The 72,089-nt window shown below is 41.1% G+C and overlaps 1 protein-coding gene across 1 annotated transcript; it reads left to right on the forward strand.

The window, feature by feature from the left end:
- Positions 1-5,686: 5,686 nt before the first annotated feature.
- Positions 5,687-56,056, forward strand: MOXD1 (monooxygenase DBH like 1). The gene is made up of 12 exons (XM_059835768.1): positions 5,687-5,962; positions 17,510-17,656; positions 19,112-19,279; positions 19,406-19,489; positions 37,181-37,360; positions 39,664-39,766; positions 42,874-43,040; positions 44,489-44,680; positions 47,499-47,558; positions 49,520-49,662; positions 53,018-53,186; positions 55,895-56,056. The coding sequence occupies exons 1-12, from the start codon at positions 5,687-5,689 to the stop codon at positions 56,054-56,056; spliced, it is 1,851 nt and encodes a 616-aa protein (XP_059691751.1).
- The last annotated feature ends 16,033 nt before the right edge of the window (positions 56,057-72,089 follow it).

The following is a 72,089-nucleotide window of genomic DNA, read 5'->3' on the forward strand; positions in this document are numbered from 1 at the left end:
TACTTGAAAATTATCTTTAAATTGTGAAGTGGAAAATGCCTACAATTTAATTGATCACTGTAAACAAAGTAACTGTATGAAGGCTTTTATAAGTCTTTTTAATGCTCTTACTATGCATTTTATGTAATTGTTTAGCATTTTTCTTTTGCTGGGGGTAGTAGAGAAGAAGACATCGTTGTTTTCACTTTCAGGTTGGCATACCGAGGAGATACAAATTCTTCTTATGAAGTAATAATATACATTAATCACTGGAGCTGGAAGCAATCTTTGGCACCAGTGGGTACAGAGGTGGAGAATTTCTGCCTTTCTGTTCTTGAAGCAGCTTGACCTTGGCTCAAGTTAGGATAGTTCTGGAGCTTTCCTGTGCTACCTACAACCTACATTTTAAATGCTTTGTTAATCTCAAAACAAGTATAAATAAAGACTAGTATGCTTTCAGCTATTCTTGTGATGAGTTTGGACTCATGTCAGTTGATGTTTTAAATGTCTTGCCCAAGGACAGAAAAATAGAATCGATGTTGGAAAAAAATTTTGCACTAGCAGAATCATTTAGCTTTCTTTTCCACACTGGCAGACTGGTTTCTGCAGACATTGCCAAATTTCCAAATACCTTGACACAAGCTCATAAAAACTTGTGACTTCTCTTGGGAGAGAAAATTGAAGGGCAAGAATTTTATTAGACCAGTTGAAAAAGCCAACACGCTTTACAGCAAAGAGTCTCTCATTTCTCTTGGTTGTGGTTGTTGTATTTTCCCTTCTTTTACGAGTACTTCTGCGAAAGGAGGCACTTAGCTGCAGTCAGTCGTGCAGTGTAATACTGGGAGCTGATTCACAGCAAGTACCTCAAGGGGATACCTCAGCAATGGCATTTCTACAAAGTTGTATGTCCTCAGGTGGGGGGAAGAAATTGTTCATTTTCATTTGAATTTGACCCAATCTCAATTTTTTTAGCTGGGCGTATCTGTTCTGGCACTGATGTTCCCTTGGAATACCTTTTAACATATGTACCCTTAAGTGCAAGTACCGTTTTAAAATGGTTACTTATGCTTCATATATATCTTTACTAAGTTAATGCACATATAATTACAGTTATACCTGTCTGTCCCGCTATCTGTAACATAGGGCATACACAGTGTTTAAATGCTTTTTGCACAGGTTTAATAGCAGAAATTTTTTACAGTAATTGCTATGTACTGTTCTTCACAGCATTACTCACAGGTACGCGGTGCCATGCTTGTATGTAACGTATTTGCACGCATTTGTTGCAGGACCTGACAAGGTCCTTACACAGACGGTTTCAGATGTTTCTATACTAATTAGAGAAGGGGTGTCCGGTGCAGGAGTGGTTTTTAGGTAAGTGGTGTGTTGAAGAGAGACAGTCATGTTGTTGCTCTGGATGAAACCCAGTGTCACTGTTGGCTCAAAGTGATTTTTAAGATTTGTTTCTTACGCAGCTTAATTAGCTCACTGGCTGAGGGCCAGCTTTCTTCTGGATAGTCACAGGTTGTTGTTTCAGCTGTGCCATGCTCTTTCTTTCCTTACAGTTTTGGGAATTGATGGGTGGAGTGTCTCGTACAGCAAAGTGCACTGGTTTGTATCAAAAGGTGTCTACATTTTTAGCAAGCTTTTAATGCTCTATAGATCTTGTACTTTTTTCTCAAGTATTTGTGATAAGAACAAAAAAGTGCCATTTTTTAATCAGTACTTTAGTATATCACAGAATCATTAAGGTTGGAAAAGACCTGTAAGATCATCAAGCCCAATCTTCAACTAACACCACCATGCCCATTAAACCATGTCCCACAATGCCTCATCCACACGTTCCTTGAACACCTCCAGGGATGGTGACTCCACCACTTCCCTGGGCAGCCTGTTCCAATGCTTCACCACTCTCTCAGTAAAGAAATTTTTCCTAATATCCAGCCTGAACCTCCCCTGGAGCAACTTGAGGCTGTTTCCTCTTGTCCTGTCACTCGTCACTTGGGAGAAGAGACCAACACCCACCTCTCTGCAACCCCCTTTCAGGTAATTGTAGAGAGCGATGAGGTCTCCCCTCAGCCTCCTCTTCTCCAGACTGAACAACCCCAGTTCCCTCAGCCGCTCCTCATCAGACTTGTGCTCCAGACCCCTCACCAGCTTCGTCGCCCTTCTCTGGACACGCTCCAGCACCTCAATGTCCTTCTTGTAGTGAGGGGCCCAAAACTGAACGCAGTATTCGAGGTGCGGCCTCACCAGTGCCAAGTACAGGGGCACGAACCATGAACCATGCTATGTAATGGTGTGAAGGAGCAATTGGCAAGATCATCTTCAGTAATGGTAGCAAGAGATTTTAAAGAGAAAACCACTCACTGCATCTTTCTGTGCTTGGTTAGGTGACTGCCTTCCTCTAGAAGAGAAGCGGTGCGATTGAGTTCAGCTGGGATAGGGGGGTAATCTGATGTCACCCTGTGCTCCTGCCAGCAGCATTACTTCTAGGCCAAGGCTCAGGTTTAGACTGTGTTTTCTTCATATGAGCTTGGTCTCTTAATGATGCAAAAAATTTTTGGTGAAGTCACCAAAGTCTCTTAATGTGAGTTTGGGGAATTGTACTACTCCGCCCACAAAGTGCCTCTTCTAACTCTACTAGGAAAGTTTTATTACATGAGTATTGTTCTTAAGATTATAAATAGCAGCAAGTTGAAAAAAGTTAGTTTTGTCACAGTATTTGTAGATCAAGTGCGCAGCTCTGCAAAACCGTTTGGATGGTTTATTTTAATGGAAAAATAACTGCTGGAGACTGCAAAGCAATAGGGCTGCTATTCCTGCACTTCTACAAGTCTAAACATAGCCAGTGTGACAGGGTGAGCAGGGATGCTGAGTGTGATTCCATTGTGGGCAGACAGGTTACCAGCACCCCCAGGTTTTGGTAAAGGGTCACAAGGGCTTTGGGAATAAAGGCTTCAGAGCTGCTGAGAAGCAGCAGACTGACCCTCGAGCTGTGTGGAGAGATCATTCAATCCCACGGGAGATTTCAAGAACTCAAGTATTGTTTCCATTCCAGCTCTCAGCCTCCAAAACGTCATTTTTCTCCACAAAAGAAAATAAAGCCTGGGAGCAATCAGACTAGCTCCGGAGCCATGGAACAGGGACGCCCTGGCCACAGGCTGTGCTGGCACAGGACACTAGCATGTCGGGCTGTGCGGGGGCTGTCCACCCTCCAAGGCCCCTCCAGTTCACCAGAAACACCCGGTTGTTTCCCGTGAGTGTTACCACTTTTACCAGACCCACTATAACAGACCTCTGGCTTGTCTTGGCTGAGATACTGCCGTTTGTCCAAGTCACTAGATGATCCTGCTGCCTTGGCTTTTGGCTGAATTACTGGAATGGTGTCAGCCGACCCCAAGTTTGAGTTCATTTGAGCCTGATTTTCAGTTTTCTGTCTGTGCCTGTTTGCGGTTAAGAGGAACAGGGAGTTGGAAGGAGGTGCAGCGGACAGAGGCTGGGCTTTCTATATGGGAAGGTGTGCATCTCTTACTGACAACAGCCTCTACGGTGCAGTCCTACCTCCAGCTCTGCTCCCCTCACAGCACCTGCATCCAAGCTTGTTGGGGAACCATATTTCTGCTTACTGTGCTGTACAGCATACTGCATCGTATGGGACATTCCATCATCCTTCCCTATATAACAATAACCCATGTTGTGTACAGGCTTCTAAAATGTCATCAGTACCATCCTTACCAAACTGAGACATCATGGAATACTTTAAAGTGAGTATTTTCCATTATTTGGTACAAGCACTTATACAATGCATGCTATAGGAAGCACTAGTTAGACTTCAGTGACCACTGTTGTGGTTGAATGGCAGCAATTCTTCTACTGTACAGCTCCACTGTATGAACTTGTCATGCCCACATGATTGAAACTTTATCTCAGGGTTTCTGTTATGTAGGAACATAATCTACAGTCTTATAAGAAAATTAAGAAAAAAGCTAATTGTAAGAAACATCCTTCATTCCTTCTTTGCCTCTGCCCCCAGAAAACATAAGCATACTTTTTTGTAACTCCCCCATGGACCCCTTCTTTAACACACAGTTTTACAAAGGGTGTGTCTCCCCAGTTGAGTGCTGAAGTCACACCTTTGGCCTTGAGAGGTATTGTGCACTTGCAATCTCTCTTTAAATTAATCCGCATCCACTTGTAGGTGTTAGCAATTTTTTAGAAGAGAATCTAAAGACTCAGCATCTCACCATTTTCTATTTTGTCAGTTATCTGACTTTGTACCTTTGAAGTTACTGTTATAACTAGAAGAAAGGTCACACCAATTCTCTTCCTTTAACAATTATTTTCATTTCACCAGTATCTAACTATTTTTTTTCCTCTCACTTCTTCTGATGTTTTAGTAATTTTTGGTGCTTATCATTTTTTAAGCATTTTCTTTTCTAGAAATTGTTTTGTAGTTTGATGTATTCCTCACATCACAGTAGGTGGTGATATTCTGGAAGCCCCAGTGATATTTGTGAAAAATTTTCATGCAAAGACCTAAAAAGGAAGCATTACTAATTTCCCTTATGTACTAGTTTGATTGGTGTTCACAGAATTAATGTTTGATTGGTTTTCACAGAATTAACGTTTAATTTCTGTTGAGTGCCAGGCTCTTTCTCTTTCATTTGAACATGAACAAAACACAATTCAAACAGCATAACTTCATCTTAAAACCGATTTCGTATTGCTTGGAGCCTTCAAGGGCCAATACGACTTCTTGCAGACCATGACCTTCCCGTTTTGGGTGCTATGCTATGTTTTCCTTCCATCCCGATTCGCAGGGGGCTGGGCAACACTCCTGCAAAAACATCTTTCCGATCTTTACTTTCCTACCGAAATGGCGGTGGAGTTGGCGGTGCACGGAGGGGAAGGGGATGCAGCTTGTCTTACTGGCGGGTCGGGGACCGCATGGCCAGGCTGGCCGAGCGATGGTGGCACCGGGGACGGGTGCGGGGGTGCCAAGGGACACGGGTGGGGTTTTGAGCGGTGCTTTTGGAGCCGTTACACTGCAAATCACTCTGGGGGTCCTCGTTTTCCACTTGCGGAGCAAAAACAACCCTCCCGACGGGGGATCTCCGGCTTGCCCATCTGTCCGCGGCACCGTGCTCTCACACTAAGTGAAGAAGCGGCCGAGAGCTGGAAAGCGCCCGTTTGCCGCCAGGCTTCCTCCCGCGGACTTCTCCCGCTGGTCTTAAAGCTCCCGTGGGGCCGGGAGTTCCCCAGCGAGCAGCGGGGGAGCCCCGTCCGCCGCCTCCTCTCCGCTTCCCCCGTCAGGAGGAGGATTTTCGCTGGTTAACGCCAACTCCGAGCGCCTCCCGGGGAAGCCCCCGCGGGAGCCCGGCAGCCGCGGCGAGCGCACGGCAGGTGCTGCCGGCGCGGCGGGGGCTCGGCCCGGCCCGGCCCCGACGGGCGGCGCGGGGGAACCGGGGGCGGCCGCCAGCGCCGGGCCGGGGCGGGGAGCGAACAAAGCAGCTGCCGAGGGCGCGCTGCCCCGACGGGGCCGGCCGGCACGGTGCCGCCCGCAGCGGGGGCGGGGTGACCGGGGCACCCGGCCCCCCTTCTCCGCGCACACACACACACACGCAGACACGCACACGCGCGCCCGGACACACGCGCGCCCGGGCGCACGCAGAGAGACGGGCGGCCGCCGGTGCGCGGCGGCAGGATGCGGCGGCTGCGCCCCTGGGCGCTGGTGCTGGGCGGGCTGCTGTGTGCCGCCGCCGCCGCCGCCGCCGGGCCGCCGCGGAGCTACCCGCACAGCGCGGTGCTGGACGGCGCGGCCGCCTACCGCCTGCGCTGGGGCCGCCGCGGCAGCGCTCTCGCCTTCCGCCTGGAGGTGCGCACCCGCGGCTACGTGGGCTTCGGGCTCTCGGCCGGCGGCGGCATGGCCTCGGCCGACATCGTGGTGGGGGGCGTGGAGAGGGGCCAGCCCTACCTGCAGGTAAGGCCCGGCTCCTTCCCCTGCCCGCAAGCCGCCGGCGGTGCCGGGGCCGCGCGCTCCCGGCACCGCGCTCCCGCGCCGCGTCCCGGGTCCTCTTTGTCCGCCCACCTTCCCCCTGCTGTTTCTTTCTCGGGACGCCCCTCTTTCCCTGCCCCTCTTTCTTTCGCAGCCTCCTCGCCCCTCAGCTCCGTACCTCTTCGCTTCTGCCTTCCAGCTTTTTGGGTATCCCTACTGTTCTGCGCTCCTCTCTCCCCGGAGGAGCTATTCCTTTTCTGTCCGCTCCCTGCCAACCTTTCCTCTAAACTTCTGCATGGGTTTCGTCGAAGGTGTCAGGTTTCCTTCCCCTCTATCCAGAAAATGCAACAGCCCTTTTCTTTCTCCTTGGCCACGCTCTCCCTGCCGGCCCTCCGAGCCCAGACCCGAGGGGGAGAGGAGAGGGATGGCAGAGCCTCTCCCAGTGAGGTGCGGCACCTTTCCCCTCACCCTGCCGTAGCTCATCGGCGCAACCAACAAGGGATGGAGCTTGGATGTCCTGGTGCCGCCTGCGCTTCCTCTTTGTCATCCCACTGGCATGAGGGCACGATCCCACTAGCTTCCCAGCCTGCTGACATAGTCATCTGCTGGGGCGCAGCCAGTGCTGTTCCTGTCCTCAGTGTTCCTCCTCTCCTCACCTTGGAGGTGTTTTGACCCAGGTATTGAAAAGGACTTACAGAGTAAGCACTGGGGCTCCTGGTACTTATCCTTGGTCTGGTAAAGCAATCCCAGAAGAGCCCGGCTGTATTGGCATAATACTCTAGGTATGTTTCTGTAGTTGTCTAGATATTGCCAGGGCTACAGCTGGGAACAGGAGTGTGGGACACAGGCTCCGCTGGTGCTTTCAGCGAAAGCATCCCTTCCAAGAGGCATCGATGGCTGGTAGGGTAGGTGAGAGGGGAAGGGCCACACACCTTTGGTCCCCTCTCGGCGACCTGAGATCCAGCCTGGAGGAGTAGCTCTGGGGCTGGGGAAGCAGGGACACCTTGTCCCACAGGTGTGTGAAAGGGGACTCAGGCCCAGCATGATGACTTATCACCCCCCGTTGCTTGAATAATAACTTTTAGAGAGGCCATTCAAGAGCAGAGCAACACCCAGTTGTTAAGAATACGGTCTAGGAGAAGTTGGCTGTCTTTTCTTCATTGTGTTAGAGCTAGTTTATCTTTGAAGCTGCTGCTTACATTTTGTGAGATTTTGCTTTAAGTATATGGATTTTTACCAACAATTCGTCCTAAGAAAACTAAATGTTTAATGTGCTCCCCCTACTATTTGTCAAGATTTTATAAAATCAAGCCTTTTCCAGAAAAAGGGAGTTTTTTGCATAAATATTTCCTTTTTTTTTCTTTTAGTTCACTGAGTGAAGTTTAGGCAAATATTTGTTTTATCTAATTTCAGACTGATAATTTTCAGAATATTTTTTCTCCATATTTCGAAATGAAGATAATTTTTCCCAAAACCTCAGTCTAAATAAATCACTAATAATAATTAAAAAACCTGATTCTGGTCATCAAGCAATCAGCTTTTAGCTCACAGAATGTAAGGTTTGCTGGAGCCATACATTTCAGAAGATACACCTATTAACTATTAAAAGAAACACCAACTTTGTGCCTGGTTAGTTCATAGATCCTGTTAGGGTAAAGCGAGCCTTTTGGAAAGGCATCCAAAGCTAGTGTAAAGACAGGCAGGGATTGAGGATCCATCATTTCCCTTGATAGTTTGTGGCAATGGTGAGTCTTTGCTATTCCTCATTTCCAGTATTAGTTTGTCTGGGTTCAGATTCCAGCTCTGTATTTTCTCTACTATATTAAAAAGTCTACTCCCCCCCATCCCGCCTCCATAAAGTTATTTATATGCGGTAATCAAGTCACTCCTCAGTTTTCTTTGGCATAAAATAAATAGATTGAGATCTTTAAGCATCCCACTGCAGGACATTTTCCCCAGCGCTCAAAGCACTTCTGTGGCTCTTTTCAGCACCTTTCACAGGTTTTCAGCATCCTTTAAAACTGGCTTCATACAAATTCCATTCTTCTTCCAAAGATTTTATTCACTGGCATCCCATGACAAATACAACTGAGATAGAAAAGGGAAGAACTGTAGCAAGCACCTCCTGTTACAGAGCACCTGGTATTTTTCCTGAAACACTCATTTAGCACCTGAACATCTGCTAAGCTAAGTGTTTTGTTGCACTTTTGAGTTGGTAAGGCACAGAAGAAACACTTCTATCTGTTAAGCTTGCTTGCAGCCTGAGGTTTTCTCCATTTTTTCTTCAGTTCTAAGCAGCAAGGTTTCTTTTTAAACTGGAATGATGTCTTTTAAAAAATTTCTCCGTTTAAGTATTTCCGTACTTGCACCAACAAGGAAAGGCCAGAAACAAAGACGATGGAGAAACAAAATTTGTGCAAAAGCTGCTTCTGGCAGGTCAGCAGGGATTGCTGTAAAATAAGTAACTTGTTCTAGAATGCTATTTCAATAATATCTAATTCTTCCCTTTACTGGACACAAAAATACAGTTAATATTTTAAAAACACATTCTGTGTTAAGTGTATATCATCATCATTTACATTATTCACTACTGAAAAAGAATTTTTCATAGATAGTACCCATGAAAGTATGTGGTTTTATGCCTAGCTGCACTCTATAAAATATGTACACCATATAATGAAAGAACTTACTTTTCTTTTCGGTTTTAGAAATATGTTTTTATTCCATGATCATCAGTCGGAAAATGTGCATCGTGGTCTAAACTCTTAGAAGGGTCATTTTTTGGTTTCTTTGAAAGTTTTGAGATGCTTGTTAGTGGCCTGATTTTCAGAAGATGTTCTGAAACACCTTTATAGCTTTTCAAGTGAGCATTGAAATTGCTAGTCTCTTGGGAGAATTCAGCCTCTTTCCCCCCCCTTAAATCCTCTCTCCTCCTTTAAAAATAGAAAGTGTTCTCAGAGGGAAGAGTCCTTTTCTGGGACCAAACATGTAAATGTAGTTAGGCTACAGCTGTCAGTAAAGGTAAAAACAGGTACTACTCAGTCTGTGGAAGATCCATGTATCAAGGTAGAGGAAAACTTCCAGATAGTTTTTGGAGAAGAGAGAAAACATCTCTGGCATTTATTCTTCATCCTTTCAGAGCAAGTAGATGCTATTCCCACCGTCAGCAGGCAGTGCTTGCCTTGAAAAAATCTGGTGACTCAAAGTTCTGGGTACCTGAGACAGACTGGGTTTTACTTTCTCAGTTTTTAGGTGTATCCTGAACTTTGGTGTAATGAGTTAGTTGTTTTGGTTTGCTTTTCCATGTTTGAGCTGTATTTAAGCTAAAAGGGTGTCTGGCATAAGTAAAGGCTAAAATGATTTGAAAGTCTGAGGTTTTGCGCTAAGTATATCAAGGTGAAAAGTGTTATGATGTCATTAAAGCAGAAGAACAAACCTCCGTGGTGTACCAGAGTAGTTTTTTGGAGAGCGTTTGAATGATTAGAAAATGATACATTTACTATCCTAAAGTTTCAAAAGTTTGGTATTTGGAATGGGAACCTAGACATATTTTGGGAGGATGTAGAGGACATAGAATGAATACATATATACACACGTGCATAGCTTTACTGTAGTGTCGTGAGGGAGGCACCTCTACCAAGCAGAAGGAGAAAAAGAGGGAGGTCAGTGAACAAATTATTCTCGCATGTTACTGAGAGCCCTGTGGTGACAGAGCGGCAGAGCAGCAGATTATGCGGGGTTTGGGTGAGCGTGTTTGAGAACAAGTAGAAGATACCAATGGGGGCTGGTGTTGGAAAGCTGGGAGCTGCCTTTGTCTCTATAGGGAGGGGGTGGACTTGGAAGGAGAATTCATACTTAGCAAAATGTTACCTTGAAATATTGCCACGGTCACTTGTAGCATGTGTTACTCTTCGTAAAAGTTCTTGGGGCAGCCTTAGCTTTTGCATCTAGTTTTCTTTCCTCTTTTTTTCCTTTCTTTTTTTTTTTTAATTAATCTTTTTTGTGCTTATGAATTGACACAGCATGCATTTTCATGCTAGACCCATGCCTTTTCCTTGGTCTCCACCCCTGTCTGGAATTGTGCATCCCCACCCACAGCACGTAGCTGCTGAGAGCCCCATTTTGGGAAGAGTAATCCTCCCTGATGAATGCCTATTTTGTGCAAGTTATACAAGAGGGTTGCATTGTTAGAATCTTCTGTTGAACTTGCACAAAAATAGTCGCTACTCAGGGTGAATAGGGACTGTGTGTCACTAAAAAGTACTTTATTATTCATTACAGCCTTGCTTGTTAACTGTCACCCAAACTAAAGAATATCTGTTATCAAATGTATCCCATAGAGTTAGCTTAATTGCTCATAGGGAAGTACTTGGAAGAGATTTTAAAGGACAGAAAACAGTGAGCATTCTCTGTAGTTAACGATATGCTGCTTTTAAGTGCACTCATGCCAACAGCAACAAAAGAAGTGTTTAGAAAACAACTTGAAAGGCGCCAAGAGAGAGATGCGAAGTGAGTGCCACACTGACATATCTCGGTGCTTTGTTGGAGGTATTTCGTACCTTTGGGCATTGGGGCAAAATCTCCAGATGACTAATGAGTCCCTCTTGGCTTCCATGTGGGGCGTAAAGAGACACTCCAGTGTACATCTCCACTGGCTGGGTGCTTTGTAGTTCCCTTTCAGAGGTACAATAGTTAGGACAAGGAAGCAACAGTTGGTGAACGGAAGATGAGAAGAATTCTGTAGCTCTTGTATTTTGCAGGCAGTGGGGGGGCTGTTGTGCAAGGTTTTTTTGTTCTTTATGTTTTTTTTTTCTTGTCCTTTGGATTTGGGAAACACCAAGAAAATGACATTTTCTTACAGCTCCCCAAAAGTAAGTACCTGGGGCAGGATGGAAGTGTAGCCACCGTGAGTGATGCAAAGGCTTAAAGTAACGGGGGAATGACTGAATTCTCAATATAAATGAGTATCTTAGAAGCAGGAGAGGGAAGAGGGGAGATTTTCTAAGGTGCATACAGAAATTTTGGGAACAAGTATCACTAATAGTTGTGCTTGAAAATCCCTTAAGTGTTTTTAAAACTTCCTCATAATTGAAGTAATTAAAGTAATTAAAACAAGAAAACTTGTACTGCTTGAATGTGGCTCCTGTGTGAGGAATGTTCCTTGTGATAAAGTGCGGTATCTCCTACTTACAGATTTTCTTTCCCTTAAAACACTTCGCTACATGTTTTGTCTAGTCTATTTGTGTTAGGACAGCCTTTAATCTAGCTTTATAGCTTCTGATATAACTGGAATATAACCTCTTAAATCAACATTTATTCTTGATGTAAAGACTCGGATAGATCCTTGGGACTCTGCTGCAAGGTCAAATTATCCACGCAGATAAGTGATGTCGTATTTCAACTTCTAACTGCTTGTGCTTCTTACACCTTTGTGTGGTAAGTCAGAGAGCTCTCCGCATTTCAGTGTTTTTCATTTGTGTGTGGAGAAAGCGATATTTTTATATCCCCCAGGAATGCCACAGAAACCAAGGGATGTCACTGCTGGCTGTAGGCTACCGGGAAGCCGCCCCGGGCAGCATTTAACTAGATATAAGAAATACACTGAAGTGTATTCAAATGACGCAGTTTGAATGAGGAAAGATGTGTCTTTAAGTAAATAATTTTGTTTCATGTGTAAAAAATACACACCGTCTTTTTGCAAAGAAAGTATATGTACATGTGCACACCCATACATGCATTCTCTGTTTCTGTAAATACACAAGTGAAAACTGTGTGTCTTTGTGTATATGTGTATGTCTGCACTTAAAATGCAGACACACCCACAATTATTTGTTACAGATAAAGGGTTTCTGTCCTTGTTAAAGTTAGTAGTGCACCTGAAGTAAATAATCCACATTTACTCCAGTGTAATTCAGCCAGTTCAGTTGGAATTGTACCAGGAATTGCGCGCAGCTTCTCGGAACTGCCTGTGTGAGTGAGATCCAGGCTTCCTAGCAAGGACTGAATCATTTCATGCTAGTAGGTAAAAAAAATAAATAAATCAGTAAATTAATTACAAACAGACTGCTCATAGGGCAGCAGCTGAACTTACTGATCCCAGTTACTTTAGGAACTTCTTACAACTGCTTGATTGCTGTCACTATACCCTTTCTGTGGATATTTTTTTGTTTGGGGCCAAACCCAAGATTGGATCAGTCAACTGGAATGCTCTCAAGGTGTTCTTATATGGAGCAGTGATGCTTTCAGACTCCTGCTTCATGTTAGTTTTCTGTGGGTGGGCTCTGCTTTTCCCTAACAGAGCATAGTAAGAACTTTGCCTGAAACTCAAGCTGAAATTTATTTGAGGTTGCAAAAAAGTTTGATTTGCTTATTTGTAAACTCATGCTCTGTTTGCTTCTTGCCAAATACAATGTAAAACCAGCTTCTTTTTGGTGGTAACATCCAGTGTGTGCTGGAACCATGAGCAGCAGGATTCCATCTAAATTAAATGCAACAGTTAAAAAGAGAAATGTTGACCACAGTTATTTTTTTGGAAACCCAGAAGGCATAGCTTGGTGCTTATTTCAAACAAATGTTTTGGTCAGTTCTTTTGCGTACTGTAGCAATTTATCCATCCTATTCATACTAAGGTAGATGCTCTCCTGCACCATCTTTCGTCTTGGTTACAGCTTCCTAATTGCTTTTGCCAAACTTGTCTTCAGCCCTGGTCTTAGACATCAGTTTGGTAGTTTGAGGATGTTCAAATCTCCATGGGTTGGCTACAGAACATCGGTGAGGACTAGTTGCAACACAGCTTGTTTTTCCGTCATTTCCCATTTCTGGCTTGTCCCTTTACTTGCTTGTAAGTGTTAAATCACTGCTGAAATGGCAGTGATCTCCCAGTTAGAGAAGGGCAGCGTGTATAAATCCCAGCGGCAGAGCTGCTCGCAAGCCAAGCCTGCAAGGTGATTGCTGGACGGGGCCACAGTGGGCGAGTTATTTTATGCTCCTTGAGGTTGAAAGGTGCTGTATATCATTTAGGATGGGAAATGGATGTCATAAACAAAACGATCTTGTACATTGTAAAGATCTGGGGAGGGAGTCCCATAAACACCTGTTCAAGTCTGCCATGACAAGCTGATGGAGCTTTTGGGGTCAGGCTTCCCTCTGCAGCTGTGCTTACATTCTCGAAGGAGAAACCTCTTTTCACATCCTTAAGGGATTATTGACTGTTTGTAGAGCAGCAATCAGAAACCATATATGCCGCAAAACATTTCTTTTAAGAAAGAGAGAGGTTAATGGGGTCTGAAAAACAGTATAGCATGATCGGCTTCACATCTGGAAAAGAACATAAAATAACTTGTACTGTCAGGAAGATTTTTCATTTTCCACATGTTGTTTCAACTTCTAGGTAATGTGAGGAAGGAGATACCTAATTATTTGACTGATGGCACAACTTAGTCCAGAATTTAAAATGCCATTTTATGCAATATTATCAAAGGGAGTACAGAAACTTTAAATGTTTCACATGTAAACAGTTTACATAAGCAAATTCTGAAATAAAAATGTTACTATGTAGCATGACCAATAACACTTCTGAAACTTCGTTTTAAGCATTTACTACTTAAATAGCCAAAATAAGATATTAACGCTAGAAAAATATAGTCGTTTCACCCTCACCTTCTCTTTTTGTAATGCTTGCATTTCTGTAAAGTTGATGTGAAACTTGAAAACTTTATCTTCTTTTAACATATGATATACTTTTGTGTGTATAAGAAACTGAAGAATCTGTATGCAAGTGCTGAATGAGGACATAAATCCATGTTGTCAGGTTTGTGCTGTGAGTGTTTCAGAAATTCAGTTTTAAGGACTTGGCAATTATTATAGACCTCTGCTGGGAGTCCATGACATTCAGGGAGACTTGTATCAGTATAATCTATTCCTACAAAGGACACAGGTTTTCTAGCTAACTGTACGGGGTGGCAAAACCAAATCTGTATAGAAGAGGTTGTCACATCAGAGCTTTTTCCTACCTGATAGGAAGAATAAACTGTTCCAATATGAGGCACATTTCAGAGCATCTGTGATAGATATCGAAGCACTGTAATTCTGCTGATGAAAATGTCACACTCCTTTCTCTACAGAATGGAATGAGTGAAACTTGTGTCTGTGCTGTCGTTTGGACTTAAAAGTCACTTTTCAAAGGCCTTCAGAGGTACCCAGCTTTCTCTTTTGACTAGGCACAAGGACTTAAATGGAGTGTAGGCTGTCCAAATGTGGTGGTTTTGATTGCATTTGTACCCTACGAGCAGGACTTTCATTTATTCTTATTTTTCTACTCTGAAAGGAGGCATAGGAGATGTATCAAGATACAGACTTATATCTATATAGATATAGCTACAACTAACTTTTTCTTACTTTTGCAAGATGCTGCTGAAAAGGATGTGACATCACAGTTTGTCAGTGTGTCTTCATTTTTGATAACTTCCTTTTGTTCATTACATCTTGTACACAAACTTGTGTCTGAAAGGCTTTCAAGCTCTGATGAGTAAATTGAGCAAAGTTTGACTTAAAATCTTCTCTGTGAACAGAAAGAGATCAGTACGTTTCCTTGGCAATGTGGCCTTTTTTGTTTTAAAACTGGTAAACAAACCGTTTTCGTGTGAGAGGTTGAGCAAACGCATTCTCAGCTCTTCAGAATTTTTTTTATTACATTATTTGATTTTGTTTTTGTGGTGAACATCTGGATGATTTTCAACATAGGAAATAAAAATAGTAATAAAGGCAGTTCGCTAACTCCTAAATAGCTCCTGGCAAGCATACTCACACTTGATTCCTCTAGGGCAGTCCCACTGCACTCAGTGGAGTTATAGGTTTTGGGGAATAAATGGACATCTCTGTCTTCCTGGGCACTGCATAAATTTGCTTCCCAGGTATTCTCAGCACCCTGATATTCAAGGGCTGTTTCAAGGTGGCATGTATCAGGCAGAGAAAGTAAGTAGAGACAAGGAATTCATTACTTCACAGAAATTTTCACATGGGAAAGATTAACGTTAGTTGGTCAGATTAGCATCTACCCACAAAATAATTTAAGGTGAGTCACGGAGCAAGGTGCCGTTCAGCGTCGACAGCAGGGGTAGGCAGCGAGCGCCCGGGCAGGCAGCGCTGCGAGCGCCCAACACGGCTCTCCCAGCGCAGCTCTCCTCCGGCGGGGAGCGGCGTGGTCCTCTCCTGGGGCCTGGGCTTTGGGACCACCTTCCCCAAAGCATTTGCTGGCAGTCACAAAATGAGCCCCTCGCAGTGAGCTAGAGCTGTGACCTGTCTTTGACTGTCGTCCAGGAGAGTGAAATACTTACACTGACAATCACGTTATCAAGGCACATCTGAGCTAATACCTTAATTACACAACTTCTTCGAGTTATTTTTGCATTCTCCCCACAGGCTCATGGAAGTCAGGGCTATATTACAAGAGGTTTTTTGGTTACGGCTGTGTCCTCTAGACTTCTTAAGAAATGGTGAAGTTTACCAGTAAAATATTTGAGTGTGCACACCTAACTTTGCTTCACATTTCTGAGCTTTCCTTCACAGCGGTTTCAGGCAAAGACTTTCAACTTGTTCACATGAGGAAAAGCTATTCTTGAATTTGTATTCCTCGATAATTCAATGTGTGGGTGCTTATTCTAATACAAGGGTGCCTTCCTCCAATTTAATGTAACATTTCAGCAAAGATATCACACTTTAATAAAAACTGATGTTCCCAAGTTTACATTTTTTGTCAGGACAAGCCCTTACTATTTTTAAAATGGAAGTGGAGATTTCATAGAGGAATGTTTTCAGAGCAGGTATGATACTGCGTATAGATGTACACTGCCTCTTTCCAAGCTCTGATGCAGGGTTAAAGTGGAGCGTTTTGATCCTCTGAAGTACCCATCTTCTGCTACCATCCCAGAACAGGCCTGTTATTTCCCTCTGGAAAAGCAAATCCAAGATTCTTTCTCTAAAAAAACATAACTCATCATTGCCTTTCTTTCAGTGTACAACTTCAGGTCTCAGACCCCTCTTTTGCTCTTTTTGGTGATTACTTTTCCGTGTGTGTATTCTTTCACATATGTACTCATTCATTTGTAGTCATGAGACGAGCTGACAGGAGAAGAAGGACTCTTTTTGGTACCTTTCAAAGTTTTTGAAATTTAGATGGGAAAAAATCCAAACTGTTTCAGTAGTTTTGGCAAGACAGAATTAAATCTGAATATTTTCATACTGATAAAAAAGGGTCAGCTCTTTACCCTTTTCTTCCTTGAAACTGCATCATGACTGAGATAATTTTCTACATATTTTCATCCAAATTAATATACCTTAATGAAATGTTTGGGCATGCAGTTATTTGCACATCTATAAAAGGCAGAGCAGCTTGTGAACTCTGACTGGTCTCCTGCACACACACAGAGATTTCTAGGGTGCGGTTAAGCCTAAGATTACAGCTCCTAAATGATCCTGTAGTGAATTAGTAAGGTATCATCAGCTACTTTCACCTGTATCAAAATACTTGGACATAACATTTTGCAACGTTTCAGCTTGGTTCCCCCCACTTTAACACAAGGGGAAAGCTAGAAATCTCTCTAAAAGTGCATGGAGGTCCAAATAGCTACAGAAATAAACGCCTTCCAGGAACAGCCAGCGCTGCATTATTCTGCAAGGATGCCGCACAATTAATGCTGTCTGCCTGTAGCCTGTTTGGCACGAGAAATATATCTGTTAGTTAAAAGCCCCCCTCCCCATCCCAAACCGGGCAGACACAGCCTAAACCTCAAAGGAGGGCGCCCGGAGGAGGTGCACCTGAGGTGGTGGCGAGCCCCTTCCAGGTGGCTGGTGCGGGAGGGGAGGGAGGGCTGGGCCCCAGCTGCATGGGGCCGCAGGAATTCGGGGTGAGGAGGTCAATGACCCGGCATCGCTGCAGCCGTTCCTGCATTGTACCGTGCTTCTGCTGAACCCCCGACAGGGAACGTCTTTCTTACAAACAGCTCCCCCCGCCCCCAAAACCCCAACACAACCCCAGCCCAGCACCTTTAGTACGAACTGAGCACTTGCCGTGCTTGTTAAGCTGTAGGGTTTCTGGTTCTAGTCGATGTTCATTCAAGAGGTTTGCTTTTTGTGGGGAAGAAAAAAGGAAGAAAAAGTTGTGTTGATGTGAATATTAAGTGAAATTCTTTCTCTCTGTGATTTGCCGTGAAGTTCACACCACCCCAGGTCACGATAAATTAGGCTTCTTGGTTGTTGGGTGCAGCCTTTATTTCTGCAGTTACATACAGGCAGCATGTTGTTAAAGTTGCTCAAGACATTCTTTAAGCTGCTTATCAAGGAGACTTGCTTTCCTGAAGATTTTTAATCAAAAAAATGTTCAGTGCCACTTCAAATTTATCATATGATACAAAACTATGATACTTCAACTTTTTACATAAAGATGTGTTTTAAGAGGCTTCAGTATTGGACATAAAGTTTTATTTTTAATTTAATATTAGATTTGAATAATGGCCCACCTTTTCTTTTCGACAGGATTATTTTACAGATGAAAACAGAGTACTTAAAAAGGACCCTCAACAGGATTACCATCTGGAATATGCCATGGAGAACAGCACACATACAATATTGGCTTTTAGCAGAGAACTGCACACTTGTGATACAAATGACAAAAGCATAACGGTAAGAGGGTCTGCCTATACGTAGAGAGGTGAAGTAATTAATACAGGCCAAATGTATACGTGGTTATGAAGCTGGTTATTAAAATCTCATCTTAGTAAAAGGAATTAATTAGAGAAATTCACTTTCCAAAACATGTTTGGTCAACTTAAATTAACCATGTGAAATACTTGCGCTAGCTTTATTAAGCTCTTATATTTTAATTTCAGCTTTCTTTGTCCTTCTACTTTAATGCATTATGTTCTCTAATTTCTAACACAGCAAGTGAACACAGGATTGAAACAGGTACCTCCGGGCCATCAAGTCCCATATCCTACGGTTACAATCATTCAAGAGATGCCAACTTGACACTTTTTAGGTCTTACGCTAACTTGTAATTGATCTGAAAGATAGACTTTTTAAAAAATTTGGAGCAGATATATTTGAAGTATATATTTGTTTTATTTCTTTATTCAAAATTAAGAAGTTGAAGAGTTTTGTGATAAAGCTCTTTCCATGGTAAATTACTTTTCATGGTAAATTCTTCTTTTGCCCTAGGGACTGCTGTTCTATTTCCTAAGCATAATTTTGAATTACATGAAGTTGATGACTTCTGTATTGGAAATGACAGATAGGTTAGAGAGATTTGCAAGGTTTTCTATGCTTTGGCTTGTTTACCACCCATTTTGGAAGCATTGCTATAGTAGTTCAACACTATTTTCATTGTCTATGTTTTCACAATATATGCAATGATAACAACATGAGGAGCTGAAAGATGCAGGAAGCAAACCACAGCTGTATAAACCGCCAGATTTCCAGGCGGTCAATAGATCTATGGTTTTTGCACCTGCTCCAAATTCTCAGTATAATTTAACATTCTGGGACACTTCAGGATTTATTAGAGTACTTTGTCTCAAGGGTGATTATTGCACTCTGAGAATGGTTTACAGAGAATTGATCTGTGCTGTGGCTGTAGATTGATTTTTAAGATGTAAATCTGTTCTGTAATTGAATGTCTATCTTCCGTAGCATTTAAGGACAGCAGTTCACAGAAGGTATTCACATTTTTACAGAGCTGAGCCTGGAAGATGTTTTGGGGGGAGACCTTCTGATTTCTGGCCAATAAGTGACCTCTCTAAAAAACCTTTTTTTATGCATTTAGTTGGTTACCTCTTTATGAGGCTGTTCTGCTATTTGCAGGTATGATTTAAGTTCATGACATCAATGAAGGAATCTGTCAGAGAGATATTAAACTTCTGCATATCTCCAATGAACCCTACAAGTATAAAACATTATTAACTTTAAAGGCAAAATTGTGTCAGTAGGTGACTGCTCCTCTGGTATACATTGTCATTGTTCAAATACAGCAACACCTACATCATACCTATGGTAGGAATTACGTGAACTACGTAAGGAAGATATTGTTCCTATTCCTTACGGACTTTTTGTGGGGTTTTTTGTTTTTTTTTTTTTCCCCAGGAGAGCACAGTGCGGGTAATATGGGCCTACCACCACAAAGACATGGGAGAAGCAGGTCAAAATTACCATGGGTCTAATCGTGGTACAAAGAGTCTACGTTTACTGAATCCTGAGAAAGAAGAAGTCTTATCTTCCTCTTTGCCATACTTTGACTTGACAAACAAAGACGTAAGTTACTCCGGGTTTTGGGTTTATGTGAAGATGGGGATAAGGTGGCAGCCAAAGCTTTGGGCTTATGCAATGGGGTAATGCGACTTTTATAATATTGTGTTCTTGCCCTTTTTATTAAGACAGGTGCCAGTACCAGACAAGGATACAACATATTGGTGCCAAATGTTTAAGATTCCTGTACAACATGAAAAGCATCATGTGACAAAGGTGAGTGATTCTGACTGAGCAAATTTAGAGGAGCTCAGATAACAATTACTCTTCAAATCAATTATCGCACTTTCAAAATTTGTTTCACTACTTACTGGAGTGAAAACAAGACCTCTTGTCTGTCTTCACAAACAAGTGGGTCAAGCGTATATGTGTGTGTGTGCCCAGGATCTGATTCTGGTGTGTCCTGACAACTGGCATGCACAGTGACAGAGCCCCTTTCTTTCTCTTCTCCTATGTCCTCTCTCCCTTAGGAAAATGAGGTTGAAAATCATTTCTGTTCATAAACATTTTTGGCAAAGAGTAAGTAAAATTGTCTAAAAGCATGTTCCGTCAAGTTTCTGCTTTTATGTAAGAATGCCATGAATTTCTTTTAATGGAGAGTAACTTTAGATTAAAAAATAATGAAATGGTGAAGTTTGTTCAAATAAAGGACCAGGTTCTTATCTGATTCCAATCACCTCTCTTGCGATGACCTCCGTGGAGTTATGCCACATTAGATCACTTGAGCACAGACTTTGTTATCTCCAGCTGTGTAAAAGCCAACTATTATGAAAAAAGAGATGGATGTTGTAGTTTATTTAAAAATTAATGAACGTGTGTAAACATCTACACAAGATTCAGCAGGATCCAAGGTGATTTCAAAACACACATGCATAAACATGTTTTCCTATAACACATTTTCTAACTTTTCTTTTGGTTTGGAACTGAAAGCTTAAGTGTGCTGGGGGAAAGATGGTTCTCACATTCCTTCCCAGAAGCAATATACTGAAGACCTCCTAAAAGAGCAACTTACTATTGTTCTAGACTGCTTAAGGTAGCACAGTGAGATAGCTCTGACCCTCATTTTTATCTTTCTTTGAATCCATTGATGCTTTTAAGTATACAATTCTATGCTGTTTTTTGGATTATTGACAGTCATATTTCTCCAATGCATTCAGTAAGACTGAAATTTTAAATTCGCTCAGAGAACTTAACGTGATCTCCAGTGTATCTCTGAGAAATACCTATAGTTATTCTGAAATATTGTGGTTTTCTGCACTTTATCAGAATGAAGAATTGCAAAGTCCAAATTTCTGCCTTCAGGTACTTGATCTTTAATCACATTTGAAATGTGTGACAGCTACTTTCACCGATTTGTATGAAAAGCAGAATTTGCTTGTAATACAGAATATATGTCAGGATTCCTAGCTTTCTGCTTTCAAGTGATAGAGCTTCAAAATGGTAGTTATCAGAATCATGCTTTCCATGTTAAGTTTGGTGGAAGTTGTTGATACGTGCTGTTTTGCTAAAAAGTTCCCTGGAAATATTTATTATTTATATTTTCTGAATTTATTTTTTAAATGTTTTGCCTGACTGCGCATATGGTTACTAATTTTAAAAAAATGTTGGGGTTGGTTGAAGCTAAAACTTGCTTTTTCAGAATAGTTTTATATTCTTTATTTTTATGATGAAGTATAAAAGTATAATTTTAGAAATTTGGTTTTTTTATAAAATTAAAAATTAGAGTATAATCCTCAGCGATTTTCCACCTTCAGAAAAGCAAACAAATTTCATCTTGCTGCTTAAAAAATGTTTAGAGAGAGAAAAATGATTATAGAAAGAGAGAAGAATTATGTAGGAACATTTCCTTAGCATTTCTTTTCAGGGGCACAACTTACTTCCTTACATTTTCATATACATGACTTTTGTAGATGACACACAGAGGGTTGTTGTGGAATTTTATCTATGCACTCTTGCAAACTGATTAAGCATTTCCTAAAGCCTACTGATACACAAAGGATGGGGCTTGTGGCTACTCAGGAGGATATTAGCTGTGCAAACAAAGATTGAATTTCACAAAGGGGAGGACAGGTGAAATATTTGCCTGATTAAACTGTCTGTGTTAGTTAAATACTTACGTAGATGTTGATTCTGGATTTCTTCTGTAACACCATTTTCATACAAACCTACACATCTCATTTTTACAGATAGAAAAAAAAAAGTTTAGAAAATGGTACAAATTCATCTCAGGTGTAATTCAGTCTACTTAAGTAGTGTACATGTGAGCTGACTTTGGCCATTTCTGTCCTCCTGTACGATTTTGTGGAGCTGTGAAGTGCAGTTCAGCTCTTGGACAATGTGTGCCATCAACACCGTGGAATTATGTGCTTAGCTGTGTGTATGTGTAAATCTGCTGGTGATCTGGAGTCTCAAGTAGGTACAACAGCCACAATGAGAATTTTTGTGATACTGTTCAGCTGTTCTCTGTCACTCCTTTCTTCTTGAAAATTGGTCTCAACGTTTTATAATAAAGTATTTTTTAAAATATCAGTTTCATCAGGAAAGCACAATATTTTAATGAAGGAAACTGTCTGAGAAAAAATTAGACCTATCATTAAAGTTAGAGGCTGAGACATTTAATCGTCTTTGTTTAATGAATGCCAGATTCTGAATCCAGATTCCGAATTAAAAAGGATTTTTTACTTCCATTGATCATGCATTATTTTAAAAAAGAGTACCTATATGCTGTCAGGCAGAGTATATTCAAAGAATTTACAAATGTATTTCATAAATACAATGTAGGGATGCAACAGCTGGGTAAGTGATAACACTTGGTCTTAGGGTGCATCTACAGTAGTGTTTTAGTTTGGACAAGCAGCACACTTTTGAAGCAAATCTTCAAGTTATTCTTGCTTACTTCGGCATGGTTACTGCCATGGAGCAGTCGTGGAGCTTGTGAACTGAATCCCTTTGGGTGAAACTCAACAGGAGGGTGTGCGCCAGGAGCACAACAGAAGTCCTCCAGGTGGAAATGGGCCATCGGTCCATGGGGCCAGACTGGCACTTGTACAAATAAAACATTTCTGATGCTGGATAGTGTGGATGTCAGGACCACATCCTTTTCCTCTTTTGTGCTTTTTGTTCCCAGTATACTGCCTACTGCCTTTGCCTTTCGGGCAGCTCAGGCACGGTCCCCCACCTGATTGCTTGCATGAGCAAGCTGTTGATTTGAAGTGAATCAAAAGGCTTGTTTGGGTAACAGTTGGAAGGTCTGGGTTCTTCTGTAGCACCAGGTAAAGAAATAACTAGCGTAAGAGATCTCAAAATCAGTCAAAGGTAAATTATGTAAGATCTTATGTCTTTTCTTCCTCTTGACATAATATTCATGCTAATTTCCAAGAACCTCAGGTAATGAGGAACAGCGTATTTTCATTGACTGTTCTTGATCAAGCTGCACTACGTGACATGTAAATTGTGCAAGAGATAAGACTGTAATGTTGTGTTCTTCTCACAGGTAGCATAAGGACATGGATAAGTAATTTCTCCTTATGCTGCATTTACCAACGGAGAACAGAGCTTCACTGCGATAATGGGGCACCCAGCCAGGGTTAGGACTTCTCTGTTTAATCTTCCTTTGTTTCATATCTCTTGAAACTTCTTCCCTAGGGAAGAGATTGTGTCTTCCTACATGTCTCTACAATGCCTTCTGTAACAAGATCTTCTCTGATGCCTCCGGGAACTCCCAGAGAAATAACTCATAATAACATTATGCCTGCTAAGAAATAAAAGAAGATGATTTCTTAATAGCTGGGCATAATAGTGATAAGAGTTACCCAGACTACAACCAACACCAGGCACCGAGCTGGTTTTGTGACTCTGACGGAGTACATCACTCCTCGGCTTCAAGCTGCCTACTTGGCTGAGTGGTGGCTGCTTGAGAATTTGTTAAACTTCTACAGGTTTCCCCTCCCATGTGTTTTTTGTTAACAGAACCAATTATCAGGGTAACAGGTCAATTTTGAAAATAACAATATGCAGAACAGATGAAAGAGATTGCTTGGAGGTAACAGCAGGCAACCATCTTTCTTCAAGGCGGCTGTTTGCAGGATGGCTCCACAGTGGTCCTGCAGCGGTGGACCCTGCCTGCTCTTCGCGTGGGAGAGCGCACATTGCCTCCTGGCTGCAAAATCCTCCTGCAGCTACATGTGCATTGGCCTGTTCTGCTGCTTTGAGCTTCAGGCTGTGCCTGAATGTGCCTCAGGCTTACTACCTTAGGCATTTTTGCTTTTCTCACATATGGAAGTTGGCCAAGAGCTTTCTCGGAAGTAGCTTTCTTAGAAAAGAAGAATTCCACTTATTAGCCCGGACTTTCCAGAGATGGGTTGAAGGTTACTCCTTGCTAGGATTTTTGCAGTTTTCTGTAAATATCATTGTTCTGACTGGTCCTGAATGTGCCTCTTAATCGCATCCCTAAAGAAAGTTCTCTGGTTTCACCAACTGCACCTGAGGAAGGACCTCCTCTCTGGCAGGACCTCTCAGAGGGAGGGAGGGACCCACTGGTAGAGCAGACACACAGGCACATCCATGCGCTGACCTCTGCATGAAAAGGTTTCTGTCTCGCTGCTGAAGCCACGCCGAGGGCAGCTCCTCGGGCGCGGAGAGCCCTTGCAGGCAGTCACTGCCGCGCCAGGGCTGGGAGCTGGAGCTTGCAGAGGGAGAGGCGCTTGCCCGGAGGAGCACACGCTGAAAAGGGGAGTCTCTGCAGCACCCTCCCTCTTGCGAATTGCCCGTTTTAAAAGTCTCACTGCTCTTTCGGTTTAAAAAAAAGTTACTCAATGGCAGCGCACTGGAGCTTCTGAGAGCCTTTAATTCTTGTACCATTGAGATGTCTGAGTTTCATGATTTTCAGTGTGCGTGGATGTGTGTGCTGACACGTCCCTCTCTACTTTGACAGTTTGTAAGAGTATTTGGTTATGTGGGGGTTTTTTCTGCCTATTTACTGAATTTATTTTTTTCTTACGATGAGCTGGCATCATGCAGATGTTTACCAGTGGCATGAAAGTGAAAATGTATTTCACATTCGTGAGAAATACTTCCCAGTGTTTTGGTAAATACAGCTTTTGCTGTATGTTCAAAGCTTGTTTTTTCTGCTGTTTCTACTTGTGGTTCTACAGATACATCTTTTTTTTTTTAATTACTGTCCTTAGCTTAGGTTTCACTGCTCCGTGTCTTCCATTTGTTTAAATTAATTGTATTGCTTATTAATGTAACTATCTGCTAAGGATTCATTACTTTGGCTTTGCATTAACTGTAGCTCTCCCAAGTGCTCCACTGTTTTTTCCACTGCAATTAAAAAACCTTAAGATATAGTATTTCCTCTACTGTCTCTAGATTTTCTGTGATTCTCTACACCTTTGGTCTCCCACTACACCTGACAAATTGTTTAATGCTGTGTGTAAACTTCTGAAAATTTACAGTATTTACTGGTGAAGGAATGGTATGCATATTCTATGTGCCAGACGTGCCATAATCGATTTGCATGAAGCTTTTCAGCTTCAGTGTATAGCATGTCCATGCTAGTTTCAACACTCTGTAAATTTTTCCTCTTTATTTTGTTAATTTCTTTGAAATATACTGTGTTTTCCTCAGGGAAAGTAGTTCCCTGGGCTTCAGGAGTAATAATCCCATAGACAAAAACATGTCAGACATTGAATTACAGTACTAGGAGCAGGAAAAGCAGTTTATGTAAAATAACAGATAAAGTTGGGTAGAAGGATCATTGAGCTGCATCTACATGTCTTTGAGAATTGCTCGTTTTCTTATACGAACTTTCTGGGATTTTTTGAAACTAGAAGTATAGTCAGAGGAATACTGGCAAAAGGCTGTGATGCGGCTGTGCTCAAGAGCATAAAGTACATCAGATTCTGTAAGAGAACGTTTTTAATGTGAAGCCAAATTTTAGAGGGCATTTGGCATTGGAAAGGGGGATAGTAAGTTGCATTTTGTAAGTTCTTGAACTTTTGGATGCCTGTGCAAAGCACTCCTTTTGTGCGCATTAATTGAACCTGCTTGTGAGAATGGAGTGAGCAGGTTTAGCACTGCTGAAGTGGGGAAGAAGCCCCACGATGGGCATGAGGTTATGTGGTCAAAATTCAGTAACTCGTACATACACCTCATGCACACTAAATTAAACTCAGGCAACAAATTAAAGACAGTAAATTTCCAGCCGTGGAGATGGGATACCTCTCATTTAACATGACTTATTTACAGGTCTGAGCCAGCTACTTAAATGACCTTACAGTGGCAAATATAGCCATCCTAGAGGAGGTGTCTGAAAAGCATGAGCTCAAGCATCCCCTGTATGGTTCAATCTCTCTCTCCATTGACTGAAGAGAGAACCCAGATGATAACCGTCTAACTGTGTTAGATATGCAGCTCTCAGATGCATGAATCAGGGGAGCTGTGTCCCACAAAAATGGTCAGGTGTCAGAAGAGATTGTGATAGGAGCAAAAATTGCAAAATGAAACATTTGTTTAAAAAATAGCCTTTAGGAAAAATGGGTATTTTTCAACCACAACTGTATGTTATTCTTTGGCACTGAACTTAGGATCTGGCTAGTGAAAACAGGCCAAACATATCACCAGAAAAAAACTTAATTATTTAGCATTAGCTGAGAAGTGTTACATTGGGCATATTTTTATATTGTCACAAAAGTTTTCCATTGTTGATCTCCTTAGAAAAGCGAGTCTCTTTTCAATTAAAGAAAGGCCTGTATTAGAGCACACCAGCAGCTGCTAGTTAACCTTCAGTTTCAGAACAATCTCTGATAAGGAAGTAAAAACTCAAAAAAAAATTGTTGCCAAGGGTAGCTCTGCTTTTTGACAATGGAATGCTTTAGTAATACCAAAGACCCCAGTGTGAAAATACAAAGGGACTCCAGTTTAAGAGACTGATTGATGGAAAGCCAGAAGGGCAGCCTGTAGCCTTCAGTACCTAAATAAGGGCACTGATTTTTAACTTGAGTGATACCAGACAGTAACTGCTTGTTGTTCTCTGGCTTGAACTTTTACATTTTGCTAAATGTGATAACTCTAGCAAATTGCATCATGCAGCCTGACATAAACAAATGTTCTGTATTTCCCTGCAAAGCAATTTCAGCCTCGGTAAATTAGATTGGCAAGCAAACGATCATCTTACGCTGCAGAGCTTGCAAGCTATCTGCCCTTTGATCTGGAGGACTGTCTCTTCAGTGCAAGCCTGAATTGGCCCATTAGGCTTTGCAGTGTTAAAGAACCATATAACTGAACTGGCTGGAAATTAAAAATTTTGCAAGCAGCTGTCTCAGGAAATAACAGAAGTACTGTCTTCTCTCATATTCTGCTAAATTATTTCATATGTAAAATTATTTCATGTATTATTTCATTCTGTGATCAAAGATGAAACTACATATGACCACAGATTTCACTGTCACACCGAACTTCATGTCTCTTAGGGGAACATATTCTTATTTTGCGGTAGTCTTTCGTTTCACTTGTATATCTTTACAATAAGAATACTTAAACTATGCAGCTATTGATGCATTATTTATTCCACACTTGGTAAGCAAAAATAATCTACTTAATTTCTGTCATCAGCAGACTTGAACATCTAGTTAATTTAATCCAGTTTCTTTGATTTTTCTTTTTTAAACTAAAACAACATCCATCTGTTATGGCAATGTATTGACTATGCCAGCACGGGGTTGGAAAATATGTATTTTATGTGATTTTCCAGTTAAATGAAAGTCAGAAGTTATGTAATTTCTAGTTACATACAAGTGTTAGATGACAGGAGCCTTAACTTGAAATATGACCAAAGTGAGCATGGAGAAGGGGAGGGTACAATTTTTGTGAAGCTCTCTGAGTTTCACCTCCCAATTCTGAGATGATTTGTGGGTTGATCTTCAGGAGAGGATTGCTATTGATTAATCCCGTTTTGTCTTGTACCATGTCTTTGTCTCTTCTTCCTCATCCTTAGCTTTGTGTATGGTTTTAGAGTAAGCCTGTGATGAGGTAGTGCACTGAAAAGGTAAGAAAATTGTGTCTAGGAATTTTCTGCAGCAACACTTCTTATCATAGCAGGCAGTAAAATATTTCAGAGTAGAATTGGGCCTCAGATGAGCAATTATAAAGCATCTTCTGTGCAAATACCAGAACAGCAGGTTCATAGGAAGTAAAATCTGACTTGATGGGGCTTGCATCATGTGAGGTGAGTGTCTGGATGGATCACAGAACGGACCTACCTTGGTCCTACTAGCATCTTGGCATTGCTTCTTGAGATCAACTTTCTAATTCAGACAAGTCACATAGTAGCAGCATGGTAGCAAATTTCCTATAGGGCCAATAGGAATTAATTGCTCCAATGTAATTTAAATGGAGAAGAAGTTTAATTTCTGATCTAACTGTTTAAAGTGTTTCTCTTCAGTACTGACCTCTCACTCTGCAACCCCAGCATTAGCTACTGGGGTTAGTTTTCAGAGAATAACATTATGATACCTTCTCCTTCTCTGCTTCCACTTGCAATGCGCAGTAGTCGCAGTTATGCCCAGAGTATAGACTCATTGACTCCCAGAGGTAAAATAGGAGGAAAGAACATTAGTAACAGTGGAAAAATAGATAGACAGTAGTCAGACAATGCCACTCCACCATGTCCACACATAGCATATATGACATCAAAATCCACACAGATGACAACTGAACCACAGGTAGATGGTGAATAGTTTCTCTTTGCACCAAGAATGAAGTTAAGTTTTACCTGGCATGAAAATAATCTACGTCTTGGCTCTAACTGAAATACACAGAAAAAACCCCAAACCCCAACCACCCTAACCTGAGAAAACATAAGTATCTAAGCAAATTATTATAAACTGCAGACTAATGCTCTTCAGTCTCCTTTCTCCATCCCCTCATTTCAGTGACCTTTCCATTACTATCTGTTAAGTTGCTTGGACTGGAACTGTGTCTTTCTGTTTTATGAAGTGCCAATTGTAGTTTTGGTTTCTAGAGAATTAATATAGTATAATTTTAATACAGTATTCTCAAGTGACTTTGAAAGAACCATGTCATCTGAAAATGCCCCTCATTGTGCGACTTCATGAGTGCTGTTGAGGGGTGTTGGAGCCCTACACAAGGGTATTGGGGTCTGGCTCAGGGTGAGAAAATGTGGAAATCATAGTATTAATGTAGGCATTAACTAACCGCACTTATTTTGTAAGCCATCTCATGTTTTATGTTAAACCTGTAAATACACATTTTTAGAGGGTTATGAGCAATAGTTCCTGAGGTTTGTTCTGCTGAGTCAGGAGGCTGTGTCATGTCAAAATCATGAGCCTTGTGCTTATTTTATCCCATGCTTTCCCTTCAGCAAACTTTAGGTGCCAGAGCATCCAGGTTGGTGACTCCTGTAGAAGCTCAGTATCTGAATGCCTAAGGTCTTTCTCGTGTGTGTTCCCTTTTGGCAGTCCTTCATGGAAGTCAGCATTTCCTTGTCAGAAAACATGTTTCCTAACTGTATAGCCCAGTATGTGTAAAAACAAGAAATGGACACGCTGTAAATTCTCATGCGCTCTGTCTTCGGGCAAAGCTGTGCATTCACTCCCAAGCAGGAGGGGACAAAGTAGTATGATGTTATTAAGCTACATGATTGAAGGGAACATTTTGCAGTTGTACAATAGTATTAAAGCTCCTTCCATTGCCATTTCAAAGACATAGATAGACATCGCTGTGCGTGAACGGTGTTTTCATGAACAAAAGGGAGTACCTTCACCGACTTTATTATTTATGCTATTCAAATTATATGTTCCTCTTGAATAAATATAAACTCTTTACAGACTACCCATTTTGGCTTTAGATCTGAAACATATTTGGTTACATATTACTTTATTATGATATGGTTTTTACAAGAAAGTAATGATGTTGCTGATTAATTGCCAATTAATTCTGCTTGGTGTGTGTCAACTGTGCTGAGAGACTATGGCCGTACCGAATACCGCAACCACTCTGCCGGTGTTTCTGCTGCTTAGGAGTGCAGTGAGTGTATTGCCAGGAAGCGTAACCAAGTGAAACATGTTTTTTCTTGACCTGAACTTTTTATCAGATTGCTCCTCAGGGTTATACATTTTAACTGTTACTAAATGCATTATCTTAAATCTTCAGACATACCTCAGGCAGAAACAATGTTTTATGAATATTTCTTTGAGGTATGCTTCTTTTGGATTTAGTATAAATTACTGCATGCCTTTAAAGTCTGAAACTCTTTATGAGTGGCGGAGTTCGAGGTGATTAATTAGGAATAAGAACTAAGGAATGGACTTGATGGCAGAGGAAACAAGAAGCCCTAAACCCATCTCTAGTTCTCATTCTAAAATGTTTGGGTTTATTGGTTAAAATATTTAAGTTGTTCTGGACACTGACTTATAGAAATTCTGGATGTACAGTGTAATCACTAACATTTCTTTAATTATAGTAATATGTGGGGATGGAAGGATTTGTGTGAATTTAGATACATAGCCTTCTCCCCAAGCTAACAGTGCAGCAACAGTAACTTTTACCTGAAAGTAGATATTCTTCTTTTCCAATAAAAATTCTGCAGCTTAAAACGGGGGGATGGTAATTACTTCTTAATGTGGTATACTAATAAAACTTAAATAAGAGCCTTCATTGAACAATGCAGTCACTGAGTAAACAATTCCTTTCTTCTTTACACCAAGAACAGGAAATATCTGTGCTTTGAATAAGGTTTTCCATTCATGTGGTAAGGACTTTTTCTCCACAGTGATTTAGAATTTTTGTTACATGTTTTAAAGCATTCCCAAAACCAGTTAAACCCAAATGCCAGTGATAAATAAATAGCTTAAATAAATAAATAAACAAGTCAGCACTGTTACTTCAACTTGGGATTATGTCCTGCATTTGAATCTCACTTTGGAAAAAAACAAAACTTCCACACATATTAAGGATGAATCATGCAAATTTAAATGCCTTAAGTTGTATGGAACCTCTGTTTTTGGTCGGGAAAATTTCCATCCTCCAAGGAAACCTTACCTAATCACATTATGAGGTTGGGGGTGGGGATGGTTGCTGTTGCCTGGCCCTTTTTCTCATCTCCACCTCTTCTGTATTAAAATACAAGCAGCTAAATATGTCACTAACTACACAGGTTATGTTTTCCTCCAGCTTGAAGATGTGAAAAATGTGTATGAAAATAATTTGGATGAACATTTTTATGTTTGAAAGACAATTCAAGTTAAGCAGTAATGCTCCCTGTTGTCCATAGATGACTGTCAGTGAACCAGAAGCAGTGGCTTAGCTCTGCCTCCTGCAATTCACTCACCAAAATAGACACCTTTTTAAGTAAGCAGCACAGTATAAACTCAGAAGCACTTGGAACAGAGAGCGATTTAAGGGCTTTGTTAGTAATGAAGTCTGAATTTAGGATCTGGATTGTACAGTGAGAAAACCAGAAATGGGCACTTAGCTGTGTACATGCAACTGATGATAGGGCTGATCTCAGGAAAGATTACGGCAGCTCCTCTATGCCAGGCTGCAGTCAGTTGAGTACTGGAGATAACTCTTTCAGCCCTACTGTTCTGTGGCATTAATTTAATGCGTTCTGACAGATGGGGTGGGGTGGGGGAGCTGGGAGGGCAGTCCCTGCCTGACCCCGGGATGCCTGAACTCCAGGCTGAAAGTCAGTAGCAGATTAGTGTCCAAGACGTGACACTGGCCTGGGCAGGCTTTTCTCCTGACATGAGATAGCTGTTAGGTTGTTAGGGTTAAAATCCTGGTCTGCCCTGGAGTCATGGACTTAAACATCTACCCCAGCTCAGAGGTATATTTCCAGCTCTTGGGTTTTTACTCAGCGCACCTCTGGGTTGTGTGCAAGAAGCAACGCTAGGCAGAAAAATGACTTGTGTTTTCCTTTCAGAAAATTTATATGAAAATAAAACTATATTGCTATTGAGTTTTTTTCTGGAACACATGGAGTTTTTTGCTGAAAAAGACCCAACTTTATTAAGCCAAATATTCTAAGTATTTGCTTTTCTGAAGGAAAATCTAAAACCTTAAAAGAGATGTCTTAGATAAATATTTGTTCATTCCACAACTACATTTTTGAAAAGCAAAAAAAAATCAGAAAAAATCTTGATGATTCCTAATAAGATGACATCGTGTCTGCCTTTGAAGAGTTTTTCTAAGTCAGACAAGTATTTTAATATATGTACATGGTACATATTTGTGAAAGAGGTACAAAGACCAGAGTAATCAGTAAGAAGGTAAATAGTTCTTCCCCAGTATAGAAAGCAGAGACCCTAAAACTTGGTCTTCTGCTACAAAAATACTCTCAAGGAAACTCAGCCAGTACTCACTTTCACAACCATCACGTTTTGGTCTGAGTTAATCGGGGACATGGCAAGCTCATATAAATAAAATAACCAACCACAGGCTGGAAACTCTCTTAGATGCAACAGTGCCAGGAGAAAATCTTGTGTCAAATTTTTGCTCTCATTTTTGATATTACAGAATAATGTTTTTTCCCTATGTCGCCACCGGCTACATAAACGAGGTGTTGTGTAAGGCTGTGGCCTTATTTGGAGTAATTTATATGGCAATATACCATCCCATAGCATCTTTAAAATGTAAGATTAAGTTGACGCTACCTTTCGAGACGGAAAAAATAAAATAATGGTTTTCATTGACATTTCAATGTAGAAGCATCACTGCAACAAGATAAAAAACCTGTGACCATTTTCATATATAAAAATAAATTCAGCATTTTGTTTTCTGAAGTTCAGTTGGCTATGTTTTCTAAGAGGGACACTATGGGGAGGCTATGGATATAGTTTACTAACTTTCATCATTTGCACAACCAAGCATGAAGAACAAACCACAGCTGTTAACATCAAAGAAAGCAAAGTAAATAAAAAGGGAGGAAAACAGGAATAAGCAAGAAAGACTTGCAGGTTTCTGGAGATATTTTCCCTTGCAGGGAATCTAACTTCTTGGACCATTTGAGCTGTTTGCGTTTTCATCCTGTTTAATACATTGTACATTAGTGTCTTGAGCCTGCTTATCAGCAGCTTGAGATGCAAGGCTCTATTATGTTACAATTTTGGCTTGTTTTTTTAAGAAACAAAGACACGTGGTGTGTTCAGTTTGTGCAGTAGGTAAAGGGAAAATAGGAGGTAGAGAAGAGAGGAAGACAAATTGAAGCTGAATAACCTGGCAGTGGCAGATATAAGCATTTTGTTTGTTCATGTGATGTCAGCCTGTTGACTAGAATAGAGTTTCTATTAAATTAACAGGTGGGAAGCACATGTCTTATCTGTATTAACTCACTTGATAATAAATGGAGAATTTGTTTGTTATATTCTTTGAAAGACAGTATTTTGAGAAGTGTTAAGAGATACAGTATGATGAAAGGAGCTCTGTAAAACCTCTTAACCTGTCCAACGAACACAGGTCATGCTAATCCAACACCATAACCTTAACCCATACTTTAGACTGCAGAAGGCAGTGTCTTCATTTTGCATTTGAATGTGGTGTATTTTAAATGCCTCTATCTCTGGAAACCCTGATTTGATGTGGTGGTGGATTATAGTGCATCTATTATTTTTTATCTCTGTTAGTGGGAGTCAGGTAGGTTCATATATGTCAATGTGCTCAGTTAGAAAGATCTTTCACCCAAGCTTTCAAGAAAGGTAGAGAAGATGCAGAAAGTAAGTCATCATGAATAATAAAACAGGAGCTTCTTTCTGTGGGTTTTGTGAAAAGCAGGGGAGATCATGTCTTGTTGCATGCACTTGTTTTTTGCAGTCCCAAACGCTTTCAGCATTTTGATGTAGGGTGGGTATAGGGCTTTTGTTCTTCTAGCCTCTGGCAGTTAGGAAATGTCAAGCAGAAAATGCACTTTGCCTGCAGGGGAAGAAGTCACTGAGGTGCCCCGGTGGTGCAGTATCTCTGCAGGCTTATTCATGACATGGCAAAGAGATGAACCCTGACAGCTGGGTCTTCCTTGCATGTCAGCAACAGAAAAAGCACCACAGATGAGCCTCAAAGAATCAGGCAAAATGGGGAAAATAGGTAGTTACATGCATATTCCCTTTCAGTCTCCTTTCAGCCTCTTTCTTGACTCCCCTGGCTAACAAGATGTGGGTAGGAATTAGCAAGGAAAGGGGAAGGAACTACGTTTCAAAGTCACAGGTTTCCTCATAATTATTGAAAGTGAAGGGTGGATTCCCATTTTCACTGCAGCCCATCTGTATTACTCAAGTTATTGGTGGCTGCAAGTGTCATTTGGGAGTTCCCTTAAACTATGAGAACAGAGTAAACAAGGCTATGTATAAATAAGAATCCAAATAAAAAATTAGTTGCTCACTTAAATCTGCAGAGTTTGTTGACTATTATGTACTATGTCTACTTTTATCACATTTTTTCTGTATTTAAGTCCTTTGCCCTAATTTACCACAATAAATTACTATCTTTTCGTAAGTATTTTAAAGTTGCACTATTTCTCGAGACAAATTAGCAAGACAGTCATGGGGACTTTTCAGGGTTGGTCCACTATTATTGAGACTGGAGACCTGCAACAGTAGAACTTAGCTTAGCTTAGCTTTCAGTTGTGTGATTTGGGGATTAAAGGCTGTCAAAGAACCAAAAACTTAATGCTTAAAAAATTCAAATAGTTAGAGACTTTGAATGTGTGCATTAAACAGTCCATGTTTTAAAAATGAATGCCTATAGTTAGGGATCAAGACACACACCACAGGTCTTTGGTTCTTAAAAAAACCAAGGCTGATAAAGGGTTGTTAAAATAGGAATAACCTTATAGAAAAGAGCCCTTTCAAATTGTGTTATCATACATCGGGACTGCAAGTACTCTGGAAACCAGGCCACCCTGATCTAGATATTTAATTGTAGGTACCTGCTCTAGCAACTAATTTTACATCTGGGACTACTTTTGTGTGCATTTAAATGCATTAGTGGTTTGCTGAATTTGGCCCCATATTTGAAGAACTCGGTCATTGTTCATCATTGTTTGTAAGGCTGGCCAGAAAACAAGAATTTTGTTTATTTGGAAAAAAAATGAAGTTTTCAGAATTCTGTTCAGTTTGGAGCAAACTAAGCTGTACAGATGCTCTTTGTGGAAAGTGGGGGAGGAAGAGGGAGGCAGCCTACACAACCAATTTACTCTATAAGCTAAAATAGCAAATAGCTGAGTAACTAGGGCAGCACTTACCTGGGATGCTGAATGGCATGTTTAAATCCCTACTCCAGTTAATCACCACAATAGAGAATCGAATCATATTTCTTAATTTTCTTTTCTGCTGAAGTTATTCTAGTAAGTAAATACAGTTAGCTATTCATTGGATGAGAGAAAGGGAACCCAACATGTCTAGGGGGTCTGGTCCTCTTCCTTCTCTCGTTTCAGTCAGAAATGATGCTGTGATCTTTCGGGAGCTGGCCATTAAAATATTTCCACACGTTTCTGGGAAATGAACTATTTATAGTTAATGAGATTTTCCTAAGATTTTTGTTAATAAATTTTTTGACCACTCCTAATAGTTTCTTTTTTTCTCTATTTGTTTAAAAGAGGAGAGAGAAAGGTGGCACCTCTTTAACCAAGTTGTAATAAAAATGTGTAAAAAGTGTAACTTCACTGCTGCTTTTCATTATTTATTTGTGCATCTGAAGAACATAAATTGTCCTACAAGATGCACTGGAAAGATGCTTAAGGGTTTGTTCTAGTTTGTTTTTTTTTCTTTTCTTCAGTAAAGAAAGCAGAACAAACCTACTTTTTGAAGTGCTGTTTTGTTTAGGTAACCGACACTAAGAAAGCGATGACAGGATGTGAGTTTCTAATTTTGGTGATGTCCCATTGTTTTAAGGGGAAGTTGGTTTTGAAGTAGCGATTGTAAGCACAGCAGGTGTGGGGATCTTGTAGCAGCAGGCAGAACTATCACATGTTGGGACAAAAATACTCTTTTTTCTTGGTAGATATAGTGATAATATTCCCATAACCATTTCCTTGAGTAACCTATATGTTATGTGGAGCTTCTGAATTATTGAGATACATACTGCTATTTAGTTATAAGCTGCCACAATATGAGTGTGTTTTCATTCTGCAGTATTTGGATAAATATGCAGGTATATGATGGAGCAGAGGGAAGAAGCAACATCAAGCTGAAATGGATTTCTGAATCTTTGTCAGTCAGTCTGATATATTTGGGAATAAATTCTTATCTGATGGGGAAACTGACTCTTACTGCCTTCAAAAATACCTTCTACTTCCATAGTACAGTAATTCATGATGATGGTAACGCTAACTGAAATAGGGATTACTGAGAACAGTATAGATGATCTTTTGTGAAGTATTTCAGTCTTGCCGTCAGAACAAAACTTTGGTGCGTCCGTGTAAATTGGCATCCTTCCATTGACTTCTAAGTGCAGTGAAGTGGGTGGTTTTTGGTTGTGCACTTCTTGGGCAGACATGCAGGTACTCAGCAGCAGCTGGACTCCCTGAGAACCCAGCTTCAATGGTATTTTGCAGATTCATATCAGTGAGGGTGGTCTTGATATGCACAGGCTCTGGTTGCTTCTTCCTGCCCTTCCTCTTTTGTAATTGGTTTAGTGGTTTGAACAAAGTGCAAAGAAATAAATTTTTGATATCAATATTGTGCTGACAATATTTTAATAAGGTAATAAACTGTTCTTGCTTACCCTGTTCTGGTCCTCTGGTAGCTGGGGTTCCTGTGGTTGCAAAACAAATGGATGCAAAGTTAGGATGTATATAAATTTTTTGCCTGTTTAAAATACTTTCTCTTTCCTAATATTAAAAGACAATACTGCACAACACCCTACATCTTAAGATTTGCATTGCGAAAGCTTTACTTTTCTTGTGAAAAATTAATATTTATCTTATTCAACTTGAAGGTGGATATCATAGAATGGGATACAATCTTTGAAAGCAAAAGCAAGGGAAAAGCTCCTTTCATTTTAATACTGTTTTCTATATGCTGCTATTTTGTGGAATATCATCTTTCTGAAAAGCAAAATAATTTTTTTCAGAAGTATTCATGTTTGCCCCAGGGATGTCATATCTGACAGAGATGATTTAACATCATCCATCCAAATAGAGAGTGAACACTCTTACATGGGAAAAAAATCATTTCAGCCTACCCTGAAGTTCGGTGGTCAAATTATACTGGGGGCACCCGGGCACCCCTGAGAGCCCTCCAGCTCATCACTGCCATAAACAGGCTGGACCACCCAACCTCTCAGGAATGACTTCATGTTAATAAAGTCTTTACAACTGAGCAGATTGTAAAATAATTCTAATTTCTTGTAGATGTCAAAAAAATTTGAAAGTCCATCTTGAGCTGCTAAGGAATGTGGGGTATACCTCCAGGCTCACCCTAGATGTACAGAATCTATGGGCAGCTCTAGTTTGAAATAGCACAAAAGAGACAGTAACAGGGATGAAAAGTTCTGAGTAGTTCAGATACCAAGCTGGTTTAGCTGAACAGACTTTCAGCTGGTTTATATCCCCTCCATGCTGGAATGTGGCTGAACAAGATTGGGCAGGGAGAAAGAAAAGTGACAGTGCAAGATGAGTGGGAGAAGAGAGAACAAGACAAATGGCAACAGAGGTTTTGTCAAGACACAGAATTTTCTTCCTGTCCCCCTTTGATGCACTAGAGCAATGACATTTTTAATGCTTGGGGTTGCAGAGTGCTGAAGTAACATTGCAACCTAACTACAATCTAACATCAAGTTTCCTCTTTTAAAATAAATGCACCATATAATTTTTAGTTCTGTCTGCATACCTGGATTGAAATAGTCACATCTGAGATGTGTTTTCTTTCTTTTTCTTTTTCATTTTAACATTGACAGGTTGAGCCATTGATCCAGAAAGGCCATGAGAATCTGGTGCACCATATCCTGCTCTACCAGTGCAGCAGCAATTTGAATGACAGTGTGCTGGACTACGGGCATGAGTGCTACCACCCCAACATGCCAGACTCTTTTCTTACATGTGAGACGGTCATTTTTGCTTGGGCCATTGGAGGAGAGGTAGGATGAATGGCTGTCTGGCATGGTTCATCAGTGGGGTTTTAGGAGGGTGTGTATCATAATGAAGCTTCTTCCTAGTATTTTAGTGATTACTTAATCTGTCTGGTTTTAAGGGTATGCAATCACAATCCCTAAATGCCTCACCAGTAAGTCCTCAGCTTCTTATTGGCCTCTTAAATATGAAATGCAATGAACATCCTGAGTGACAAGCTAAAAGTAATGAAAATAGTATAGAGAGAGTTGATACATTAGGGGAAGAAAGATGACTTGGGAGCATGGAAGTCTGTTGCCGTATCAGCTTGGCCCATCTGAGATGGAAATACACTGCCTCCAGCAATGACCAATATCTATTACCTGTGGAGAATGACAGAAAGAAAAGCAAGTCTTTGTAGGTGACTGCATAAAAGACACGGAGGCAAGATTTTCCAAATGAAGTTAGGCATAGATTTAATTCAGTTTGTGCCTTACCAGGACCTGGTTACAGTGTTGCCCCATTCAGGCATATCATTCTGAAGTTTCCTACCCAGCCCAAAGAGACATCATTTCACTGTAGGCGTGATTCTGTGTCAGTGCACAGCCAGCAAAAGGACCACTTTGCTCATGGCAATGGGGCATATCTGCAGAAAACACAGTCTCTGATGCCGTGTTGACCCCAGGCTGTGTTTTCGGCTTATTTCATATGTTAATTTAGGCTGCAGTTAATGCTTTCAGCTGACATAAGGCAGCATTACTGCTAAAAGAATCCCACCCCTTCTTTACCCCCTTGATTCACCCTGTGCCCACACAAACGATGGTGTGGGCACAGAGAAGGACTGGGGTGATGATAGTTTCTGGAGCCTTTGTTTGCCAGACTGCAGTCCAAAACCGTCTTTGAGTGCTGCAGTATGAGGAAGCCAGAGCTGCTACATGGACCCATCAAAAGAAGTTTAATCCACTGTGAGCATTATCCCTGATGTATGCTTTGTGCATTTTCGCCATCAGCTATGCTCTGACCTAGTATTTGTACTTTCAACTGTCTTAATCTAAGTGAAATAAAAAACTCATATAAATAAGTTATCATTTGACGAGCACTATGGAGGCTTTTGCAATGATGATCCTGTTGTTAAAGATCTGTAGAGAGGAATCTGGCAGATCTGGGTTACATTCAGGTTTACTGGACTACTCACTTCACTTACTTCAGTTTACCTTTACATAGAATGGAGGTGATAATATTTATTACTATATACTACGATTAATTCATTAATGTCCATCAAGTATCAGAAAGCTGGGATCTCAAATTGCACATTTCAGAAAGTTATAATCTCAAATTGCATATAAAATATTAGCTGTAGACTGTAAAACAATGCAGATTCATTCCTATAAAAATGAATTTGGTAAATGAGTTCACTTAGAATATACTGGTATTTCAGTTTGAATCAGAAGTGAGCTTTTGAAGTAAATCTCCTGGTTATCCCCACTTACCAAGCTCTGTTTATCATCATGAGTGGTTTGAGAACTTGCACAGCCCCCTTTGGGATGAAGTTAAACTGAACATGCAGGGGTGAACCCAGCACCTCCCAGCAATAAATGGGGTCTAACCAGAGCTTGTCCAAAGGAGCATCGTTTGGGGACAGTGGGTCCAGCACAAGCTGTTGCACTGTACAGAGCTATTTCTTTTGCACTACATGGCTTGCTAATGTAAATGTTGCCATGAAGATCATCTTTATTATTCATATAATTCTGCTTAGAATGCAGTGATTTCTGCAGGAAAAACAATCTAATTACATACAACCTTAGTATTCCCTGGAAGTTACTGTTTTTAGAAACTGGGAACATTTAAAATGTAGATTCACTTTTTCATAAGGGTTTTATTGTCAGATTAACTGCTTGATCTTGCAATGTTTATACATTTAAAATGGAATTTTCCTTTCCTGCTCAAGCAATAAATACAGGATAACTAATCATAAGATCACAGGATAATGGAGGCTGGAAGGGACCTCAGGAAGCCTCTAGTCCAGCCTCCTACTCAAAGCAGGGTCAGGGGTGAGGTCAGACCAGTTTGCTCAGGGCTTTATCCTCTAGAAAACATAGGCTCTATTATTTTATATTGACATAGTTATTTATTTAGTGCATTGAGTATATAATAAATATATTATGCCACAATGCCATGTTCAGAAAGTTTTAAAAGAAGTTACCTTTGTAAATTTTATCATTAATATGTTTCTATCATTGCAAAAAAAAAAAGTAGATGTATTTATAAAAAGAAATTAACTCTTAACCATGGCAAAAACACCATACCTCTATATGCATGTGTTGATTTCCAGGGCTTCACCTACCCTCCTCATGTTGGCTTATCCATTGGCACAGCAGCTGACCCTCAGTTCGTTCTTATGGAGGTGCATTATGACAATCCATCATACACAGAAGGTTTGTACCCTCACACTCTTTAAAACATGCAAGATGATTGGAAAATGTACTAGACACAAGCGTTTCTCATTGCATTGCATGGCAAACAGGGCAAATAAATATAAAGCTGAGGCTTATTTTTCCCTGCTAAACAGTTCCTCATTCCCAGTGTTTTTCTCACTGCACTCAAAGGCTAAACCTGAAGTCAGTACGAGATTCAGATATACAAATAAAGAGTTGTGGGCCAGTTGAATACACCTCCTTTTATCACTACATTCTTCATGCTATCTCTGTCTCCTTTCCTTTTGCTGGGAAATCCAATCAGACTGAGAGAGAGCAGCACAGCACCCAGACTGTGAGACAGCAACACAGGGAATGAGCCTTTTATTCTTTTTTTTTAGTAATTTTTTTAAGACATCTACCTGACCTGTGGGCAGTTTCTGAAGGTGAAGTATAAACTCAGTTTGCTAGACCATTCACTGGGTAAAAGCAGTTTATCTTAAAAGATAAGCTTTTCATTTATAATGGTGGTTTTTAATCTTTCTAAAATTCATTTACATTTAGAAGAAGCAAAAGGAAGAAACCAGGAAAATCTAGGGAACTTTGAAGCTGACTTTTGGAAAGATACTTTTTTGTTCTGAAACAAAAGTTTATTCAGCTACTGTACCTGAGAATGTCCTGGTGATTACTATATATGAACTGAGTAAAATCCAGGCAGTGCAGTGTACTGGCCTTTCTTTACACCCTCATGTGTTTAAATAAAATCCTCTGTGTGGGTTATGATGTTCTGTCTTACTGTTATTTCCTCTCTTCGTCGTCTTCTAGATGAACTATCTCAAAATTATTTTATTTAATGACAGACTCTCGCCTTTCAGCATGCACATTTGTGTGGGATACAATAAACTTCATTTGCATCCTTGAAGTTACATGCTTTTCCATCAAATGTTACCTGAAAGCCTGAGAAGTCGCATGCAGAAAAACTGTTTCCAAATTGGTTGTGTCCCTAAATTCACTATTTTATTTTCATCAGCTGTGCTGTATGATACAGCTGTGCTGCATGATGTAGTTCAAGTAGCACATACTAAAACTGGGAATCTATAATGTTTCATTTCCTTTTTAAGCAACGGGGACAATTTTGCCTTCTTGGGACAGTTCCAGGTGAACACACGCTCTCGACAAAGACCTGGGAAAATTCAGGTAGCATAGACAGAGCAGAGAGTCTGTAATCAGGTCATGTTTCTCTCCCTGACATGGTATAAGATCATGCCAAGAGTGGGAGGGAGTAGACCTGGGTGCTCCCAATGCTTCGGGTGGGGGCACACGAGTCCTCCTGACACAGCACCCAACCTGCCAGCGAGTCACCTTCGTTTTCCTGTTTCGGGATCTGGAGTTTCCCATCTTGGGTCTCGCAGTTAAAGGCTGCATTGTTAGCCTCGCATTGTGATCTGGGGTAATGTTTTCCTACGTGACTCAGACTGGTAGTCAGCATTGGCTCCCAGTTAGACTCAAAAATGTTTGAACTGCTCCTAACTTGGCTGGTTTTGAATGTTTCTGAAATCCTTAACATTCACTTTTAATTGGAAAGGTGGCCTCTTTTGAGATTGTTTATCAAAGACTCTTACATATCATAAAAATTTCTGGCATTTAGATGTTAGCAACAAGCTTGAAGGGGAACTACCACAAAGGAAAAATTCAGGTTGATGAGATTGTACAGTTAGCTTCAGAAAGGGGATGAGTATGGATTCCCAAACACATGAAAATTGGGATGTTGTGGGACAGTATATATCACCCAAAATGCCATGATTCGTATATTGCAGAATGTCTCATAGTTGATTAACACTCTTAATTGGCTATGCATAGTTCATAGCCTTTGTTCCTTAATAACGATATACTACTCTCTCTTAGGTATTTTAGTGACTGGGTAACTTAGTCCTTGCTCTGCCCCTCTGTCATTTGCTTATCTTAAAATAGCCTGCTGATTTCATGTTGATGTAAAATTTGGTTTCAAGCACTGCTCTGTCTGTTACGTTTTTTAGAAGACCAATATAGGTCACCAGGAAGCCTCTTACCTTCTCTGAGATGCTTGATAGGTTTTTTGCATTTTTAATTTTCAAAGCTGGAATTTGAAAAGGGACAACAAAGAAGGTAAGAAATGAGCTAGTAGAATGTAGGGCTTGTGCAACACAAATTAATCTTTGTTTTTTGCTTGTATCTTTCCTAATAAAAATGGCTAATACAAGAGAAATAATTATAAGCAGTTAGATGACAGAGGCAACAAAAATTCTGAGTAGATACGCAAACAAACGCATACGGCTAAGCATTTAAATGAATTAAATAGATTCATATAATTTTGACTCTTAAAAACATCAACCTTTTTACATCTGGCTTTGGGTCCTTAAACTACTTTTTGAAATCAAGAGAAGTCCTTGAGTGAGTGCAGCATTAAAATCCTATGTAGTTCTCTTGTCTGTTTTACTCAAAGTGCTAGTATTATCTTCAAGTTTGGGATTTAGGAAGCCAATTTTCATATGTTTAGTTGATGCTCTCTTAATTGGAGAGATTGCAAAAGGGATGTATTTGTTCGTCTGAAGTATGCTGTAATGCGACAGGCCATCCAAAACAAAGGAAAGATATAATTAATGCTAGGGCACAAGGTGAAGGAATACATAAATTCACTAGTAGAAGACAACACACGGCTTGAAAATTTTAGAGGAAAAAAACCCACAACAACTTTAAACATTTCATTTGAAAATCATACATGGCACCTTTTGAGGTCTTATTATTTCCTTGCATTGTTTGCTCTGCCTGTTATCTACCTTCTTTTCTCTGAGGTCCATGTTGGATAACTTAGCAGAAGGGACACAGGGGCTGTGGGCAGCACGTATTTTTCATTCATATCTGAACACCACAGATATCAACATACCATGTTTAACAACCCTCCTGTGGGCTGTCCCTTTTTATTACTTCCTGCATATGGTTTGACTCATTTCCAGGTTATTGAGGTTGATTCCTTGATTTTGATGTAAAAAACTCAGGACAAGCCTTGAAAAATGTGAAACAATTGGATTTTTAAATTTTTTTTTTAATACTGATTTACAGCCATGGCTGACTCTGTTCTTTTGTTGCAGGTTTGATAGATAACTCTGGTCTGAGGCTAATTTATACTTCAGTTTTAAGGAAATACGATGCTGGGGTAATTGAAGCTGGTCTTTGGGTCAGCCTCTTCCACAATATCCCACCGGGCATGCCTGAATTTGTGTCAGAGGGTCACTGCACACTGGAATGTCTGGAAGAGGTATGTCTCCTGCACAAATCCATTGGTTTTCATTTTTAGAAATCGTTTTGGACAGCCTCTTTAACTTCTTGGGAAGATTGATAGTTAATGGTTAAAGACGTGAGCAAAGGCATTAGCTGCACACTGCCCTCCAGAATGTTGAGTCTTTTTGATCCAGGCATTTGGGGTGCTCAGGATGTTTTACTGATATGAGTAATTCTGGATGACACAGTGCTTGCGATGATTTAATTGTGTGTTCAATATATAAGCATACATTGCTTTCCATGGCAAAGCTATTAAAAAAACCTCTGGAACAGCTAGCCCAGAAAAAATGTTGAGAGAGACTAATTAAAGATCTGTGCATGTGCAAAAGGCTCCTAATAGTGAAGTGAAAGTGTGAAAGGTATTCTTAGACCAACCACAGAAACTAAAGACCTGAACAGGTTTTGTTGTATGGCCCAAAGTACGAAGTTATGCATTCATTAAACACTTGGTTTCATTAAGATAATTTAAATATCTCTACAGATAATGGAAGCATTGTCTAAGATCTGTGATTAAGATATCATGGGAGATTCTCATGTACTTTGTCATCTATAGGGAAAGGCTGAATCAATGTCTGCTTTTTATGATGTGGTTTGGAGTGAACAGCAAATTAGATATGGAATTTAGGTTTGTTCTTGTTGGTGTTAAATGTTGCATATTATCATAGCATATTTCAGCCTAAAAACACTTGAGTAATCTCTTATCATGAGGTTTCTGACCTTGAGGCTGTACTTGAAAGGTATTGCGATAACAGATTATTTGTAGATTGGGCTCTGAACAAGAATCAAAAAGTTTAGCATACCAGAATTTCAGACCTGTAGATCTCAGCTAGAATGGGAGTGATGTCAGAGTTGTGTCAATTTGGAAAAGTTTGTTTTAAAATGTTTTTGACCTGCAAAAAGTTTCAGGTGTAAACCTACAGTATTTCACTACCAGTTTACTTGAAGATGGAAAGTAGAGCATATTATAATTACAGCCTCTTAATTTAAAGTGCTTCTCTTGGCACAGTAGTGATGATAACGTCATTCATAACTGCATAGAAATTCTTTTTCACAATAAACATCCACATTCAGCAGTATTGGCCAATAGCAGTAAAATAATTTGCAGGTTTTAGTATAATAACCTTGAAAGTCTTAATCTATTGAGAATTATTGGCAGTCCAGTTGATTTGCATAAAAACTATGTGCATTATGAGTCAAAACATGTTTTTATTAAAAAAAAAACCACAGAAAATACCCTAGCCTTTTTTGTATATAAAACCTTAATTTCACATACAGATTTGTTTTTGCTCCAGACTGCATTTTGCTGTAAACTGAGGGAATGTAAAATGCATTTACTAATATATTTTTACTCTGTTTGTACATTGCATTACATTACATATTACATTGCATCTGGACACACTGGTGGTGTTGCTTTCCACTGGCCAGGCTCTAGGTGCTGAGAGACCTGCTGGGATTCACGTGTTTGCGGTACTTCTTCATGCTCATCTTGCTGGCAGAGCTATCAGGATGCGCCACTTCCACAACGGCGAGGAGCAGAAACTGCTGGCTTACGACGATGAGTTTGACTTCAACTTCCAGGAGTTTCAGTATCTGAAAGAAGAAAGAACCATATTGCCGGTATGACACTCTTAATTCTTTCCCTGAAAGTGTTTAAGAGATCGTGTGCCTAACATTTACTCACATTTAGGATTAATTTTGCTACAGAATTGCTTGAATGTTTTGTTAATTTTTCCACTTACCGCAGAGTGGTTACTGCATTAAAGTGGCAGTGCCTCAGGAGTGTCCACCCAATTCGTTACAGAACTGGCTTGGCCCATCAGTTCAAGTTATTCTTTGAGTGTGTTTGGTGTCCACAGTTACTTGATTTGAACTTTACTGTCATAAATGTTTGAACAAAGCAGATTATAAAATCACATGTGTGCCTGGTTGTGCCATCTTTGTACATCCAGCCAGCTGAAGAATAGGACCACCACTGTGTAGCTTTATGGAGCTGTTGGAACCAAATAGCACATCCTGAGTATTCGCACACAGCAAGTATCCAGCCTCGCAAACATGTCCACAAATCAGTCAAGCCTTCTGTTTGTTTCATATTTATATTTGTTGTTGGGAGTAAAACTCTGTGCTCATGTTCCACATGAGGTTTCACTGAGTAAACAAAACCTTTTGGAAGAAGAAATAGTGCAATTCTATCTGCTGTTCTTGTGAGAATAGTGTAATATGCCTTTTAGAAAAATCCCAGCTGCAATTATATTATAAAGCAGTAGCTATCCATAGGTATTGCATGAAAAGAGTCTATATTTATTTGGATGAGTCACTCATTTAAAAGTTATTCACTCAACCTTTGTTAGTTCCAGCTGACATCTATTTTTGAAGTTTTGGCCTGAGGACAGAAAGTTTAATGCTGCAGAAGGAGAGAATAACTATAATAATTTAAGGTTGGGTGTTCCAGATCTGTCCAGCAGAGCAGCTGGAGATGTGCCAGTCAGGGTGCATGTGTACAAGCCCGTTAATTCATGGAACTGGTAAGATGCAAAATATAGAACAACTGGATTTTGTTTATGATTGGCGCCAGTAAGGGAAAGAGAGCTGAAAAGACCATTGCAACGCCTGAACTTCAAGTATGATCAGGAGCCCCATGGTTTAAACTTCCAGGCTTCTCTTCAAGTCCCTTCCTCTCTTATGTCTCTTCTCCCACACTGGGATACTTTGATATTTGTCCTTTAAAGGCAAGAAGCTAAAATGCTAACTTTCTCATTTAATTTCTACAGCAAAACCTGGATGTTCAGGTGCAGTATTTACTCTTTGAAGTCCAACTGCTTGTACTCCACAGGGACTTCAAAGACAAACTGGTTGTTACCTCCTCCAGGAAAGAAGTGTTGAAGGGTTTAGGAAGAGGGCTGGCAGAAGATGACAGGTTTGCAGAGAAAGCCTGTAATATTTTTAGGAAAATCCATGCAGATTATAGAGAAAGGCCTCTTAAAATTCAAGAACAAAAGGGAGTAGACAGCAGAAAGACTAAAAGAGGTATTTGATAGTATCAGCAACTTAAAAAAGATGGCTTGAGTAGAAGCTGGAATTCTTTCTCTGAAGTGAGCCTTCTTCATGCCTTTTATTGTTTTCATCTTATGCAAAACTACCAGTACAGCTTTACATACATAACTCTGGTGAGATTCGGACCACAGTCTAATCAATTAACCAATAATATTAAAAATTTCCGTAGAAGTTCTTGTTATTCTCTCCTTCTGCGAGTTCTTCCAAGGGTTTATCCTTCTTTCAGCTCGTGGAGTCCAGGTTATTTGTTTTCTTCGTGTACTAGCACTCTTTTCTGAATTTGGAAGCAAAAGATCTAATCTCACAGAAGGAACACTCTTAGTGAATGTTATCCAGTCCGTAAGCCACGAGAGCCAGAGACCTCATTGGTGGGAACCAACATATTCCTGCTGGGAGCAGCGAAGCTGTGCCAGTACACACTGCTTCAGAAAGCTCTGTCTCCATTTGGCTGACACAAGGCTGACGCACCTTCTTCCAGCAGCCCGGAGTATAGTTAGCACTAGCATTCATCTGGCAATGGTACAGCCTGCAGGAAAGGAGAAATTCTCCACGTTTGAAGATGATCTGATTTTTTCAGGGAAGATTAATACAATGAGTGATAAGGGAAGATGATGATACAAAAAAATGAACCAAAGCAAATAAACCTCTGGCATCCTTGTGATATGAAGTTCCCCCAAAACACCAGATTTTTGACGTCTGTCTATGCTCATCAATATTTTAATTTCCACTTGATGATCATGGTGATTTTGAGATTTATATTTGATCAGGTACTGGGCATAAAGGTACTACCAAACTGTAGATCAGTTTGTCAAGACAGCAAAAAGTTAAATGTATGTACTTGAGAAGGTAAGTATTCAGCCTTTCCCATACATATCTGTCAATATAGTTAAGTTTTTGCCTGCCACTCCTCTACTCCCAGGCTTGGCAGATAAATAGTTGTTATTGTGATGTGGAAAACCTTCTTTTCCTCATTTGGCAAGTATTTCTATTGAAGTTGGCAGGATAAATTAGCCTGGGGAAAGCTATCCAAAGTAGCACTGGAAGAGTTTTGGAGCAAGTATCATGTGTATACATTGTCTGCATATATAATTTTCCTGACAATAGGATTATAACTGAGCACCTCCATTGCGATTTAAAAAAAACCAGACCAGACTTTTAATCAGACTCATTTTAAGTCCATGGGGGATCCCTGAGGATCTGGGATAATATGAACGCCAAGTGCCAAGGCCTTAGCATACACCAATTACCTAATCCTTTGCTCTTTCAGAAAGTTGTATCCACTGCTCTGATCTTTATTTCTTAAGTGTTTGCTGTCATCTGTGGTTACCTGAAGCTGGTGATGATAAACTTCAGAACTGTGAACTTCCTAAATCTTGTGTTTCAGGGGGATAATTTAATCACAGAATGTCACTACAGTACTGTGGACCGAATTCGCATGACATGGGTAAGAAAAGTTTTAATGGATGAAAATAAATACACAGATAATATTGGGGACTAGTCTTTTTCATAAAATGCTGTTAAAAAGTGTGAACTTACTTGCTAATGCCTGTGTGCACATAATTATGTATTATCTTTCCTTTCATAGATTCTTCAGTTTTAAAGTCATCAGGACTATTATGATCATAGTCTGATCTCTTGCATAAGACATTCAAATGACCAGTTTATAAAAATAAGCAAGCCAGCTCATAAAAGGTCTTTAAAAATCAAACTTCGGCTAGTATAAGGAGTTCTTTCTTCATAACATGTATTAACATGCAAATTCTGCATATCCTAATGAATTATTTTTATGAACTTGTTACGCATTTTCCCCCAAAGTTGTATTTGCCAGTTCTTACGTATTGATTTTTACTTATGCCGTGACCAAGATGGGACTGCTTGCTTTTGTGCCTAACATAGAACCCAGGCAGAATGCAGGTCCTTCAGGCTGGGAGGAGTAGGCTGGGCAGAGTGAGCCTCTGTGCATTACCTTTCTCACGCGGCAGGTTTTCCAGTGGCAGGGACCCTCCTGGACAGCTGCTGCCCCTGGGGTGGTGCAGGAGGAGCCCAGGCATGAGGAGCGGCTGTGCCACAGCCCTGGGTGCATGTCCACGGCAGCAGACAAGGCAGGGCCATGGCCAGGGGGTGAGCACCCCCTTTGAAGTCGAGGGGTTCCGGCTCAGGTTTGGCACGTGGCAATGCACAGTCTCCCAGAGGCAGCCTTTTAGGTTAGCAGAGGCCAGGTGCCGGCCATTGCGATGTAGCCACTTGGTTTTGGAGGTGAAGCAAATTCGGTTGTTGGGACATGAGCTGGACTGTGCCAGCTGGCTGCGATGCCAGAAAGTAATGCCAGACCCACTAAGTTTATGGGAGGGACATAGCTGCCAGCACCCAGCCTTCGCCAGGGGCTGAACCCGCTTCCTTGGGAGGGGCTGGATCCAGACCTCTGGGAGGTGAGACCTGAGAGGTTTCTGCTCGGCAAGGAAAACCTGGTCCTGGCATCCAGAGCTCTCGCACAGGGATACCTCTCCCTGAATCATACCTTGCTTGTAGGTGCACGCAATAGGTGTGTAAAGAAAAGCAAAAGAGTGAGAATGTAGGCTTTTGAGTTTTTGTCCTATTTTCCTGTGTGGTGACCTCACTAGCGCTTGGCCCTTGGTTTGTGCGTTTGTCGTTTCCATTCCGATTCCTGTGGTTCTGTGAGATTTGTGGACCTGTTCCCAGATGGGATTTAGGAACGTGCAGCTCATAATCTTGTCCATATTTACCAAGATTAATTTTAAATTAGTTGTTTGCCCCATGGCTTTCAGTGGAAGACTGTTTAAGAGGCTGTTTCTTCTGCTGGCTAAAAATATTGAATCTAATTAATTATTTTATAGTTAGTGCTCATTTGTTCTTGAGTCAACATTATCTGTTAACTTAAAGAGTAAGAAAGAAAAGAGTTATTTATCTGCATATGTACTTACAAGGAGAGTCCATATAGATATATATTCCATCCTGGCCTCCATTTTACTAGGCAAAGCTCATTTAATTTCTTATTAAACAGTCTAATTATCCTACCAGGTTTTTTCTACATCTGCTCCACTTTGAAGCCCTTTTTCTGAAACATGATAGATATAAGTACCTTGGAGACAGCTGAAAATAAACCTGAACTTCTCAGATAGTACTCTTCAACATAATAGGAATCTTATATTTTTGATAGCTGTTCTTTCTGACATCTTTTAAGTTCAGGAGCTATTGCTTGAGCTTGCAGTGTATTTTGTAATTAATTATGTAATAACTTCTTGCTACTTGATAACCTAATGTGCAAGGTAAACCTGTTGAGTTGGGCCTCCTGATACACATTTCATTAGCATATAAATGCTAATGTGTGTTTTTATCTGTGGGATTCCAATGCTATCTCGATTAAAAGAAAAATCCCGTTTTCAGGGTGGTCTGAGCACCAGGAATGAAATGTGCCTGTCGTATCTGCTCTACTACCCAAGAATCAACCTCACCCGATGTGCAAGTATTCCAGATATAATGGAACAACTCCAGTTCATCGGTGTTAAGGAAATCTATAGACCAGTCAGGCAAGTAAAATGTTTATGAATATAGGTAGCACCTCTGTTTCTGTCTGTGGGTCATTTTTATACAACCTTTATTTCTTTCTGGTAGTGCAACATGTTGCAGGGTCACTCATGCCACTTCTTTTCGGTCAATACGCTGTGCTGCTACTTATTTCTCCTGACTAATTATTTTGCATCCTTTTTTTTAATAAAAAGGCAGTTTCTTCTATTAAAGAAGTAATATTTCTCACAACAGGTTTTTTTTCACTGCAACCATCTGTAAAAACACTATGTATCAATGTCATATCAATGTTTCAAATCTATCAATTTATCAAAACATATCAGTGCTTCACATGTGTAGAGATAATTTTGAAAAAGGAGTTTGGGAGCATGGGTATTGAATTATCCTGGGTAGATTTTTAGTCAGTAATTCTGCTGAAGTCAATCGATGCAACCAGATCCTAGAACTGTTGCTCACATATAGAGCTGTCTTGGTGACACTGACAAAAATGCACAAAAGGAGAAGAAGTTGTAAGTAAGTTAGACAGGAAATTGAGGGATTGAGAGAATATTAAATTGTTCATAGTAAAAGATAAATGGTAGATAAGCACCATGATGGAGAGAAATGAGAGAATGGAGGCTTTGGAAGAATAACAAGTCAGAGGATGATATGCAAGGTAAACAGAGAGAAAAACATGGAACCAGTGGTAGGAATCTAGCCAAGAGGAAGAAAAGAGCTTTTTAGGTGAACTGTTGGCTGCAGGGGCTTGCCATTCTGTGCAAAGACACTGTCTCCCAAGTCTTGGACTCCTGCTGTTCAGGGAAGCAGGACACTTCACATTTTTGAGATATCAGTCCACGTTGGAAAGAAAAACCCCTAGCTCATTCACCAATTTTTCTTCCTAGTAAAAATAACGCACAAGAATCTGAATATTTGCCTGCTGCTCAGCTCCAAAGGGGTAATATAATTTTGTTGTAAGATCTGTCTACTTCAGTGCTCCACAAATATTAAATATCCCCTCCATGAATGGTGGGAGGTGGGGGCTGTTACCATTTAGGCAACTCAGGATCTATAATAACCACCGTGAAGGTCCATTCAATTCAGCTGGCATCTGACTGCTGGGGTAAACCACAGACTGGTGAATTTTAAACAAGGTGTTACAGCTTCTCAGGTAAGTCAGCGGAAGTCTTGCTGTCTTTTATCATGAGAGTCCTCGGCAAGAACAAAATGCTTCCCAGTGTGTTGTTGGATCTGACTTTTCTGCCCTTCAGTGTCAGTGGGATGGCCTGCACAGCAATATTGCTCACTAAGAGCAAGAGTGATTTCCAGAATCTAACATAAAATTTAAATTTTGGTAGGTGATGGGAGGAAGCACACTATAGATAGGATAAATGTGTGTGAATGTATAAAAAACAATAAATAGCATATTTCAGTATTTAAGTGTTCCTTACAGTGCTTAAAATGAAAGCATCTCAATAGCAGTGGAAGTGATTGTAAACAGAGTGAGAGCAGTCTAAAGAGGAAAGTTCCCAAATGAATGAAATGCCAAAAAATAATAAACAATAGAAAGTAGAATGCATTATTAGTGGTGAAAGGTGAATTACATTTGTATTATTAGTTGCACTAAACTAAGGTAATAGTAAGATTTTAAAATAAAATGGGTAGACTAATAGTCTAGACAAATAGACATTTGGATTTTAAAAGTTGTCTTTCCTTACACAGTTTATCTTAACAAAACCATATAAAACTGTTATTGCAAAGTAATTTGATGTACAGGCTTACTGCTCTTAGTTCTGAAATTTATATCCAAGAGAGAAGAGTTTGAAGAAAGTCACAATGCAATCAATGTCTACTCCATTTTCCACACTATTTCTATTTACAATCTCTTTTAATACTGGGAGAACACAGTTTCTAAATTAGTCCTAGCTAAAAGAGTCTTTCTGAGCTTCGAAAGAAAATATTCTAACAAATGTATGCTCTCTTGAGTGTTCATTCATGATAACTGTACTTAAGGAAAAAAATGCATATTTGGCCTGGGGAAATAAAGTTGTTTTGAATAGAGTAAGTATGCAGACTGTCTGCCACAAATGGAATAGTAATTAGAAGAAGAGATTATTAATGCCTCTAGTATTTATGACCTAATCCACAATTCTTGTTTCATTAAGCTCTGTCAGCCTAAGGATATGTGACTTGATATTCATCTCTCTTGTGTCAGTCTTACACTGGAACTGCTTCACTGACTCCTCTAAACTCTCTCTTGACTTACACATAAAGGGAAACAGGATCAAGGGACTGTGGCTCACTTTAAAACTCTTTTTTTCCTCAGTCTGGTGGCACAGACAGTGGTATAAATCATGAGGAGCTGAGATGAAAGCAATTGGGCCACAATAGTGTAAAATTGTTGCTTGATTAAAATTATGTCCTCTGTGCCTAGATGTTGAGTAGAGCAGAACTTTGGCATAGGCAACACTTTACCTAAAGCAAAAACTTATCCTGTCCACCATGTTGTTTCCATTCATCCCAGTAGAGTCAAACAAGGAGAAAGCAAGAGCAATGGAAAAAGTTTTCTTTAGCTGGTTTTTTTTATTTTCCTTCATTACTATTTTTGACTTTTCTTTACTGAATGAAAAGAAATCTCATTCCTTCCCTTTCCACATCTTTGGCTAGTGGGGAATGGGATCGGCCCCACTTGTTCATGGGAGGATTCCCACATTTGGGCAAATAGTCAAATCTCTTCGAGCAGCACAGCAGATCTCTATCCCACCCCTGGCCAAAAGTTCCCTTGCAGTCAGCATGTAGGGACATGCCAAAAGGCAATGTCCACAACACCAGATACTCCCTCTTGATCTTCTGGTACTGCTGCCAACCAGTGCACGTTACAGCAACTCCTGTGCTAGGCTGAGTTTTGACCTATTATCTGAGTTATGACCAGAGTTTGGCAGAGCCGTCTGGAAGCAGCTTTCTAATGACAAACCTTTCTTTACAACACTGTCTGCCAAGCCTAGTAGAGGGTATGGCTTTTGTTTTGTTTTTTTGAGAAGTTACAGCATAAGATCTGTTTTGCATTGTATGTGTATTCAGTTTGTAGATCAGAAAGCAGCAATGTAATTCTTTTTCTTAATTAAAATCCTTCATTTCTAAAAGCATGTGGCAGGAAGTCCTAAACTGCTGACAAACTTTCGTAAGTCTGTTAAAGTCAATGAAACTGCATCAGTTTTCAGTAGCAAAGAACTTAGCTGAGAACGTGAGTTAGGCATAATATACATGTTAATAGTACATGTGTTTTTCTGAGTAGATTCTCCAAAAGCTTTTCCTCATCAGTTCCCACTTGATGGTATTTATCTATTTTTTAAAATCTATTTATTTATTTTTCTTTAGGACTTGGCCTTTCATTATCAAGAGTCCTAAGCAATATAAAAACCTGTCTTTTATGGATGCAATGAACAAATTCAAATGGTCCAGATCGGAGGGTCTCTCCTATAATGAACTTGTGCTTAAACTACCAGTGAACGTGAGATGTTCAAAAACAGATAATGCAGAATGGTCGGTAAGTCTAAGTGTTGAAAAGGAGGCCACAACGCCATGAAACAAATGTGATTTACTGTGCTTCATTGCATATGTATAAGTACCTGGTTATAGGTCTTCATACTGTTTACATGGCTATATTGCATTTGCATACAATAACAAATGATAAGAATGTTTTCCTCAATGCGTTCACCTAACTTGAGTTCTAAAAGTATTTAAAAAGAATAGAAAAGTGGGACCTTTGCTCAGCATTTGGGATCAGTAATAGGGGTATGGAGTCTTTCAGTGTGTCTGGGACTGATCAGAGAGTAACCATATGGGTCCAGATTAGGTGACCAAGATAGAAAGCTGTTTTCCCTTGGCTGCCTCCATTGTCAGGGACTTACGTCATGGTCTTGTGATGGATGATTCAAAATCCCTAAATCAGGTTTCTTCTCTGAGTCACTCCGTAGGGGGAAGCTTATTGACTGCATAAGGAAGCCTCAAGAATCCAAGTTCTTAACTCAGGCATCTAGACTACTTAAAGTTATACAAGGACTCTCTTGCTTTTTTGTTGGTCTTGTGTCTTAGAGATGTCTATAGTATTGGACCAAAAAAAGCACATTTTGATTGTCTGGTTTTTTGCGCACCTTTAGAAGATTTTATCTTCTATAGTTTTCCTTGCCCAATTCTTTTGATGAAAAAAACTGGAAGATAAAAAATAATTCCCCAGTAATTTCTTATTTATTCTAAATGTCTACTGGTATTTTAACAGGACTGCTGGGAAAAGCTGTCATCTTTAGTGTTGGTGTGTGTTTATAAAGAACTACTAGTGCATGTAGTATCAACCCTGAAGGAGATGCTGAAAAATATATATTGCTCCTTGAAATCCTTTACAGAGTCCAAATTCAAGACTCCATTTTACTTTTTTGAGCTTTTCTGCTCAGAAGGGGAGATGGTCTCATTGTACTGGCTTATCTCCTACCATGATTTTAGGGCAGCCTAACAGAGCTGATACCAGGTACTACTGATGAAATACTTCCTAGGAAAGGACCTTTGCCTCATTCTCCTCACCCTGCAAAACAGCCCACACTGCCTCATAGTGGGTCACACAGTGCTTTCAGGTCGTGGAGCAATTGCCCTTCCTGCAGCGGTGTTCTTGGGTCTTTCCAACATTGATCAGATTGTTCTGCCCATGGGATGTCAATGAAATACTGTGTGCTATGAGTAATCAAAGAGGTTCTGTTTTTTTCTAATATTTGTCCCACTGCAGACCTTCTGTGAAAAGTAGTTATTGACAGTACATGTGACTATTCACCAGTTTTGGTTAAACTTCTTGATCTTTTCAACTGCTGGCCAGTAGCAGCTGCGTAGCCACTCTTTCACTGATTATTTGTCAGAGTACAAGTTAAGATGATGAAAAGCACACAGAAATTTTATCAGGAGGGGATAGGCTTCTTTTTTTGAATGGTATGCTTTCTGGGAAATGCTGTTCCCCTTTATCTTACAGGATGAAGGAACAATACCTACAACTTGAAGAATGTAGTCAAAGAGTGAGCTCACTGGAACTGGGAGTGCTCAGTTCTTCCTTCTAACCATAGTTTCCTATTTCAAATGACTAGGGCATATCCATCAAAGCTAAGATTAGGCCTCTTTCCCTTCCCTTCCCCTCCCTTATTAGTGATATTACAGTAAATTGGCCATCCCCATCAAAATCAAAATCAAGAACAGATTTAGCCTGAATGGCCAAACAATCAGTGAGTTGTTACAAGAAGGAAAAAACTTGAAGCAGAGGAAGTGAGTTGAAAATACTTTCATCCTTCTGTAGGGATGGTCCCTTGATCAGTTCTAGCTTTGTGTTGTGTTTGCTAAGATTAAGTCAATATTTAGATTTTCTTTTCTGCAGTGCAGGATAATTGCATCATGGAAAAAAAACCCAAAGCAAGCACATGCTGTGCAGGCGGGCATTCAAACTTTCAAAAATGTTTGTGTCCAGGGGCTCACTTTTTGCATAGCTTCTTTTCTTTTATGTGTAGAGAGTACATTTAGGAAAAGCACAGCCAAGCAGTGTACCCAGATCTCTCCAATTTCATGTCAAAGCCACAACAGGCAGGTAGTTATGTCTAACTCCACAAAAATTGCACTGAGTTCTAAGGGAAGAGCAAAAAATGCTCCATATACAGAAATAATGACACTGCTGTAGGTGGCCCTGCTTGAGCAGGGACATTGGACCAGATGACCTCCAGAGATTCCTTCCAACCTCAACCACTCTGTGATTCTGTGAAATGAATGTGTGCACAACTAACTGCCTTGTACATGCAAGTGTAAGCCTTGTATGTACAAATGAACGCGTTCAAATATCATCCAATATCCTTATAGCACTGTAACACTGTAAACTTCCATTTTTATCTGCCAGAAAGATGAAAACGAAACCCAAACCAACCAAATAGTCCCACAAAACAAAATAAGGTCATACAAATCAACCAACAAAAGCCTAACCTCTCTTCACTGGAGAGGATGCCAGTGTGTACAGCTGTTCCCGAGATGAGAACAATGGATGAGCACATTGATCACTTGGCATGCGTTATATTAATATTTTTACTGAGCTTGATGTCCTCACAGTAAGAGTCACAACCCCAGTACAAAACTAACAATAGATTCTCATGCAAGCTGCCAGCTAGTTAGAGAGCAAAATACAGATTTCTAATCTTATGTGGCAAAACTGATCATTTTTTATTATCTTAATTGCAGATCCAAGGCATGACAGCTTTACCCCCTGAAATAGAGAGACCATACAAGACAGAACCAGTAATATGCAGCTCATCTTCCTGTTTACATTGCAGTTTATTCCTCACCCTGTTTGTTGTACATGTCACAGCCAGTACCATAGGAAATATTGGGCCCTTTGTATAATAATTTTTATTCATTTGTGTTCTGTATGCCATGCAAGTTCTGATGTGTTTGCACTGTTGCTATTGTAGATTTATTTTTTTACATATTAATAAACTAAATTTGCCAGTTCAAAATAAAATGTGTGCTTCCTCTGAAAACTGTGGGGTTTTGGTTTTCAATGTAAAGTGTGTATAAAACACAGTAGGTACACTGGCATGTTGCATATTGAAATCTTTTCCCATACCATTTTGTTACACTTTGTCCTGGCTCTTTCACGTGGTGTTTTCAAAACCAACTATGTATATGGGTAAAATTAATAAACTAAAAGCAACTTAGTTAACCATATTCAACCTGGTGTGTGCTGTGTTATTTTGTCTTGGTTCTTGACATCTGCAGGTTACGAAATCATTGTTGTATGGACAGGTCTTGCGGACATGTATTTGGACATGTCTGACTGACACCTGCCATAAAGCTACAGGAAGGATTCCTTCAGGAAGGACATTTCTGGGAGCAACACACTACAAACAGTCTCCTCTTCTGAGGAAGCGAGCACTATGGGTGTGAAAGGGATGAAAATTTGGGCAAAACCCCAAATCTCCCCATAGTGATTCCTATACAAGTCCTTCAACTCGGCAGGGATTTCTCTCCCCCTTTTCTGTTCTTTATCTCTTCCCCAGTCCCTGGCAATTGAACGTGTTTCTTTTGTATTAAGGTATTTATTTATTAAGGAGAGTAAATTTTTGGTGAGGGGTAGGCACGGCATGGCTAGATTTGATCTGGATAGCAGTAGCAATAAAGATCTATCTCACAGCCAGGCTCTGGCACGCACAGGGAACTGGAATATGAGCCTGCCAGGAGCTATTGTTAGCGCATGCCGAGCATCACAATATGCCAAACTGTTGATTAAGAGGTTATTTTTGTGTCCCATGTGTATGACTTTTTATTTATTTGTTTATTTATTTGGAAATCTGCATCTTTTTTACTCAGATGGTGTAGGGCAGGGGAGATTCCCAAAAGATACCTAATTTATTGCTCCCCAATGAAATTATGCAACACAGCGGAAAAGGACTTTGAACAGCCAAAACCCCCCTTATTTTTACAGCCGCACTGCAGTTACGGTTAACTACAAATTTTCCAGTGCTGCATAAACTTTCCTGGAGTGTGGATATAAACGTAAATTGTTTGGGATGTTGAGAGTGCTTTCCTTACCACTGCAACACCTGCATTACAACTAACCTCTGTAGACTTAGTTACATACGGACTTTGTTATATACATTTTGTGTCACTGAGCACTCTTGTGCAGTGTGGTGAGTCCAGAGTAGATAGAGAACTTGACTAAACTGGGATGAACTGGTTTTCTGAATATTTTTGTTCATTGTTAACCACTGATACCTGTCTGTGTAGTTGCACCTCTTAACGAGGGCAGGTGATTCTGATGCAAAGACGTATCACGTCAGAAGGAAAATAAGGAGAGGATTTGGGAACCGTCTTTGTATTTGAGAAGTGTGAAGGAAAGCATCACGAAGCTGGTAAGGCTCCTTTGTGGGTGGCCAAAATGACAATGTGTGTGATAATCGACACAGAAGAGAGGCACTGAAGCAGCTAATGCCTCAAGTGGAGATGAGAGAATTAATCAAGTCTAGATTAATTTTCCAGGAGCCATAGCAATCTCATTACAAAATTTATGCATAAAGGGAATTTAAAACGAGCCATGAAGACAGAGATTCACAGGGCCTACTAAATCCTCCTGATGCTGCAGTCTGCACTTGGGGTAAGAGCAACTCCCACCAAATCCTGGGAAATTTCTTCACCGTTGTTAGGCAGCTGCTTGCTCTAAATATACCTGGATACTGGTATGTTCTGCTGTCCTTCGCACTGGTGCTGGATAAGGTAAGGAAAAGGTATATGCCAAATAACATATGGCTTTTTTTTGGTCAAACCCCTGAAGTTTCAATAAAGAAATGTAACCATTTAGGTGTCTCCTTCCTGCCAGCAGAGGAACGATGGTTTTCTGTTTTGTGTTCCTGCATAGATCTGCTTGAAAAATGAAAAAAAAATAATGGCCATAGTGAATTATAGGCAGAAAAATTATTTGTACAGATCTGTTCTGAATGTGAAAAGCTAGGGCATCCTCCAGCTAAGATATCACAGAGCCGAGGGTGCATCTTATTGCAAAAGCATTCAGCGGGAGCCTTGGCCTTTCCTACACTTAAACTCATCCCTAAAGTGGGCACATTTGAACAGCTTTTTGTTAGGGAGTGAGGAGAAAAATAATAGGGGATGAAATGAGAAAAGAGCATTTGTGTTGGACAGAGGGGCCCTTTCACATACAACGTGGTCTCTCATTGCTAATAGATGTGGGCTACTGGCATCAGTCCTATGTTGACTTGGTTTGCAACAAAGATAAAGCAGACCTAACGTTATTTTCCATTCACTTGGCTGTTCTCTGATTTGGTGCAGTTTCTTATCTATGGGGTTTTGCTTTCCATGGGCACCCCGCCTAAGAACATGTGAACAGATGGGTGTTGTTGCCATACAGTACGCCACAAAATGATGTAAAGCAAAGCTGGCTCAGAAAGGATGTCTGTGAGAGATAACTGCCAGTGAATCAGGAAAGACCTGCCATATACCCTTAAAGTTAATTTTTGTTTAACCTGTAACTGTTTTATGACTTCTGGAGGAATGGAAAGGAAAATTTTTCTTCACAGGTAAATAAAAAGAGAGACTGGTGATACAGTTCTTGGATACTTCCAACTAAAAGGATCCAAAACAAATGTGAGCACATTACATTATTAAAGAAACCTAAAATAAGAAAACAAATAAAAGATTAAGGTCTGAAATTGTCAAAAATTCAAAGCAAGGATAAAGGTGAGAAATGCCATGAGCTAACTCTATGCCACTGAAGAAAAAAGAGGTGGGGCAAGCAGATACCTAGTCACACTGCACATGGAAAATCTCTCAGGCACGGATTTCTGTGGTTTTCTTTCAATATTGTGCTATGCTAAAGCATATTCTCTTGCATTGTCTTGTTACCCAAAGCTGTCATAATAGTTATAGTTAAAAGTATATACAGTAAATACTGTTTTCAAGCAAACCATGGTAGAGGGGAAGACAATGAGTATACACTGGAAAATCAATGAGTTAGGGATGATGAGCACACAATGACTAAACGTAACACCTCCTTTTAACAATTTTGCCATTCAAAGCTTTTCTGTGCGTAAAAAAGTGTGAAAAGTTTCTAGTGAGAAGCTAAATATATTTTAGTGGGAGTTGCATTCTGGAATAGCAGTTGAAAATCCCATTCTCCTTAAATCAGATTCCCCACACAATGGTCCAGCTGCCTGTGGACTATCTATAGATACACTATTAATACTATTAAATCCCTTTTGGGATTTTTTAATACTATTTAATCCATTTTGGTTTTGTTACTTATTCGTTATGAAGCTTCCTCAAATATTCACGTTATCTGAATCAACAACCATTTGGGATTTTGCCTGTGTGTCGTAAAACCGGGATGCGGGAAGACTGAGAAAGAAGCATTGGAGTTTATGTAGCTCTTCGATTTGCCCCTATAGAAGAGGGTGTCATTCTCTGTTCGCATATCCCACCCATGAGGCCCGTCCTATGACCTGTGTCAGCCCATATGTGCCTGCATCTCAGTGACATCTAGGCTGGGTGCAAGTGTGGACCAACGCAAGGGTGAGAAGCAGAGCCGCAGCTGGTAGGAGCGCAACTGTGCTGGGCTTAAGCCCTTTCACTGGGAAGGTCTGGTTTCATAACTGGACTGGCTGGTTGAAAAGAGGGACTGTATGGCCATATTATCCCAGATGCTGAAGGGGCACAAATTTAATAAATAAAACCTAGCAGAAACACTGGCCTCATTCTCCTCTTTCCTCCCTTCATGCGGAAAGTGACTATTTTTAGACCAATTATTCCTTCTGGAATGTTTAAGAATTTCCACTCCTTCCGCTCTCTGCCTCTTATTTCTGATTTTTGGTACATCCCTGTCTTGCATGAGAGAGAGAAGTAGCAAACTTTTCCCAAACCTTTTAGCAAATGGGAAAGCTGGGAGAAGAAAACGACAGCTGTGACACAGAGAGCTGTTCTGGGCTGCTTTGTCCATCCCCATGGAGGTTTGCCTGGGCCACAGGTACCCCCAGAAGCATTGGCCCCCCAGACACCAGTGTCCCGTGGGTGCACTGAGCCTGGCACAGGCTGAACAAAGGGGTGAGGGCAGCCATGAGGTTTCCCTTCTTCAGCCCCTGCAAAGTGCTTGTGGTGCAGGTGCCCACCCCCAGCTACTGAAACCTAAAGCCTGGTGCTTAGTGCACTCACCTAGGATAAAGGTATGAACATAATTTATGTTTGTACACAAAAACTAGCAAAAAGTAGACTATTTTCCCAGAGTGAATTTTTAGTTTTGTGGTAACTCTAGTTTGCAGGAAAACTGTAAGATATCAGACAAACATAAGATGATTTAAGATGTCTAAAAACGTGACTTCTAGTCTGCTTCTGAGAGCTGGCCATTTTAGGATGAGTTATTGCATCCTGCTCAAAAGAAGACATGCTAAAATTCAGTACAAGCTCTTCCAAACCACTGAACAAGAATTGCACCTATCACCAGTTGAACAATCACACATAATCAGATGTGGCTCTTCCTATTACCCATTTGGTTTGCATTGTATCCACAGACTTCAGTGTTGAAAAGCATTTTCAACAGGTACAGTTGCACTGCAAATTTTTTGCAGGTAGAAATGTGTTTCTCTGCTAAATTTGTTATTGTTTCTCCTACTCATCCTGCTCTTCTTCAAGGTAAGATAACATGAGTATTACCTAAATGAGGTAACACTCATGGTGGACCATTTTCTTCTGTATAGTGTGTAGGTGCCAACATGAAGTGGTGCAAAAATGATTTTTAAATGCTGTCATTAACATTATTGTTCTAAAATTTACTTTTCCCAGGTTTATGTAACTGCAAAAGGTTATAGTAACTCCTGCTTCCAGTACCTATGCTAAATCTGACTACCTTCAAGAAAACCTGTAAAAACTTTCAAGACTACATGTCCCACAGCTGTAAAAATATGCAGAGAACAGGAAGCTTTCCCCAGACGACTGTGGTGAGTGAAACATTGACTCCAGCAACATTTGTTTGCTCCATGTCCTGCCTTTCCAGTCTTTGTAGCACTGATGGTGACCTGTCGTTTATGACTTCAGCAGTGACTTCTGCGCTGGCTGTGCATGGGGAAGTTCAGAGGCTCTGCTGCTCTTTGCACCTTGGCCATGGTGAGGAGAGCTGGAACTGACTGTGGCCAGCGGCTTTTTCATGGCTGCCCTGCAAATTGCCTTGGGTTTCAATGAAACTGATAACGAGGAGGTGAAATATGTTTCCTTATTTTTAAAATACACTCACAAAACTGGGTAAATCTGTATTTTAATATGTGACAGGAACTCTGAAGAAGCCGCATGGCTGGATTGTATGTATACTACATGGATTTTAAATATGCATGGCTGCTGAATGTAAAGGTATAAAGGAAGTAGGGCTTTTTAATAGCGCAAAGGAGGATAGTTGTTCTGATATACGGAGAAAATGTTCAGTACCCTGTGACTACCTGCCTTAGAAGCAAAATCTTCATTATAACATATAACCATTGTGCATGGTTAGGAAGGCTGATGAATGGTGTAGAGGTGACTGATTAAATACTTGTTGGAGTGTCCTTTTAAAATTACTGAAGTTTAAACTGCATTGTTAAGATTTTTAAGAAGGTCTTTTGAATTAAATATCCAACTTTTTAGTTAAAAACAAACAAACCCTAAAATTGTAAACAAATTACTTAAGAAAGAGGAAGGGTGGTATGCTGGGAGTGTGTAAGTGATAATGTTATAGGCTCAGATGGTAACAACTGCCTTATCACCACTTGCTCAGAATAAAATCATTGTGCAATTCTTTGCTTGCTCCCTTGAGTGGGAGTCCAGGACGGACAGAGCACGGCTTGTGTTAGCTAGGAGAGGCAAAAGCTTTCATCTCCCAGACTTATTAGGATTAAACTATTTCTATTTAATTTTATTTGAGTTAAACACTTTCTATTATGTTTTTAATTATTAAGATCATGTCCAGACCATACTGCAGGAATCAACTTTTATTATGTTATAGGCAGCATATAGATAACTAACTAAATATATAAATATATTGTAGTGGTTCTCAGCTTGCAGAGCATGATTTTTGGGAGAGGGTTGACCGTCTATCTTGAAATATCACAACCTTTTAATCATTGAAAAGATATAGAATATGCAGTGGAACATATTTTTCATTCCGCTTATACTTTTTCTTTGTATTTGAAGCCTCAGATGCTAAAAGCATGCATGGGTTGGGGGTTTTTTTTGTACTTACTGTACAAAAGGCAGCCCTTTTCCCCCGGCTGCCATGCAATCCTACATACATACTGTTGATTTTACCTGGGATATGCCAGAGCTCCTTAAATGACATCAAGTGTTATTCCCTCTACCTAGCTTCAAGCCAGCTGAGGCCTCTAGTTGCTCTTTGTAGCAGAGGAGGACAGTGCAGAATGCGGGTCCTCCTGGAGGGACAACCATCCCCTGACAGTATTTCGTGTGAAGGAACACTTTGCACAAGATCATACTAACAAAATATTTACTTTAAGCAAATGTCTTTTTACACCTGCTACTCTGTATGCCACAGACTCATGTAACAGCGAATCTGGGGCATCACAACTGATCTAGGACAACATATTGCAATTTCACTACCAATGACAACTAACACTGTGTTGTTGAGGGGAGCTCTGAGAGACAGAAAAGTCTTGTTGTAAAACCCAAACAGATTGTATAAATACTCCTGGAGACTCAGAGAGTTACTGGTGAAGTAAATTGTCTTTTGTGAGGTTGTTATCTCCTTTCCTGTGTATGCCTCCCATAGGTTACATATACATTGCCTTGTAAATGCTTCCAGCTTCTTCCATCCTAGTGAGCAAGAAACCAGCTGGGAGCTGAATGTGGTTCTCTTACTAGTTAACCATCAGGCAGCCTTATTCCAGGTGGTTTACAACTCCCTTATGAAACAGTGGCAAAGGAAAATAATTACTCTTTTAGTTTTATAGGCCTGAGCAACCATTTCCTCAGCACATTGTCATTATTTAGTCATGACTTCTCCATTTGCAGTGATTTTTAAGAAAGATAATAGTATTTTTTCACTGGAAATTTCAAATCTATTGAAAGGAAACCTGACAAAATCCAAGCTGCTGACTCCTTCCCCTGCTCCAACCTAGGGACCAGGAATAAAAGGTTCCTACAGCTTAACACAATACTGTGAATAGTCTTGCTTTATGAAGGAGCAAAAATAATGTGACAATCTCAAATGCCTTTCAGATTTATTTAAGCATAGATTATCAGTACAAGAGAAAATACATTAAAAATACCTACTTCATCAAGACAAATAGCGTTTCTGTGGGTCTCCTGTTGGTTTTACTCAGATTTTCTGTTCTGAGGTCTAAAAGAGCATGTTGTGCAGTACATTTTTCTTTTTCAATGGTTGTCTCAAGATTGTATGACTGGCTTGTCATCCGAGGATGTCTTAAGATATTTAAGGGGATAGGGTTTAAAAACTTCTTCATAACCTGTTCAAAACCTGCAAGGCATTTCTGGGGAATACAGCAAACTTCTATAAATATCTATGTCTTTTAGACATCAAGTTACAAGTTTGCAATATGCTGCGAAAGCCATAAAAGCTGCTCATATGTTGGCCATTATTTGTGGCATCATGTAACAAATCTGGGAGAAGCTATTCCCAGATTGTGCCTCTCTGGGGAAACTGTAATTGAAATACTGAAACTGAACACATTTTTAGACCTAACAAGTTGCATTCACTGCTGATGTAAGGTGACACAAATCCATTATAGAGCTATATGAGTCTACCTCATCCTTCAAAAGCAGAGGAGTTGGCCCTTGAAGGCTGGCAAAATGTAGAAAAGCAGGTCAGAAAGTTGAGAAAGGCACCACAGGAACCAGACAGCAGAAAAAAAGTAAAGATGAATATGTCCAGCTGAACATACCTCCATAGGTTAGTGCTTTTTAACTAGGGTGGGGAAGAACTGAGCTGTAGAGAGAAGAGATCAGGCTTGCCAACGTGACGCCCATCTACAAGAAGGGTCGGAAGGAGGATCCGGGGAACTACAGGCCTGTCAGCCTGACCTCGGTGCCGGGGAAGGTTATGGAGAGGCTCATCTTGAGGGCGCTCACGGGACACGTGCAGGTTACCCAAGGGATCAGGCCAAGCCAGCACGGGTTCATGAAAGGCAGGTCCTGCTTGACCAACCTGATCTCCTTCTATGACCAGGTGACCCGCCTAGTGGATGAGGGGAAGGCTGTTGATGTTGTCTACCTGGACTTCAGCAAAGCCTTTGACACTGTTCCCCACAGTATTCTCCTAGAGAAGCTGGCGGCCTGTGGTTTAGACAGGTACACTCTTCGCTGGGTAAAAAACTGGCTGGATGGCCGAGCCCAGAGGGTTGTGGTGAATGGGGTGAAATCCAGCTGGCGGCCGGTCACAAGCGGAGTCCCCCAGGGCTCGGTTTTGGGACCGGTCTTGTTTAATATCTTCATTGATGATCTGGATGAGGGGATAGAGTGCTCCCTCAGCAAGTTTGCAGATGACACCAAGTTGGGAGGGAGTGTTGATCTGCTTGAGGGTAGGAAGGCTCTGCAGAGGGATCTGGACAGGCTGGATCGATGGGCTGAGGCCAACCGGATGAAGTTCAATAAGGCCAAGTGCCGGGTTCTACACTTCGGCCACAACAACCCCAGGCAACGCTACAGGCTTGGGGATGAGTGGCTGGAAAGTTCCCCTGCAGAAAAGGACCTGGGGGTGTTGATCGACACCCGGCTGAATATGAGCCAGCAGTGTGCCCAGGTGGCCAAGAAGGCCAACGGCATCCTGGCTTGCATCAGAAATGGTGTGGCCAGCAGGAGCAGGGAGGTGATCATGCCTCTGTACTCGGCTCTGGTGAGGCCGCACCTCGAATACTGTGTTCAGTTTTGGGCCCCTCACTACAAGAAGGACATTGAGGTGCTGGAGCGTGTCCAGAGAAGGGCGACGAAGCTGGTGAGGGGTCTGGAACACAAGTCTTATGAGGAGCGGCTGAGAGAGCTGGGGTTGTTTAGCCTGGAGAAGAGGAGGCTGAGGGGAGACCTTATCGCTCTCTACAACTACCTGAAAGGGGGTTGCAGAGAGGTGGGTGTTGGTCTCTTCTCCCAAGTGACTAGTGACAGGACTAGAGGAAATGGCCTCAAGTTGCGCCAGGGGAGGTTCAGGCTAGACATTAGGAAAAAGTTCTTCACTGAGAGAGTGGTGAAACACTGGAATAGGCTGCCCAGGGAGGTGGTAGAGTCACCCTCCCTGGAGGTATTCAAGGAGCGTGTGGATGTGGCATTGTGGGATGTAGCTTGATGGACATGGTGCTGTGTGGTGTTGGGTGGGTTGTGGCTTGTTATTGTTGTTGTGTGGCGTGGGTTTTGTGGTTGTGTTTTTTTTTTTTTTTTTTTTTTTTGGTGGGTGTTTGTTTTTCCCCCCCCCCCCCCCCCCAGGTTGGACTCGATGATCTTACAGGTCTTTTCCAACCGTACTGATACTGATTCTGTGATCCCTATATATGTAATCTGTGGGTATTTTTGAAAGGCAAGGTGGAAAGAACAACTGGCTTCATACCTAATGCACTGAACCAAGCTTAGGAGTCCCAGGTTCAGTAGCCTACCCATGCTGTCACCAGAAGTATGTCTGCGGTTAAACTAATACACACTCCAAACCACTCCAAATAGGGCAATGGTGGGTAAATCTGTGAAAATATGTGTGTGGGTCCTGGGTACCACAGAGATAGAGGACTGCCAGAAACGTAGAGGGAGTGTATGGGCGCAGAAGAGGAGAAGAAATTATCAAAGGGATTTTGGGGACAATTAGGCAGACTAAAATTATGGGAGGCTGGAAAAGACAATTAGCCAAGACTTCCTGATTATGAAATATGTCCAATGGCTTGTTCATCTCCTACTTGAAGACCTGGGGCTTTATTGTCTGGGAAAGTTATTCTTAGATTTGACAAAAACTGTCTACTTTACAGAACATTCCTGTATTGGCAGAAGATAGTCTGGTAACCAGATAAGAACTTTCCCTTGTAAATTGAAATATAAAACCTGCCTTTTCCAAGCACCTCTTTTTTCTCTAGGTATATTTTTGCAGGCATCATGTTCATAACCAAAACTGTGTTAAAGGACTAATATGTGTTTGCCAAAATCGATACTCAGAAATGGTTCTTTTCTGGTTTTGGTTGTTTTGTTTTTTTTTTTAAATATGGGTGCACAGAGTGTATCTCTATATATTTGTTTTTAAAAAGTGTTTGTATGACATTGGAACAGGGTAGAAATTTTGGAAATTGCAAGTTGATGAAAAGATTTCATATTGGAAAAATATACATATTAAATTTGCTGGTCAGCCTCAACACCAGCATGGACAGTAAAATAGATCCATCTACACAGCGTCCTCTTCAAAGTTTAGTTTTCACTGAAAACTTTCAGTTTTCAAATTCTGCATTAACAGGAAAAGTAGTGCTGTTCCCTTTCAATCAGTACTTGCTGGTCTAGGGGTTATCTTAATTTATTTGGGTTTAGTTCCCAGCTGGTTTACTACTATAATTTCCTTTCTCTGGCTTCCCTCCCTTTATTCCTATTTCACAGCCCTGGCTAGAATTTTTCTATTCCTCCAGTACTTCACCACATGTAACACAAGATCCTTGTTGATCTTCCTTTTACTGACAAGGTTTTAATTTTTCTTTTGTGTCCTAAGAAGAAAAGTCACTTACTTTACTCTGGCTGGCATAAAGAAATAGTTATTTTGCTTGTTCAGCCCTGATGACTACCAGAACGAGGGTGCTGCTCCTGCCTGCAGAGAGGGGTAACAGCAGAGGAGGAATTTTAAAGGACTGAATTCTGGTCTTGGAGACAGGCAATTGCCATCTTCCCCACGCTATGCTATGGATCTGCCCCCCTGTGCCCTGACGGTAGCCTTTAACAATGTGCGGCTGAGATACCCAGGCAGGAAAAATGGACTTGCCAAGCACACAGTGAGATGTAGGGCTTCTACAAGACAAGCTGTACACATCTTTTTTTGGTCCCATACCAGCTGGTATTTAGTACACCACTTAATTTGCAGAGGACGGATGACTTTTTCCTCTCAGCGGTCAAGTACTTTTTTCTCCTGTCACGTTTTCTTCTCTGATTTTGCATTAAAACTTGAAGAAAAGGAGAACCAGACTGAAAAAATAACTGCTTATTGAACAGCACTCTCTGCTGCCTCCTGAGAGATTTGCATGTGGTATCTGCTCTAAGCTTTTCAAGGCTAAACCAGACACTTCACAGGATGGGAGAAATGCCCTCATCTGACAGGGAGCTAGAGGCGATGGTGTTAAACAGTCTTTGATGCCAGTCCTAAACCCTGCCCTTTGCCCTCCCAGGCAAGGGAAAGAGCTCAGAAGTCATGAAGGAGAGGAAGGTGGGGGGCTCCGTGTACCTGCATGCATTAAAGCCCATTCTCAGTCCCCACCTGGATAGTCTCCTACTGATGCTGTAGCACCCTGTGCAGGTGTAGGATAGGAGGGGAGGAGCTGACATCAGGCAATGCCAGCAATGGGCTCTGTCAGCACACTTGAGAAAATACCTTTACAATGGCAAAAAAAACCCCAACCCAAACATCTGCCTTCTTCAAATAAAAATCTTTTTATTATGGTCTTGTCCAGGGACAAAAGCTGAGGCATTTTATGTGTAAACTATTACATCTTCCATAATTTATACCAGTATAAACATATTTGCAGTGGCTGGCCTACTCCCAGAAGAAAAAGGAAATAAATGGTACCAAAAAGGTGCGCTTACACCAAGTTATACTGGTAAAGCAGTGTTATTTTTTTTAAAGTGTTTAACCCACCCCAGAGCTAAAGCAGACAAAACCTCATTACTAAAAAAGCATCATCTAAACTCCTCATTTAAGCTTAGTAACGTAAATAGCAGTAGCTGAGAGTGTCGGACAGCCCCAAAATGAAAGGAAATTGAAAAAAGCAGAATAAATAAAACAGAAATATGAAACAGAGGTTTAAAATAAAGGCCCTGCCATCTTGTGGTACCAAGGGAGAATAACTCCAGCGCTGTAGCAGTCACTGGTGGCCCCAGCACCCAGCAGTGAGGGGTGGCTTTCCAGCTCCAGCTCTTGAGCAGAGCTCGGCTGGGAGGCTGGGTGCCCGCACCGCCTCGCCTGGCTGGAACAGCCCAGCAGAGAGGGACACTTTCCTGGGGCGCTGCTCCCGCTACGGCAAGATCCCCGTCAGCCCTGACTGCTCTGTTTGAGCCTACCAACAACAACCCATGTTTAAAGAAATGACAGGCCGTGGGAGAGGTTTAAATACTGTACCATTCCAGTATTCGCCTAATGGGAACTGTTAAAAGACTTCTATCGGTTTTATCCGCCTATTTCGTTTGTCCATTTCATTTTCATCTTTCCATTAGCACACAGGGTGCTTACTCTACATTTAGAAATACCATATCTATTTGGGTTTGCTGAATCCGGCATCCCAACAGAGGTGAGGTTGCTGCCCCCACTGCATGTCCCCAGGTCCAGCCAGTAGCAAGGCTGAGTGTGTATCCCCTACAAGCACACACACAAACATGATGTATGCATATACGCAAATATACATATACACGTGGCTGGCCCCACAAAACAACACAGACAGTGACACACATGCACAGAACAGCACGAACAGCCTAATCCTGTTCCCTTCTCTGGCAGTTCACAATGAAGGCCCATCAGTGGGAAATACATACATACATGTAATGTGAATTGCTCTGGTAGCTGGCCCCTGGACTTAGAAGCCCCCAAGGCCCAATGCCCGGCTCCATTTGCTGGTGCTCAGGTACATACACACACAGAGACACACACAGACACACCCCCCTCAGCTCCCAAGCCCCTTGCCCTGCTCACCAGCCAGTCCAGTGAGATGTTGGCTGATGGTCACACACTCACACACACACACGCATCCACTCCAGGTACTGGCACCCCGACATGGGGCCCTGTGACCCATGGTCCTGCTTCAGCTGCTGGCACTTAGACCCCCATATACACATATGCAGAGGAAAATAATTAGAAATCGAGTTGGGTGAGAAGCCAGGACAGGCTGCACTGATGTGGCGCAGGGCATGGCCAGACAAACGTAGTGACCAGCAGCATCCTTGTGTGCGACCGGCCCCTTTTATCCCCTTAGCCCTGTGTTTTCCCACCCTTGTTTTTGCCCAACCACCTCGATTGCTCCATCTCCCTGCCTTTGGTTCTTCCCCTAAACATCCCATAATAAATCCCAAAATGCTCTTCTCCTGCATCCCATAATGAGTCCCATACCCCTAGGCACGTCCCCCCTCAGTCTGTGGGATGCTCGGGAGAACCTCTCCCTTTAACTCTTGTGGTGGCTGTCACCCCCAGTCACTCCCCATGGGGCTGATCGCTCCCCTTGTGATGTGCTGGCAGGGTCCAGGCAGTGCCCCTTTTCTCTGATGGATTATTGGGGCTCCCCCACCAGCACCGCGCCACTGTGCTCCCCCTGTGTATGGGGGTGAGGCACATAACCATGTACCTTTTCCTAGGCTGAATAAGCAGCTGCTGTATTACTTAAAACCTGCCAGCCAGTTCTTAACACTATTCACTCTTTCCCACCGTTTATTCTCTACAGCTGTTGAGGCAGAGATGTTGTAGAAACCACAGCACACGATGAAAAGGTGCACATGGGGGAGAGCCAATCTGTCACTGCCTGACTTTGCAGTGTGGGAGATGTTCTTCAAACACAGGTTTTTTTCCACAATTTAATCTTTGAAAATAACAAGAAAAAAAAATCAGAGAGATGCCACTAGGTGCTTCCCATGGAAATGCCGACTGTTCTTCCCAGATGTCCACAATTCAACAGCCAAATGCCTACAATTCAGTTCCTCCTGGACAAGGAGAATGAAGCGTCTGCAACTTTTGGCCATGACAGTTTGCAAGAGCCGAGGATCGGTCCAGGCAGACAGCCCGAAGCTCCCTGGTTCCTGCAGACTGCTGCAGCTGTGGGCTGGAGCAAGCAGGTAGGACATGACACACGGCACCCTGCAGCGGGTGCAAGTGCGGATTTGTGCTGTGCTCACACGTGCTGAGATTGTATTTCCAAAACAAGAGCTAGACAAAGACCGGGTAACTTGTTGCGGCTGGAGGCTGGCAGCTCCCACAAGGATTTGCACAGGAGTGGCAGAGAGGGAAGAGGGGGAAAAAGATGCATCACCCAAGAACAGGTTTGACGGACATCTGCTGGCAGCAGCCCGGTGAGGAGAGACCACAGGGCTTCCTGTTTTATGACGTATACATCAGAGCGTGCTCTAAACCCACTCGTACTGCCTGAGCAACCCTCTTCTCCCAGCCTTCATGCCAAGCCAAATTTCTACTCCATGTTTCAAATGAGAGGGGTGCTTCAGTGCCTCCAGGGAAAAGCGAGCAGAACATTTTTACTGTGTGAAAAACAATGTATTTTTAACTAACCTCTCGCTTGGAAACCAGTGAATCATTTTGGCTGAATTTTTCCACAAATAAAGCAGCCTAAAGCAGACACTAGACATGGAAAATTTTGTCCAAATGAAGAGTTCAGAAAAATTATACACAACTGAGAACAGGACCTGCAAAAGGGAAATGGTGGGGAAACCTTAGTAGTAACTGATGCTGTTAAGCAGTTTTACAATAATCCTGCTGGAAAGCCGAATAATTCAATAAAGATCTTTTTTATTCTTTTTCACCTTTTTTCTTCAATGCTGATTTTCACCTCCCTTCTAACTCATCTCCTGTGGAGATATATAGCAGCACTGGAGACACAGCGCACTTTCACATCTCCCTTCATAAGCTAATATAAAATATTACCACTCACTATGATCAACCTTTTCTTCAGCGTTTTTATCACACATGGAAGAATTAGCAAGATTTTTCTGAATTGTGATTATTAGAAGTGATAATTACTAAGAACTTGAAATCTAATATTTTTCTTAGGTATCTTACAGACTTAGCCAGACTTTACCACACATGTTAATTCTTAATTCAGTGGTGAGTTTTATGGTCAACAAGTCCTGTGCTGGTTTTGTGTTATGAAAAAGCAGACTCTGAAATATAAATCACCTGGAAAATGACATATCACTAGCGATTATAGTTTGCCTCCCTTTCTTTTCTGCTCTATTCTCAAGTAATTTTACTGTAGAACAGGGTAAATGTCAATAATGATCAATTTCTTTCTTAAGATAGCAGGTGAGGGAAAAGTTACTTGGAAAATATTGCATATTGTTTCTACTGTATCATCCCTTCCTTGGAAAGGTTCATGCTTGTTCAAATAACATCGAAGTAGTGGAAAATGAAGGAGTGCACGATATGCCTAAATCCACCTCCCCACTGCCTGTCCTGGAGAGAGCATCCTCCAGCTCCCCCGCCAGCACGGGGCAAGGGCAGCTGGCTGCCAGCCTTGTTCCACAAACCAGAGGCTGGATCACGAAAACAAAGCCAGCTTGTTATTGCCTCCAGAGCTGAGACAGCAGGTCCGAAGGTAAGAGGGATTATTTTATCCAGTTCTGTAAAATTATACAGCTCGTTTGGACTGGGATTTGGATTGCTTTCTATTCATCTTCCTTTTCTGTTCTCAGCCCCATGCCCTGGTGGGTAGATGACGGGACACACAGGCTCCCTCATCTCTCTGTGCCTGTTTCTGTGCTGCAGGCAACCAGGGAAGAAGTATGAGTGGGCACTGCACCAAGGGTAAAATCGAGCTCATGACATCAGCGGTATGGCCATAGGAACAAAATCCCTATTCAGGGTGAAAACCAGGGTTAATGTATAGCCTTGACTTCCACACAGAGCCCAGCTGAAAACTATTTTAATCAAATACAATAAAACTAATAAAGATTTTTGCTACAGCTCTCACTAGTGAAAAGACTCCATTCTCCTTCCTCCCCCAAC

Source organism: Gavia stellata, chromosome 2 (assembly GCF_030936135.1).
Source record: "Gavia stellata isolate bGavSte3 chromosome 2, bGavSte3.hap2, whole genome shotgun sequence".
Classification (NCBI taxonomy): domain Eukaryota; kingdom Metazoa; phylum Chordata; class Aves; order Gaviiformes; family Gaviidae; genus Gavia; species Gavia stellata.

Coding starts and splice junctions, on each gene's coding strand:
- MOXD1 (XM_059835768.1), top strand. CDS start 5,687: ATGCGGCGGCTGCGCCCCTGGGCGCTGGTGCTGGGCGGGCTGCTGTGT. Junction 44,681..47,498: donor AAGAAAGAACCATATTGCCG/GTATGACACTCT, acceptor CTTGTGTTTCAG/GGGGATAATTTAATCACAGA. Junction 49,663..53,017: donor GAAATCTATAGACCAGTCAG/GCAAGTAAAATG, acceptor ATTTTTCTTTAG/GACTTGGCCTTTCATTATCA.